Here is a 72,089-nt window from a genome sequence, read left to right on the forward strand (position 1 = left end):
CACACAGGGTAAAAAGGCAGTTTACAGTCTGGATGATCAACAAGGGAACAAACTTTATACATTAAAGTCTCTGTTGACCTTTCCCTCTCTGGGCGTCTTCATGCCTGACCCATAGTTTACATGTTCAACCAAAGCAGATGTTTACAGCTGATCACAGCTGCAGGTCTTTTCTCAGCAGCTGATCTTCATATATAGGTTTAAAAAGCTAATATTTAAAAATATTATTTATTTATTTTTAGTCAAACATCTCAACCAAATAAACTGGGAGATGATTAAAGCAGCAGAGGAACGTTTGGGCTGAAAAGAGGAAAATTAAACGACTCCTGTTGTCACAGGTTGCAGCCAGAGGGACAGATGAAGAGTTTTGAAGAAGATGATGTCGTCGGTGCACCGAATGGTTGGATTGGATTATCAGCCAGTATTAAACAGATTACCACCCTGAGAGGAAACAAAGTCTGCTGACTTCGTTTATCTTTTGGCTTTTCTTTTGTTTAACCAGCAGCTTTTCCACCTCTGACATTTCCATCAGCTCCTATTAACACCACAATAACAGTGATGTGACAGCTTAAGCCCCAAAATATTCATTTCATATTCTGGTCATTTATAGTAAGATCAGGAGAGGCTGCAGAGCCGATCCTGGTGTTCTTTCATTCTTCTGAAAGTTTGTGTGTCATTTTAAAATATGATGCTGGAAACAAACTGCAGCAGGAACTTAACCCGAAGCTTTGTCAGAGGTTTCATGCAAGTTAGGACACAAGCGTAACAATAAAACAAAATTCAATGATTTGTGAAACTCAGATTTAATTGATCATAGAAGATAGAAAATACACCAAGTGTTTAAACTGAGTGTTTAAACACTGGAACAAGTCTCTCTGTCCAAGTATTTAAGTGAGGAGCAAAAACTGCTTCATTTTCACTCACTTTACACACGTAGTGTGCGCCATCTGGTGGCCACAATGGTAAACTACACCCAATAAGAAATAAAACCAAGTACACAGATTAAAGTTCAATGTTAGCAATAAAAACTGAAGCAAATATCTGAAAATTGTTGTTTAAAATCAAGACAAAAGTATGACTGCAGTTTATCATCACATTACTGCACGTGAATGAGTTTGTTATCTTCAGTGTAAGAGCATCAGACCAACACTCAGCAACATTAGGACAGGCACAGGCAGACCTGGCAAACTGCACATAGAAACACCTGAGCCAATAAGGAGGCTTGTATCCAGGACCACTGCACCAACATGAACCTCCAAGGACATGAAGACACTGCTGTGGAGCAGGAAGCACTCAGAGGGTGTTGTGGTGTTTGTCCAGGGAGCTGAGCGCCACGTGCACGCGCATGTCTGAGTTATAATTTGCTTCTGAGGTTGTTTCACCACAGTGGCAAGTAAACATTATTCAATGATAACTGAGCAAAGTGATCGAATACACTGAATTAATAACAAACATCTGTCTGACCATCTTGTTTCATTCTTTCCTTTGGGACAGTTGCTGCTCTTTCACTTTCAATTCAGTTTTATTTACACAGCAACAAATCACAACAACAGCTGCTTACGGTGCTTTATATCGTAAGGTGGACCCTACAATAATATATACAGAGAAATGACCCCCTATGAGCAGCACTTTGGCAACAGTGGGAAGGAAAAACTCCCTTTTAACAGGAAGAAACCTCCAGCAGAACCAGGCTCAGGGAGGGGCGGGGCCATCTGCTGCGACCGGTTGGGGTGAGAGAAGGAAGACAGGATGAAGACATGCTGTGGAAGAGAGACAGAGATTAATAACAAGTATGATTCAATGCAGAGAGGTCTGTTAACACATAGTGAGTGAGAAAGGTGACTGGAAAGGAAAAACTCAATGCATCATGGGAATCCCCCGGCAGCCTACGTCTATTGCAGCATAACTAAGGGAGGATTCAGGGTCACCTGGTCCAGCCCTAACTATATGCTTTAGCAAAAAGGAAAGTTTGAAGCCTAATCTTAAAAGTAGAGATAGTGTCTGTCTCCTGAATCCAAACTGGAAGCTGGTTCCACAGAAGAGGGGCCTGAAAACTGAAGGCTCTGCCTCCCATTCTACTTTTAAATACTCTTGGAACAACAAGTAGGCCTGCAGAGCGAGAGCGAAGCGCTCTAATAGGGTGATATGGTACTACAAGGTCATTAAGATAAGATGGGGCCTGATTGTTTAAGACCTTGTATGTGAGGAGCAGGATTTTGAATTCAATTCTGGATTTAACAGGAAGCCAAAACAGGAGAAATCTGCTCTCTCTTTCTAGTCCCTGTCAGGACTCTTGCTGCAGCATTTTGGATCAGCTGAAGGCTTTTCACGGAGTTTTTAGGACATCCTGATAATAATGAATTACAGTCGTCCAGCCTGGAAGTAATAAATGCATGAACTAGTTTTTCAGCGTCACTCTGAGACAGGATATTTCTAATTTTAGAGATGTTGCACAAATGGAAGAAAGCAGTCTTACATATTTGTTTAATATGTGCGTTGAAGGACATGTCCTGGTCAAAAATGACTCCAAGGTTCCTCACAGTGTTACTGGAGGCCAAGGTAATGCCATCCAGAGTAAGAATCTGCTTAGATACCATATTTCTAAGATTTTCAGGGCCGAGTACAATAACCTCAGTTTGATCTGAATGAAGAAGCAGAAAGTTAGCAGCCATCCAGGTCTTTATGTCTTTAAGACATTCCTGCAGTTTAACTAATTGGTGTGTGTTATCTGGCTTCATGGACAGATAACATCTGTGGGATGATTATTGGTAATGTTTTTTCTAATGGTTAAAATGTTATTTGTGAAGAAGTTCATGAAGTCATTACTAGTTAATGTTAAAGGGATGGTTGGCTCAACAGAGCTCTGACGGTCAGCCTGGCCACAGTGAGAAACCTACTTTGATGCCATTTCTCTCTCTCAGTGATTCTCTGGTAAATTGTGAATTCTGCTGTTTTTCAGAGTTAAAATCTGACAGCTCACAATGCAAGAATGAACCAGCAGACGTAGTTACAGGCTGCTTATTGAAGAGAAACCTTGGTCTTATTCAGCTGTAAAATTTTCTCAGTCTCAGTTTTCTTGCAGGTTAAACATTGATCAGGTGTTCAGGTGTCTCAGTGATGTCAGCAGTGAGACTCCCGCCCACTCTGCTGAGAAGACTTTGTTACAGGTGAGTTTTCACCTTGAAGAGGTGTCGCATGAAACGTGTGGAATAACAAAAGACGACTGTTTTTAGCTAAAAGACCTGAAGAGTCAGCATGAATTCTGCTCCCAGCACAGTGATGTCACAGACACACAGCTCAGGTAAGATCTGCAGGATGACCTGATCAATAATAACAACTAGAATCAGTCCATGCACAGATTGCAGGATCTCTGCGGTTCTGTTTGTGACGTTTGATCTCAAAGACAAAAATCCAGTGAAATGATTTTTTAAATCTTATGTCAAAAAGCTCGTCTGTTTTAAATTTGTTCAGATTTTAATAAAGTAACGCTTTTAATCCAGCCGGGCAGTGCGTTGTTGTTCAAGAGCGGAGAGTCTAAAGTCCAGGGACGATGAACTTAATTGCAGCTACAATGTTAGGAGCAATAAAAAAGTCAATAATAAAAGTATAATATTTAACTGTAAGAATATTAACTGTGTAAACGTAGATCTGTGTGTATTAGTGCAGCTTCTATTCATGTTAATAACCAGGAGCCGTCAAAATAACATTTGGTTTTTAGAAAGTTTCAGACAGTCATGTCCCATCTGGTGTGTTTTTTAAGTTTGCTTTGATGGCCATCACAGTTATGGATACTTTCCTTCTTTTCATCAGTTTACAGACATCAGAGTAATGCATACGATACGTGGAATACAGCTGAGTAACAGTAATGTAATACTCACTGTGACCTGTGTGACCTCCTGTTAGTCTGTAGGAAAAAAGCAAAAAACCCAACTTGTATGAGATCGTGTGCTTATTCCATCATGAATTGATGTATTTCTCTTTTTATATTTAAGTATTTTAGATTTTATTTTTGTGACCATAACTGTTATTTTCTCATCTGCACCAACATCTGAAACTTTTGTATTAATCTTTAAAAAGGTTCATAAGTCTTAGTCTCAGATTATCTAGGAACATAAAACTGATAGCAGAGAATAATCAGAAAGGGCCCTTTTTTAAATCATTAACTCACGTTCATATTAATAAAGCCAACCTTTGACCTGCAGTTAGATATAAAGTAAATGTGATGTGTATCATGTCCTGTGAGTCGATGAGTAACAGCATGCAAAAAGAAGAAAATGATAACGTTTGAAACAAGTGAACATTGACCACAGAGTAGATAACATCCACTGTGTACAGATAAACACAGACTTCTTGTTACCTTGTTTAATTTGAACAGAGGCAAACTCATCAAGTAAAGCCTCTAAGCTTGGTGGGAGCAAATATTAGAGTAACCTGACCTCTCAGAGTTCTCGTATATGCAAATCTGGAGGTTTATTTATGACCTCAGCAGTGATGGTCAGGGGTACTCGACATTGCTGTTGGATGTGCATGCAGATGCAGTTAAGCATGTATTTTATGACACAGCGACCAGGTGTTTTATCAGGACAGGTGAACACAAATGTCTGAGACACGACAGTGAGCCTCCCCGAGATGTCATCCAATATGCGTCCAGAGATCTTATTCTGAGTATTCACGGCAGCCGTAGCCTCTCCAAGATCTTATCCGTGCTGACTCAATGAGCCCATTTTGAGAAACTCACGCCTCTCCCATCGTTCCAATCCCAGCGGGCAGCCTTGTGAGGGTTTGAACAGCCGGTTCCGCTTTCTTAAATCTCCGATAAGTCAGGGCCAAGCCAGCTCCGATCAGCCAGAACCCTGTTCCCATGGTTATGAATAGGTAGATATCTTCAGCACTCAGGCTCACCCGAGCCCAGACTTCTTGTTGAGAAAGGGGTGTCGATTGCATTTAGGGACCAGTCGATCCAATCCTATTTCACTGCAGGGCAACCTGCATGTGGCGAATAAAGCCTTGATTGATTGATTGATTGACTGTACACACTGCACAACAAATAAGAGATCGGAAGCTTAGTGTCAAAGGGGCCCAATATGTGACTGTGGAGACAGCAGAGCAATTTCCACAAACTTTATTTACAAGTTTAAGCAAAGGAATAAACTTGGTGAGGGATTCAGGGCTTGATGTTTGAACACGACTCATAGTGTGGAGATCTAAAGCTGTAACTGTGGACAGAGGAGTGGGTGATTATTGTGGGTATGAAACTTCTCCAGGCTTGAATGAATTTGAAAGAGGAATATGACTCATGTTGCAGGCAGAGTTGGTGACACTTTGAGGAGCAGCTGAAGGTCTGGGTGAGCTGAAGAGAGTGATGCTGGGCTGACCCGAGTTAAAAGAGATCCAGTGCAAAGCGGTGGCAAGAGGGCAGCCAGGTGCCATACTGAAATCCTTCCCAGGAGTCAGAGCGTGAAACAGGTGGTGTGATCAGAGAGCTGTAGCACAAGAAAAGCAAGGTGGGTACATAGACTAGAAGTAATACACACAAACATCCTGAGACTCAGACTGAAAACCCCACAAAGGAGGGGGGATGGGGTTGGTAAGTCTGTAATATTAGATTAGGTTTCTTTGTAACTAATGATAGCAACATGGCCAAATGAAACTGAGAATAACCCACTAAGTAAATGCTGAAATAAGGGTGGATGATCTTCACTAGACACTCAAACGGAAAAGTTTTGGATTTCAGTTTGAACCCCACCAACTTTATTCTTGACTCAAATAAGGAGAGTTCATTTGGAAGAACTGAATATGATTCATTAAGAGTACTTTCATTCACCTTAAAGTGAACAACAGTCTGAAAGGGACTTTCTGCCATGTTTTACAGGCAGTCGTGCTTCTGAAGACTAGTTTTTGTTCGCTTTGTTGTGAATATTTACATAAAACCATCCAAGTGTCTGTATCCAACACCGTCTGTGCAAAACTCCTTTGATGTCAGAGGTTCAAACATGAAAAACATTTTCTCTGTCATTGTTGTTTTTTCTTTTTAACTCCACAGTGAGTTCTGCAGCTGAATGACAGCATGGCAGCAGCATCTGGTGAGTCTTACTTTGTCACACTTACATGCAGTAACTGTGAGTTACCTCCCTCTACAAGCACTTTCTGACAATAATTTAATTGTTTCTTGGTTTCTCCTGTTTGGAGAAATGTGAAAAAAATGAAGAAAAAGTGATTATTAGAGGATAAACGATGTGACTACAGGTGAATATTTTACAGCAGGTCTCATCTGAGTGTCTTTGCTGAACCAGGCTGCTGTGTTGCATGCAACATACTTTAACAATGTGTTTAACCAATAACATTTGACAGAATGTATTTTCTGAAAATTAACAGTCATGTTTAATAATCTTTCCCAGAACTAATGTGATCTGTTCATACAGCTGTTGACATTAAAAGTGCTTTGTTCCATCTGATGTAGTCATTGCAGGATAACACGTCTCAGTGCACAATGCATGTTTTTCTTTATCTTTGCAGGACCACAAGACACTTTTCCCAGACGTCGCAGGAAGAGCTTTGATTTTGTGCCCCCCCACAGTGAGTTTTTAAAGAAAAGATGTTTAATGCAAACTTTAACTGGGCAATTTAAGGTGGAAGACATTAGACAGGAGCAGGTGAAGACAAAATATAGCAGGAAGTGTGAAGCCTGTTTGGAATAATGAAAACCTCTTAGTGCACGGATTCTGCTTTCTCTCTTTACATTTAAAGCTAATATAATGTATAGAAAAGTGAAGAAAACTATTTTATGTAAACTTTTGGGGTCATATCTGGGAGAGGTTACAGCAAATGTCTCCTTAACTTCATGTTAACAGATCAAACATTCAGGATACCAGTGTTCATGTAGCTCTATGCCACAGACATGAAGTTGGTGCAATTTATTGAAATTTATTGAAACCACCTGCACTCATGTATATATCATGTATATATCTATCTACTTAGCACTTTTAATTCTTACTCTTATTTTTATTTTCATGTCTATTTAAACGTAATTTATAACAGTATGTTTGCACTGAAGCACCGCAGCAATTTCCTAATGTTGTAAACCTGCTCAACATTTGGCAATAAAACCCTTTCTGATTCTGATTCTGATGCATTCTGTGACAATGGTGATCAAAAGAGATTATAGAAATAAAATTGTGCCAAACAAGAAAAAAAAATTGGTCTTCAGATTCTGTGGATGTAAAACTGAGCTTTTAACAGAGGTTAATTTTATTTTTCAGCTCTCAAACTTTATGTAGTATTCTCACATGTGAATATATATCTATGGCTCAGTAATGATCCATAAATACTAGAAAAAATAACACATATTTAAACAAACTGACAATTTTTGCGCATTTTTCAATAATTACAACTCAGTGGTTACAAATGGAAAATCATTAAAATTAGATTAATTAAAACCTATGATATAGTGCTGTTTCTGCTTGTATTAACTTTGAAAGATTCTTTGTTCAGTGTTTGTGTTTGCTGTCGTTTCAGTGTCTGAGCTCAGAGCTGTCCTGCTGGGGAACAGCTGGTCTGAGAGGAGCTCAGTGGGAAACTTTATACTGAGAGAGAACAAGTTCAACCCTGAGGAAGAACTGGACCGATGTGTGAGAGTCAGTGGACACATTCAAGGGAAAGAAATAGTTCTCATCAACACTCCAGATCTGCTTCATCCAAACATCTCAGTGGAGAAATTAAAGGAACATGTGAACAACTGCGTGAGGCTCTCTGATCCTGGACCTCATGTGTTCCTGCTGGTTCTACAGCCTGAAGACTTCAAAGAGCATCAAAAAACGAGACTCTGCAGAGTCCTGAACTTCTTCAGTGATCATTCCTTTGATCATTCACTGGTTCTGATATCACCACCCAGAGAGAGGCGTCTGGGTTTATGGCATAGTGTCATGTATCATACACCTATACAGGAAATGATCAGACGATGTAAAAACAAGTCACTGCAGCTTGAAAACCTCAACATTCGGGAGTTACTAGAAAACATGGAACGCATTGTAGAAATGAACAATGGAACACATGTGACCTGTCAGCACACCAGCACTGAACAAAGAAAAGAAGCTCCTGTTACTCTGAATGATCCTCAGCCTGTTGGTAAGTAAAAAACCCCAAACTCTATCTGTAGATATTTTAACATAAAGACACTTTCTAAAGTGCTCAGAAGGAACGATCCACCAAAAACATGAAGCAGCATTTACTGAAGATGGAAAAAGTGAAGAAAGACCAAAAGGCTTTTAGGATCAGTCAGACTGTCTGAGAGTAATTTCCTGTTTGTATCTTTGCTCCTTTACAGGACGTAGACTCTGCATGTTGCTGTTTGGAGTGAACTCAGCAAAGAAGACAGCACTCTGTAACTTTATTGTGAAGAAAAATTATGATTTTTCAGGATTTTCTCCAGACAGACAAGTTTTCCATGGAGAGTGGAGAGGAAAACCTTTAACAGTAGTGAAAACTCCCGACTTCTTAAGTCCATCTCTGAAAGCAGCGAGAGAAGAGATGAAGAGCTGTGTGAGTCTCTGTCCTCCTGGACCAAACGTTCTGCTGCTGATGGTGAAACCTTCTGATTTCACTATGCAGAGCAGAAAAACTCTCAGTTTGACCCTGAGTGTGTTTAATGGAGATGCCTTTAAACACTCAATGGTCATCATCACAGATGAGGAGGAGATGCGGTTTTCTGTTAATTTTCTCCTTAGAGATTGTGAAGGTAGACACTACAACATGTTTGAAAATGATCATCGACAGTTAATGGAGAAGATTGAGAACATCGTGCATGAGAACAAAGGAAAATTCCTCACAGTCACCGAAGAGACCATCAGACCAAAGTCTGAAGACATCAAACCACCTGAAGGGATCAGAAGAATAGAATCTGAACTCATCAAACCATCTTTAAACCTGGTTCTGTGTGGGAGGAGAGGAGCAGGGAAGACGTCAGCAGCCAAGGCCATTTTAGGTCAGACTGAGCTTCATTCAGCCTCCAACTCATCAGAGTGTGTTAAACATCAGGGAGAGGTGTGTGGACGTTGGGTTTCCCTGGTGGAGCTGCCTGCCTTGTATGGAAAACCTCAGGAGGCAGTGATGGAGGAATCACTCAGGTGTATCTCCCTCTGTGATCCTGAGGGTGTCCATGCCTTCATCCTGGTCCTACCTGTGGCTCCCCTCACTGATGAAGACAAGGGAGAGTTAGAGACCATCCAGAACACATTCAGCTCTCGAGTCAATGACTTCACCATGATTCTGTTCACTGTGGACTCAGATCCTACAGATCCAGCTGTTTTAAACTTTGTAAGACAAGACAAGGACATTCAGAAGCTCTGTCAGACTCATAGAGAACAATTAGTTGTTCTCAACATCGAAGAAAAGCGAATGATTGCAAAGCTTCTGCATGAAGTGGATAAGATGAAAGCTAAAGGATCCAAGTGCTTCACAAAAGAAATGTTCACCAAAGCTCAAATGGAGAAGGTAACAAGACTTAAAGCTGAACTTCAGGAAGTTAAACGCAGCAGTGTGGCTTCATCTGATGATGCACATCAAAGTGAACAGTCCATCAGGATGGTGCTGCTTGGAAAAACTGGCAGTGGGAAAAGTGCAACTGCAAACACCATTTTGGGCAAAAAGGTGTTTTTATCTAAAGTCAGTCAGATTTCTGTGACCAGAGAATGTCAGAAAGCAGCAGGAGAGATTGATGGATGTCCTGTTGTTGTGGTCGACACCCCCGGCTTGTTTGACACGACTCTGTCCAGTTATGAAGTTCGACAGGAGCTCCTGAACTGTATCAGCATGTTGTCTCCTGGACCTCACGTGTTCTTACTGGTGCTGCAGATCGGTCGATTTACAGAGGAGGAGAAAGAAACTGTGAAAAAGATCAAAGAGATTTTTGGAAAGAAGTCAGGAAACTTCATCATTGTTACCTTCACCAGAGGAGATGAGCTTGAAGACACATCCATTGAACGTTACATAGAAGAAGACTGTTCTGATTTTGTAAAAACTCTGATTAAAGACTGTGGAGGCAGATACCACGTCTTCAACAACAAAGATCCAAAAAACCGTAGACAAGTGACAGACCTGCTGATCAAAATTGAAGCCATGTTGAAAGACAATTATGGCGGATACTACACCACTGAGATGTTCCAAGAGGCTGAGGCAGCGATACAGAAGGAGATGGAGAGGCTGCTGAAACAGAAGGATGAAGACATGATGAGAGAGAGGGAGGAGCTTAAAAGGAAACATGAAGAAGAAATGCAAAAAGTAAAAAGACAAATGGAAGAACAGATCTCTAAATTTGAGTCTGAGAAAGAGCAGAGCTTGAAAAAACTCAAGCAGATGGAGGAACGCATGAACCAGGAGCGAGAAGAGAGAGAGAGAGAACAGAAAATCAGAGAAGATGAGGAGAGAAAGAAGAAAGAACAGGAAGAAACTCAACGACAACAATGGAAACAAAAACTGGAAACTTTGGAGAAGCAAATAGAATCTGAATCAAAAGAAGAACTCATCAGAGAGCTGGAGCAAAACAGAGAAGAAATGAGACGAGAGAGAGAGGCCTGGGAGATGGAAAGGAAAGACTGGTGGGACAATAAGTATCAAGAAAGTAAACAGAGACGAGAAGCAGAAGATAAGAAAATCAAAAAGCTGACAGAAAAATATGAAAAGGAAAAAGAAGATTATCACAGAAGAATGAAAGATGACTGTGTCAGAATAGAACAGGAGGAAAGAAAAAGAAGAGAATTAGAGAATGACAACAAGAAAAAAATTAAACAAATGAAGCAGAAATATGAAGACGAGGCCAGAAATCAAGCTGAAGAGCTCAATGACTTCAAAGAGAAATACACCAGGGACTTTGAATCTCTGATAGAGAAATATAATGAAGAGATAAGGGATCTGAAGGAAACATATAAGATGTTGATGCAAAAGCATGAGAAACACAAACATGAGTATTCTCATTTGCACAAGGTCTCCAGTGACAAAGAAGAAAGACTGAAGAAAGACTTGGAGGAAATGCAGAAAAAGCATGAAGAAGAAATTAACAAATATAAACAAAACCATAAATGCATCATAGCCTGATGACTTTAAACAGTGCAGCAGTAAAACAGACTAGAAGAACACATGAGTTTCATACCAGTGTTTGAAAGTGAACATAAAATAAAACATGGAACATCACAAAGGACCTACAGTTACAGTGATAGAGAGAGCACCACTTTTGTTTGTTTGTTTTTTCAATTAACAAAGCAGCAAAATGCAAAATTGCTGCTGAAATCTGTCATTTTTAATTTTTAGACTCTGGAAAGGCAGCAGTGTCAGCAAGACACCAACATTAGTGTTTATTATTAGAGCCATATTTTTACACTGAGTGTTTTTACTATTGTGCCCAGCAGGTGGTGCTCTCATAAAAGGACATTAATCTTCTCCGTTTGAAAGTAAAAGTAATTCAAAGTAATTCACCAAATTATTGTCTGTTAATGATTTCCACTGCAAACCTGGAAATACTGAACAGTCTACAGATGATGTATTTGAAATATTAAGTGTATGATTTGTATTATATGAGCCACAAACATTTTATGGCAGGATTAAAAACATAATAATAATTTCTGATCTGTTCTTTGCAAGTCGTATTCATTTAAATAGGAAGAAAAATAGTTGTGAAAAATTTACTTTGTAAACAATAAGATAACATACATTTAGATATAAAATTGGTAAATATCAAAATACATGCACATAATAATTATGGATATTGAGGGTTTAAAAAACTTATATGATGTTACTACATTATTTTCTAATGTGTCTTTGTAAGCATTTATTTGAGCACTGTGTTTATATAAAGTTTGATACAATTATTTAAGGGGTAGGAAATGTTTTATTGACTTTTATTGACTTATGAACAGTTTTACTCTGATTTTATTGGTGGATACTATACACGTGCAGTGCCATAGTTCCCATATGGAAATTCAGAGTGAATATAAAAAAGTTGCTGGTCATTATGTAAGAATGTTTTATAAAAATAAAATGTCCTTCTATTAATGTATCATGTGTGATTACTGGAAAGTTGGGAACATATATGGATATATGGCAGACTTTCTTTATAAATAACCTAAAAGGGCTAAAATGTTGTTCTTCAGTTTTGTTGGATCAGGTTACAGAAGCATAGAGCTGCCACCCAAGCAAAAGAAAAATAGAGGTATATCACATTATAACATGAAAACTTGTTCTAACAATATATTTTTCACGTTTGAACAACATAAAAATTATATTGTTAAAATGTGATAATCACATTGTTTGAACAATAAAGTTTTTTACGTTATAGCATATCTTTTATTGTTAAAACACAATATATTTGTTTGCCTTAAAACATAGTGAAGTGGATGACAGTGCAGATCAGAGTGCGAGAAAATGGCTGGTTTATCTGAATTCATTAAGTTCTATTTTGTGCTTGGACTGAGGCATGGGGAGATCTTGCTGTTATTGACCAGCTTGGACAGTACTGTGATAAGCATGCGGACACGTAGAAGAAACCTAAAACGCATGGGACTGTACAGGAGAAAGAGTCCGATCCGACTGAGGTGGCAGGATTTCTTATTGATCAACTGGAGGGACATGGAAGGGTCCATGGATATAAACTACACCACCTGAACTGCATTCAGGCAGGTTATGTTGTCACGCAGAGTACTGTGAGACATTTACCGAAATATCTTGATATGGGGTTGAGAGAAAGACAGACAGAGAGAGGATAAAAAGTTGGCTTTAACAGCCATCATGCTTGTAAACCAGGCTTATTATCATTGTGTTCAGAATAGGAAAAAAAAATCATATTTCATTGGCCAGAAACATAAAATCAGGCTGACTTAAACAATTCACGTTAAATAATTAATAATTTTCCCCAATATTATGCATCTACCACTGTTATTCTTGTTGTTGGGTATTTTTGATAAACTCTATTGTTCTGACTGATACGGTGCTCTTGGGTCACATGTTGAGCCAAAAGAAATGTGTTTTTGTGCTGATATAAGATAAATATTAAATATTTAACAGGAAGAGCTGCAGCAAGTTGCACATCTGTGGAACACCCACATAATATGAGGAAGCAGAAATGCAGTTGCTCCATGTTAGGGGTGGTTTTGTTGATCCATTTTCCGATTAAAATCAATTCATTAAAGTCCTGAATTGATTTTTAAATATAAATCTATTTTGCCCAGAATCTCAGGTTGAACCTCATAAATTTCAACAACCACCAAACAGCTAAAACAGTAAATGAGAGCAGGTACACAGATTCTGCACAATGACGTAAACACAGAGCGCGCACGTGCCGACGGATCATAATGTAATGCTGGGCATACACTGTGATTTTTGAGCTGATTTTTCAGTCGTGCGACCGTTTTGGTGATCGGCCCGAGTTTCGCCTTGATCGTGCGTCATGCATCGTGTAGTATACATGGGGTAACGAGAAGTGATTAATAAAATTTATTAATAAAAAAAGATATAAGATAATTATTGTTATTTTGTTTAGGTTTTCTGTTTCAAGGTCATAACAAATTAATTTCTCAATATATGCAACCAAATCCATGTACTCCAGTGAAATATCAAAATTAAACCAGGTCCTTGTCATTTACAAGTCCCACAGCCCGTTCTCACTCCCGACACGTAAAATACTGACGATTTGTCACGTCCCTTAATTCAAATTCTTTTGTTTTCATTCTAATTCCATTGTTTGTTTTAGAATTCTGTTGCTTTCATTCAAACTCTGTTCTGTACATTCTAATTCCGTTGTTTTCATTCAAATTCCGTTGTTTTCATTCTAATTCTACTCTTTTTATTCAAATTCTATTGTTTGTTTTAGAATTCTGTTGCTTTCATTCAAAATCTGTTCTATACATTCAAATTCCGTTGTTTTCATTCTAATTCCATTGTTTGTTTTCAAATTCTGTTGTTTTCATTCTAATTCCGTTGTTTTCATTGAAATTCCTCTGTTTTCATTCAATTGATTTTGTTTTCATTATAATTCTACTCTTTTTATTCAAATTCTATTGTTTATTTTAAAATGCTGTTGCTTTCATTCAAACTTTGTTCTATACATTCTAATTCCGTTGTTTTCATTCAAATTCCATTGTTTGTTCTCAAATTCTGTTGTTTTTATTCAAATTCTATTGTTTATGTTAAAATTCTGTTGCTTTCATTCAAACTCTGTTCTGTACATTCTAATTCCGTTGTTTGTTTTAAACTTCCATTGTTTTCATTCAAATTCCGTTGTTTTCATTCTAATTCTACTCTTTTTATTCAAATTCTATTGTTTGTTTTAGAATTCTGTTGCTTTCATTCAAAATCTGTTCTATACATTCAAATTCCGTTGTTTTCATTCTAATTCCATTGTTTGTTTTCAAATTCTGTTGTTTTCATTCTAATTCCATTGTTTGTTTTCAAATTCTGTTGTTTTCATTTTAATTCCGTTGTTTTCATTCAAATTCCGTTGTTTTCATTCAAATTCTGTTCTTTTCATTCTAATTCCGTTGTTTTCATTGAAATTCCGTTGTTTTCGTTCAAATTCTGTTGTTTTCATTCTAATTCTACTCTTTTTATTCAAATTCTATTGTTTGTTTTAGAATTCTGTTGCTTTCATTCAAAATCTGTTCTATACATTCAAATTCCGTTGTTTTCATTGAAATTCCTCTGTTTTCATTCAATTGATTTTGTTTTCATTATAATTCTACTCTTTTTATTCAAATTCTATTGTTTATGTTAAAATTCTGTTGCTTTCATTCAAACTCTGTTCTGTACATTCTAATTCCGTTGTTTTCATTCTAATTCTGTTGTTTGTTTTAAACTTCCATTGTTTTCATTCAAATTCTGTTCTTGTCACGGTCCTGGGTCTCCTGACCCAGCGTTTTAGTTCTTTGTGATTTTTGTATTATTGTACTTGGTGTGAGTTATTCTATGGTTTCTAGTTTCGATCCCTTGCCCTTCATGTTTCTCTATGTCCCCTCTGTTCTGTGTAAATCTGTGTCTGCATGTTTGGGTTCCCCTCTGTGTCTCTCGGTTCTTAGAGTCCTCTACCTTATGGTTTATGTCTCTGTGTTTCTTAGTTGCTGTCTCCACGGTGTCAAGTTCGCGTCTCTGTGTGATCCTTCCTGTTTTACTTTGAAGGTCCGTGTCTTATGTGAATGTGTCCTGCTTTGCTTGTCTCGTCAGTTCTAATTTCCCCCAGCTGTGCTCTCCTTCTGTGTCTCATTCTCCTCGTTACTTCCCAGTGTATTTAGTCCCTGTGTTTCTCTGAGTCAGTGTTGCGTTGTACCCTCAACAAGCTGTGTGTGTTTTGCCTCCGTGTGACCAGTGAGTTTGTTTCCAGCTCTAGTTTCAGTTCAGTATTTCTGCTTCAGTGTTTTAGTCCACCAGCGTTTTTGTTTGTCTTTTGGTGAGTTTAGTTAGTAAGAGGTTTTACAGCAATAAAGCTGCACTTTAAGTTGAACTTCTGCGTCTGAGTCCTGCATTTTGGATCCACCACTCCTGCTTGCCCACCTGCCACACAGCCAACCATGACAGATCTGTTCATTCTAATTCCGTTCTTTTCATTCAAATTCTGTTCTTTTCATTCAAATTCCATTGTTTTGATTCAAATTCTGTTCTGTACATTCAAATTCTGTTGTTTTCATTTTAATTCCGTTGTTTTCATTCAAAGTCCGTTGTTTTTGATCAAATTCTGTTCTTTTAACCCTTGTGCTCCCCTTCGGGGCAGCCCCAGACCCCGGGGGTCCCAAAGTACCCCACCCTCAGTAGAGACAGGTGAATGAAAATGAAAAAAACAGAACGATCATTTGGGGTCGAAGAGTGTCCCAGAGCGATTCTAATGGGTTCGTCAGGGGATCGGGAAAGAAAACGTAGCACTTGGGGGCCACGCACAGAAGCTGCTGCGGCAGCGTGGGGGTCATTGATACCCCAGTACATGAAAATGAAGCATAATAATAATAATAATAATAAGACGAAGAAGAAGAAGAAGAAAAATACAACACACAGACGCTTCTGAGTTTTATTTTATTTTATTTGAAATTACACTCACGATACAACTGAGGCAATCTGGAAGGCCATACCATTTAGGGACATGCGCAATAGGGGGGTGCGTATTGTATTTTTGATTACAATATCAACAAACTGTCCGTGTTTCAGGGGCTCGGTGCTGTACGGCGCCTCTGGTGGCTGTGAATACATGATCAGGAGACGTTGAATGGAAGGAATGAAAAGCGGCGTGAGGAGTCTTTTCCTGATGCTGTAATAATGTTCAGCGTAAAAGTCATCCTCCAAGTGTCACAGCGGGATGGAACGGACACACGCGCAGGCTCTGAGTTGGGAAACACAAGAATCTTTATTACAGCACACCAGGCGATCTATTTACAGAGGTGAGGGGAGAAGCCGGGCTCCGGGGGTCCACATACAAAGGGAAAAGACACTGAAAGTCCACACGCACTCCGTCCACTCCTCATGCTCTTCTCCACACTCCACAGAAAACACGATGACGTACTCCACTCCTCGCACACTCAATCACTCAGGAAACACAGGGGTTGGTCCAGGGAATGCGGGTCGGCAACGGTCCAGCGACGAGAAACACAGAGCTGCCGTCTTATAAAGGAGCTGGAACACTTTTGTAACGAGCCACAGGTGCGTGATGGCGACCAGGTGCGTGGACCAAGGGCAGAAGTCCACAGGTGAGCTCCGCCCTGGCAGAGGGAGGAGGGAAAGAGAGGAAGGGAGAGAGCAGGAACAAAATGAAAAACATATGTAGCCATACTGAGCCGACCGGGTAGGCACAGGAACCCTGACACCAAGACTCGCAGACACTCGTGTTGTCTCTGGCTGGGGTGATTGGTCTTGCACCCGTTGCATGCTTCGGTGCGGTACTCGTTGATCACTAGGTCGAGTAGGTGATACACCTACGCAGTTTTCACGGTATCGACGAGTAAAGAAGACGCCCAACCGTCAAGCTCGGCGTCTTGCCGCTCGCCCGCCTCTGTCACACTCCGCGTCGGACAGTCTCTCTCCCTCTTCCGAGAACGAACGAGACAATCGCCTTCTATTGAAAATACTAGAAAGGGGGGCTTATTTTTTTTGTTTTATAGCGATTTCATAGAACAGCTACAGCGTAGGCAAACATTCAGTGAGTGAGTAAGTAAGTAAGTAAGTACATAGACTGCATTAGAACTAGAAATCCTAGAAAACAAGTGAAATGAAACTCAGCCTTCATAGTGTAACAAGGAGAAACGGGGTGGGTTTAGCTAAGCGAACATTGCCAGTGTACAATTTAACTGAGAATATCCAAGGGCTCCACCGAGCCCCGTGAGAACATAAGATGTAAAGTATGCTCCTGTGCCAAATAATCCCAAGACAGGGAGGCCGAAGAATTTACACCGCTCCCTCAATTCGATCCTCTCCTCTTCTTCCCGTTTTCTTTGTTCTTCCTCCTTTCTCCTCTTCAGCCTTTCTCATTCGAGTTTCTTCTGGGCCGCCTTATACATCTCGTTGGTGTAGTGGTTTCCTCCACTGAAATCCACCATTTCATCTATTTCATCCAGAAGACAGCCCCGGAGTGTCGATCACAGCGATATTTCTTCCGTCTTCACCCTCTGCCTCGTTTCTGAGACAGCCGTCGGTGACAGACTCGGGCGAAACGTCTTCTTTGAAAGCATTCGCATCCCCCAGGATGGTGTTTCCAGATGCACTCTTTCCCGATCCTGTTTTACTGACCAGAAGGAGTCTCAGTTCTTCACGGGTCACAAAGCCTGCGGGGTTGGGGAAATGATGGTAACATTTGAATCATTCTAGAAATGAAAAGCCAAACAACAACAATGCTGTTTCTTTAGAGAGTCTCAGCTTACAAGTGTGTTTATTTCATATTTTCAGTTGTTTCCCTCCACGGCTAAATAAATCGGCTTCAGTAATGCACTGATATACAAGCATGGATATAAGGGGCTTCTTTCAAAGAAACAACTCTGGTAGTATTTTATATATTATGCTTTGTATGTTGTTCAGTATATTTCTATGCAAAACAAGAGGAACTTCAATACACAGCAGTATATTCACAGTTTAAACCAGATATTTACACTTTATGGAAAACACAAGAACATTTTTACTGTACAACATCAATTTAGAGTAAACTTGTTTTGTTTTGGATAAATAAATATTGAAATATCTTTTGAATTAGTTAAATGTCAGAATAAAGAGAGACAGAGCTTCTATTTTTTATCACTTTCATCAAATTTAGGAGTACATGTACACTAAGTTTACTGTTAATTAATAAGAAACTCCAGACGATTCCATTCTGAGCTGAAGAAGCTTCTGATAGGTTAGTAGAGTCCATGTGAGTAAACTGGTGGCACAGCTGTGGATGCATATAAGGCAAAACACAGAGGCTGTTTCTGTGACATGGGAAAAATCAAGAGATGTCAACCAAAACACCAGGAAAAGAATCGTGGAGCTCCATAAGTGTGGCTCAGTTTGAATACAATTTGGTGCCATTTGCAATTAAGAAATACAGATAGTTTCTCTCTTTACTCTTAAATTTAACAAATATGTTTTTTATATTTATCAACCTAAAAAAATTTTTAGTCTGATTTGATGCTACAATTAAAAAAGTGTTTGTGTTTTTATCTGAAGAGTGTGTAAATATCTGGTTTCCACTGTATATTTGATGATTGTCAGCACAAAGAGGGAGAGAGAGGAACAGAGAGGGAGAGGAGAATGAGGACAGAACAGAGATGAACAAGAGCAGGTGAGACACACATGTTAGTCAAATGGTTGTTTGCCAAAAGTATCACTGTATCATAGGTCCTCATGTATCTCGTACCTATGGCGAATTGGTCCTGGGTGGGGGACCAGACAAAGACCAATTCAGAAGACCCTTACGAGAGTATCACCGAAGGAACAGTTTACACTGCCCGGAACAAAGCCCGGGGAGGGTGTCCAAGGGTGGCCGGGGCTTAGTCCATGGGGCCCGCCTGGGCATAGCCCGAGAAGGGGACATGGGCCCATCCGCCATAGTGGTCGAGGGCATTGTGTGCTGGGCGGCGGCCAGGAGCGGTGGCCCTGGTGGACTGATCCCCGCTACCAAGACTGGCAACTGGGACATGGAATGTCACCTCTCTGGTGTGGAAGGAGCCTAAGTTAGTGCGTGAGGTTGAGAGGTACCAGCTAGATATAGTCGGCGTCAACTCAACGCATGGCTTGGGCTCTGGAACCAGTCTCCTGGTGAGGAGCTGGACTCTGTCTCAGTCTGGAGTTGCCCATGGTGAGAGGCAGGGGGCTAAGGTGGGTATCCAGTATCCCCTTGGCTTGCTGCCGGCACGTTGGGGTTTTTCCCGGTGAATGAAAGGGTTTGTTTCTTGCGCCTTCATGTCGGGGAACGGGTCCTGACTGTAGTCTGAGCTTGAGCTGCCACCAAGGGAGCCACCAAGCTGAAGGAGGCCTATCGGGCTCGGTTCGTTTGTGGGACTTTGGGGACAGCTGATAGTTACCAAGAAGCCAAACGGAACATGGCTCTGGCAGCGGCTGAAGCAAAAACTTGGGTGCGGAACACTGGACCAGCTCTTTATCCTCTCAAGGATACTTGAGGGTGCGTGTGAGTTTGCCAAACCAGTCTACATGTGTTTTGTGGACTTGGAGAAGTCCGGGAGTATGGGGTGTCTGGGCCATTGCTACGGGCCTTTCAATCCTTACACAAACATTGCAAGAGCTTGGTACACATAGCCGGCCATAAGATGGACTCGTTTCCGGTGGGTGATGGACTCCACCAGGGCTTCCCTTTGTCACAGATTCTGTTCATAATTTTTAAGGATAGAATTTCTAGGCGTAGCCACGTGGCTGAAGGCTTTCACTTGGGTGGTCTCAGAATCTCATCTCTGCTTTTCGTGAATGATGTAGTTCGGGTGATGGCCTTTGGAACGGTTCGCAGCCAAATGTGAAGCGGTGGGGATGGGAATCAGCACCTCCAAGTCTTAGACATAGTCCTTAGCCGGAAGAAGGTGGAGTGCCCATGCTGGGTCAGGTACGAGTTCCTGCCTACAGGGAAGAAGTGGAAAAACTTTCAACATGGTGCAGCCAAAAACAATCTGGTCCTCAACACCACAAAAACCAAAGAAATTTCAGCCCATACAAATTAATGGGGACTGTGTGGAGAGGGTCTCTGACTTCAAGCTCCTGGGCCTGCACCTGGGTGACGACCTATCCTGGAAAATAAACACTACAGCTATGATCAAGAAGGCACAGCAGTAACTCAACTTCCTGAGAGTCCTGAAGAACAACACGTTAGCCAAAGAGCTGTTAGTGTCATTCTACGGGTGCTCCACTGAAAGTACCTTGACATACTGTATCCCAGTGTGGTCTGCCAGCAGGAAAAAACATCACTCCAGAGGGTCATCAACAAAGTCCAGAGGATCTACAAATGGCATAAAGAACGATTAGATCTCTTCATAGTGACATTTTACCTACCAGCTCTTCTAATCTTGCATATGAGACATAATTTCACGATTCACAAACCAGAATGGAGACAGCTCTCAAAGCCTTTTTCTACTACTACTTGAATCTGTAACTAGTAGTAGATTCTGCTCAGGCTGTCAGGACATTCATGTTCAGACATGAAGAGATTCTGGATAAAGCAGAAGTTTCCCAGAGGACTATAATCTCCAGTCATGCTGCTGTTCATTGTGAAATCATAGCCTGAGGTCTGGGCCGTACTAAAGAAACAAACGCAGACAACATGAACCTGTCTCTCAAAAATGTGATCCATCCATCAGTTTTAATGACAGACGTTTTTTCAGTTACCTTGACAGAAACTTCGAATAACGAACAGAAACTACGAGGTTAACAAAGCACTGATTGTTTACAGCTCTTTCACTATCAAAGAGGAAAGAGCTGTAGCTTTCTGACAAACACTTTACTAAGACTCATACAATGGCTTGCAAAAGTATTTGGCCCCCCCTGAACTTTTCCACATTTTGTCACATTACAGCCACAAACATAAATCAATTTTATTGGAATTCCACGTGAAAGACCAACACAAAGTGGAAAACACATCGGGGATGCAGAGTTCAAGGACAGAAGAGAAGAAAGAAGGAGACGGTGAGACAGCGGAGGCTTGAAGCGAGGAGGAGGTATAAACCGTGTCTGCCGTCTATCGTAATGGGAAATGTGCGATCGTTGGCAAATAAAATCGACGAGCTCTCAGCACTGGTACGGAGTCAGAGGGAGTACCGAGAGTGTAGCCTGATGTGTTTCACTGAATCATGGCTGCACCAGGACATTCCCGACGAGAATGCTTCCGTGGAAGGCTTCCACACAGTTCGAGCGGACAGGGACAGCATCGCTAGCGGTAAGCGTAAAGGAGGTGGGCTTGCTGTTTTAGTTACAACCGGTGGTGTAACCCTGCCAACATAACAATAAAAGAAAGGATTTCTTGCCCGGACACTGAACTGTGTGCTGTTGGACTCAGGCCGTATTATTTACCCAGGGAATTCTCTCACGTCATCTTGGTGGCTGTTTATGTTCCTCCCTCTGCTAACCCCACAGCTGCACGTGACACTATCCACTCTGCCATAGCTCGGCTACAGACTCAGCACCCGAGTGCCTTTATTGTGATCTCGGGTGACTTCAACCACGTATCACTGGACAATACACCAACATTCAAACAATATGTGGACTGTCCCACCAGGGGAGAAAAAATTCTAGACCTACTGTATGCTAACGTCAAGGATGCATACAGCTCCTCCTCCCTCCCCCCACTTGGTAGGTCAGATCATAACCTGATTCACCTCACCCCCCACTATGTGCCAATTGTGAGGAGGGAACCTGTGACCACGAGGAGCGTTCGGAGGTGGTCAGAGGAGGCAATAGCGGAACTACAGGGCTGTTTCGAGGTGACCGACTGGGAAACACTCTGTGAGCCTCACGCCGAGGACATCAATGGGCTTACTGAGTGTATCACAGGCTACATAACTTTCTGCACCGACTGGTGGAGTGGAAACTCCAGCAGAACAGCATGAGAGAGGTGTGGAGGGGCATGAAGACCATCGAATCTGTTTTTCAATAGATTCGACACCACAGTGTCTGCTCCCACCCCCACAACCTCACCTGTAGTCAGCCTGGAATCCAGAGCCACACCACTGTGCCAGCCTCTCTCTTCACATGGCGCTGTTGCCTCCTGTGAGATTCCTGACACCCCTCCCCCACCCATCACCTTCACTCATTACCAGGCTGAGATGCAAATGAGGAGACTTCACTCAGGCAAGTCTGCTGGACCAGACGGAGTGAGTCCCCTCGTCCTCAAGACCTGTGCCCCCCAGCTGTGTGGAGTCTTTCATGAAGTGTTTATGCTGAGTCTGAGTCTGCAGATGGTCCCAGTGATGTGGAAGACATCATGCCTCGTCCCTGTACCAAAGACGCCACGTCCCAGTGGCCCCCAGGATTACAGGCCCGTGGCACTGACCTCCCACATCATGAAGACCCTGGAAAGGCTCATCCTGGACCAGCTGCGACCCATAGTAAGACCACATCTGGATCAGCCTTATCAGCCTCATCTCGGAACTGAGGACGCCATCATCTACCTGCTCAATCGTGTCTACACCCATCTGGACCAGCCGGCGAGCACTGTGAGGGTCATGTTTTTTGACTTTTCTAGTGCTTTCAACACCATCAGGCCGACCCTCCTGGGTGATAAGTTAGCAGCGATGCAGGTGGATGCTTCTCTGGTGTCCTGGATTGTTGATTACCTGACAGGAAGACCACAATATGTACGTCTCCCACAGTGTGTGTCTGACAAGGTGATCAGCAACACAGGGGCACCACAGGGGACTGTCCTCTCCCCCTTCCTCTTCACCCTCTACACCACAGACTTCAGCCACTGCACAGAGACCTGCCATCTTCAGAATTTTTCTGATAACTCTGCGGTGGTTGGATGCATCAGCAGGGATGATGAGACAGAGTACCGGGCTGTGGTCGACTCCTTTGTCACGTGGTGTGAGCAGAATCATCTGCAGCTCAACGTGGCAAAGACCAAGGAACTGATCGTGGACTTCAGGAAGACCAGGAAACACTTGACCCCTGTTTCAATCCAGGGGGTCAGTGTTGACATTGTGGAGGACTATAAATACCTTGGAGTACACATTGACAATAAACTGGACTGGGCTACAAACACCACAGCACTTTACAGGAAGGGCCAGAGTCGTCTCTATTTTTTGAGGCGACTGAGGTCCTTCAACATCTGCCAGAAAATGCTGAGGATTTTCTATGAGTCTGTTGTGGCCAGTGTGATCCTCTATGCTGTTGCATGCTGGGGGAGCAGGCTGAGGGTCGCAGATGCCAACAGACTCGATAAACTGATCCGTAAGGCCAGCAATGTTGTGGGGATGGAGCTGGACTCCCTCAAGGTGGTGTCGGAGAGGCGGATGCTGTCCAAGATAAAGACAATGTTGGATAACACCTCCCACCCACTCCATGACATGTTGGTCAGTCACAGGAGCACGTTCAGTGAGAGACTGAGATTACCCATGATGCACCACTGAACGACACAGGAAATCTTTCCTGCCTGTGGCCATCTCCCTGTACAACGCATCCACTTAACACACTGGTTACTGCTACTGTCATCCAGGGAAGGACGGATGTTGTTTTACTTTGCTGTGTTTTAATGTGAAGTGTGCTTATTTATTTTTTATATTGCATGTTTTGGTTATATCTTGTGGAGTGTTTTATTTATCCTGCATGTTTTGGTTGCATCTGTCAATTTGTCCTGGAGAGACTCCGCCCTTTTCCCGTTTTTTACTAATTCGACACACCTGAGAGAAAAGCGAGTGGTAATTTACAGAGAGTGCTCAGTGACACATGGGACTGGTGGAGCTTGGCGTTCGAGAGGAGGAGGATACAGCGCCAGCAACCAGGGACGCGGAGCGAGCGGTCCGACTGCTGCAGCAACAGGAGGCCAGATTACGCGTCTGCAGGGAATTAGAGGCAGCGAGGCGGGCCGGTTCCGATTGGCGGTTACAAAGAAGCGGCGGGCAGAGTTAAGAGCTCTGCCCACCCGGGGTAAGTCTTTTGACTTGTCCCCTTTTAATGAATGAAAGCTGCCTAAAAGAGTAGTGACTGCCGCTGCCTCCCTTTCTTTAGCGCACCGGGGCGCAGAACGCGCAGAGGAAGGCGAGGACGCCGCCGGGTTTCCCTTCTGCACCGCTTCACTGGATTTTTAATTCTTCATGACTTTTATACTGTGGCGGACGCCACTGGACTTTTAATGTTGTGTTTTATTGATTTTTACTGTGTTGTCCCCTGGCCAGGGTTGTTTTAATTCATTTTACATTTTTAACTATTTAAATATAATAAATTATATTTTAATTATACAGTTTTTAATTCGTGTGCTTTCCCTTGGCGGCTCCACTGCTCTGTCCGTTTGGAGGAAGGTTTCCCTCCTTTAAAAAACACTGTGGAAATAAAATCACCTTCGCTCCGGTTACACTTACACACTTGCTTTACTTCTCTCTGGGATAACTTCCTCGGAGATGAAATGCTGGTGACGCTACAAATACACACAGCCGCTCTATCACGTGATGCATACTGCTGCGACGTGCTACGGTTATGAGCCAAGTTACTTTTTGATATTTAATGGATCGGATTACATTTTTTATTTCTCGCCAATATCCGATCCAGTAATTTGGGTCAGTATCGGACCGATACTGATACGTAATATCAGATCGGTCCATCTCTAATTTCTATGAAACAAAACTAGAAGGTGCACTAGAAGTGTCTGTGGCGAAGCCGTGGGGCTGTTGTGGATTGAATGGAGAACCCGACACTGGAAATATGTCAGTGTAGGAACTCCCGAGGAGAGGGGGGGCCAGAGGTAAGTGTTTAGTCACTGAAAAGTGGGAAGAACAGGTGTTAGACGCAGGGCATGACAAGCTGGTCCAAAAACACTCGCAGTGGCAGTAAACAGTCTTACTCATGCGCAGGCGGAGGGAAAGCTTAGTGGGGAGGTGGTCCGGGTGAGGGGAGATGATTGTCCTGAGCGCTGGGCAGGGAGGCAGGCAGGCATGGAGAAACTGAACAGACCAGCGCTGAAATCCTAACAGGTGACGGCAGCGACTTGACAATGTCTGGAGGTCCTCTGAGAGTGGAGAAAACACATGAAACTACTATGAACTGACAAAACTGTGGAAGCCCTGACTGACAAAGGTTTGCAGACGATCTGGTGAGGTGTGAGTCTAAGCGCTGGTCTTAAGAAGCTGGCAATTCCAATTACGCTCAGGTGCAGCCTGTCAGCATGATGTGGCGGCTCCGCCCAGGGGTGGAAATGCCGGCCCTGTGGGAAGGCCCAGCACTCACCCGGACCATGACACATATAAAAAGAAAATAGTAATGGACCTAAAACTGAACCCTGTGGGCCCCACAGGTCAGGGCAGCAATGTCAGAGGTGAACCTGTCAGTCCTAACAGAAAAGGTCCTGTCTGATAAATAGAAAGAAAGTCTAGGGCAGAGCCAGATATACCAGCCAGAACCTTGAGCCTGTTAAGTAGGATTTTGTGGTCGATGGTGTCAAAGGCTGCACTAAGATCAAGTAAAATGATCACAGAATAATTCCCTGCATCAGATGCCATTAATAGCTCATTAGCGACTTTTAAGAGAGCGGTCTCTGTAGAGTGCTGCTTTTGAAAGCCAGACTGAAAAGCGAACGCTCTACCATTTGAGCTAATTTCCCATTGGCGGTTGAGTATTGCAGCTTCATCGTGTCATACGGAGCTTCAGCTCAGGTGGATCTAATGACAACGCCTCCCTTTCAATGTTTTCTGGGCATGTCAACTACAACAAGACCATTTGGTGCAATCGTAACTCACACGAGGGTAAGAGGGGAGACAATCACTTTCAAACATTGATGAGGTTTGAAGCCAGCATGAACCTGATAGAACCTGAAGGGTAGTGAGCGAAGAAGTGCAAACACCAGGCCTCGAGGGCCAGTGTCCTGCAGGTTTTAGATCACCCTGGGTCAACACACCTGAATCAAATGATTAGTTCATTACCAGGCCTCTGGAGAACTTCAAGAATTGTTGAGGAGGTACTTTAGCCATTTGAATCCCCTATGATGGATCAAGAATAGATCTGACGCCTGCAGGGTCCTGCAGGTTTTAGTGAGAGGAAAAGCTCTCACACAACAAACAAGAAAAAATATATGAGAAAGTTTCACAAGGAAAACCATTTACAAGGAGATACTAATTTGATTTCTGTCAACATGATCTGGAAATGTATGCTTAGATGTAAAGTCGCAAAAATGTTTATACTGCTCATTTCATTGAAATTTTTGCTGACATTATTTTTTTGCTACTATAAATATAAATCCAGCAGCTTCATATTTATGTCCTCTCTCACAGTCAATACATTAAAGTGTGCACACATGTGATCACGTGTTCTTTATAACTATTAAAATTTAAGGACACCGTTTTCTTTCAGTCTGTTAAAAACAAGTATAATAAGAAAATATATTTTAAAAGAATAAGAAATGTTAACCTTCAGATTCTTTTATTTTTATTTGCCTGTCCTGTTTGGATGAAACAATAAAAATTATTGTCTGAAACCCAAGAAAATGCCCAACAGATTTATCCAAAAGTTGATTCTGCTCATCTGGACGTAGCGTTTTGTGGGAGAAACGTTTCATCACTCATCCAGGTGACTTCTTCAGTCTCAGCTGACTGCAGGTTTCCCCAATCTTATAAACAGGACATTTGCATAATGACTGAAACCAGCCCACTGAAGGAACAATGGGCTGGGAGGTCAGTTCATTAACCATAATTATGCAAATTTTCGTGACCGTCGACCAACAACCACTGACCAAAACCCACTGATCAATGGCCATGAGTCCCATTCATAGAGAGTTGGGGAACACCTGCAAACAGCATTGAATCTTACAATGCTGATACAATGGTCACAACAAAAGTTTATTTTTCTTTCTTTATCCAATGTTCATAAGAAGAAAATAATGATTTAAACTAAGTAAATATAAAATACCTCAAGAATAATGAATTACAAACTATTTACATGAACTTTAAAAAATGTAAATAAAGTGTGTAGCAGCATCAGCATCAGAGTGAATGGAAAAAGTTTCTTGGTCATTATGTAATCAGAATGTTTGTAAAAATAAAATGTCCTCCTATTAATGCATTGTGTGTGGTCTGATTACTGGAAAGTCGGGAACATATATGGATATGTGGCACACTTTCTTTATAAATAGACTAAAAGGGCTAAAATGTTGTTCTTCAGTTTTGTTGGATCAAGTTACGGAAGTATAGAGCTGCCACCCAAGCAAAAGAAAAATAGAGGTATATCACATTATACCATGAAGACTTTATTGTTCTAACAATATACTTTTCATGTTTGTACATTATAATGGCAGTGGATGCTTGTAAGCAGGAATGCCAACAGAGGAAATTATACCTGTGATGAAACAGTTTTCAGCTTGTGTTGCCTTATAGTGTCAGAGAACTTCTGACTTCCACTAAGCACATCAGATGAATCCATTGAACTGTATCTCTTCCTGAGAGCCTACATACTGAAGGACTTATAAACCTAAAAAACATTGGGCTTTGGGAATTTTTTACTTGGGTACATTATTTTATAAATAACAATAAACAATAGAAAAGACAATTATTATTATTTTGTTTTGTTTTAAATGAATGTCTAAATATATGTAACCAAATCTATGTTCTCCAGTGAAGAATCAAAATTAAACCAGGTCCTTGCCATGTCCCACAGCCCCACCTGGGACTACTCTTCCTGTGATGCTACTTTTTCATTCTAAGTGGAGATTTTTAGTTGCAATGACACTACTACAATCCCGTTTTTGAAAACAACACATGCTATTTGTATCCTTTATTTTTAAACAAATAAGGGATCAGTTATGAGTTTTATAATGAAATTGAACCCATTCTGGTTGATTTTGGGATGTCACCTTTTCAATGATATCTTTTTACTACAAATAGCTTTATAAAAGTAGTATTGCTGTACTTTAAAAAACCCCAACAACTTTAATTTAAATTTTCATTGCGACAAGAATATAACAAAAACAACAAAAAGAAACAAAAAAACCCAACAAAAACAAAAGAGGAACAAATTGGGGCACTGTTCCAGGCATCATACAAGATATATTAGCTGAATTAAGTCACAGAATCTTCAAGCCTTTGCTTGTATTTATGCCATTTAGTCCAACGTTGTAGAAAAAGGTGACCTTTTAATCGTAGGAAGAAAGTCCACTCGGACAGGATCCTTCTTAAGCCTTCTTAAGCTTCTTAAGCTGCCTTTATGACAGCTGGGATAGGCTCCAGCACTGCCCGCGACCCTGAAAAGGATAAGCGGAAGTGAATGGATATAGTGTGTTGTTGCCATTTTGTTTTTGTGGCCCTTCGTAGAGTTTAGACATGGCTTTAGTGGGCAGACATTTGTAGGCATTTGTAAAAACTTTGACAAGATCAATTACTGGGGAGGAGGCACCCTTTATTTCTAAATTGCAAAAATGACGTACCTGCAGATATCTGAACAGGTCCGCATTTTCCTGATTAAATTCTGTTTTCAATTTTTTAAAATGATTTAAAAGTGCCCCCTTCCACAAACAGACACAGGTTGGATTGGAAAAGGTTTAACTGCTCTGAGTATGTTGGATCTAACCTTCCAGGTGGGAACAAAATTTTAATATTGCTCCCCAGATTGTATTTGTTAACAACTTCATGCCAAATTAAGAGTGTTTTCCACAATATGGTTATTTAAGTTGCCTCTCCTTGATTTTTCTACCAATCATGTTTGGGGAGGAGACTTGCCCATGCTCAACTCAATTTGTTTCCATTGAGCCTCCACTGCCGGGGAACACCAACAAACAATATTTCTCAGATGTGCTGCCAAGTAATATTCCTTTAAGTTAGGGAGGGCCAGTCCGCCATGTTCTTTATCGATTTGAAGGGTTTATAATTTTATCCTTGGTCTAACTCCTGCCCATATAAAGCGTGATATTAACTTGTCCCAAGCATTGAATTGGAAATCTGGGATTTTAATGGGTAGAGCCATAAAAAGATATGAAAATCTGGGCAACAGATTTATCTTCACAATCTGTATTCTTGTACTAAAGTCCAGAGTTAGTGAAGACCAGCGAGTTATGTGCTCCTGAATTGAGTTCGATTATCAAAGTTCAAAGTGAACAGACTATTAAAATCCTGTGAAATGTAAAGTCCAAGATACTTAATCTTGTTTGCATCCCATTTTAGCTTATAATTTTGTTTTATTGAATTGCATGAAGAGTAGTTAATTGTCAGGACTTGTGTTTTAGTTATATTTAAATTATAACCAGACAGGGCCCCAAACTCTTTCAGAGTTGACATGAGCTCAGGGAGTAACATATCAGGATTCTGGAGGTATGTAATGATATCGTCAGCAAAAAGAGTAACTACCTCTGGGTTCTGTCTTATTGCCTGGGCTAAAGGCTCTATAAACAAAGCGAAGAGCTGAGCCCGCAGCCTTGCCGGGTGCCTCTATTCAATTAAAAACTAGAGGAAAGATGTCCATCGATCTTTAACCTGGCCACTGGATTACTGTATAATAATTGTATACATTTAATTAACTTATTGTTGAATCCTATACGCTCTAGTACCTTATAAAGAAAGGGCCAGCTGACCCAGTCAAAGGCTTTTTCTGTGTCTAGGCTTATTAATGCCATACTCAGTTTGTGATTCTTTGCTTCTTCTATAATATGAAGCGTTCTTCTAATACTGTCATGTGTTTGGTGGCCTTTTATGAAGCTTGTCTGATCTTAATGTATTAAATCCAGCAAATGGACTTCTAGTCTTTTAGAGATTCTTAAGGTACATAATTTATAGTCTACATTCAAAATAGAAATGGGGCGGTAAGATTCATAGTAATTTTACCCTCTTTAGGTAGATCAGATATTACCGCCTCGCGCCAGGATGGAAGTACTCTAATTTTGTTGGCCAAGCTTTAATCTTTACCGTTTTGTTATAGTTTGATTTCTAAGTTTTTCCGTTCTTTTTCGAGATCATAATTTTTGTCTCTTACAACTTGTTGTATCCAGGGAGAAATTCAGAATAGTATTCCAGTCTTCACCAAAGATTAAAATACATTCGCTCGCTATAATTAAAGCATCAAAAAATGACTTAAAGAATTTTCTATCCCATTCTGGAGGAAGATACACATTAGCAAGTGTGATCACAAAAAAAACAAAACATTTGTAAAACATGTTTGGAATCATGTATGATTTTCATTCCACTTCTCACCTGTGCACCACTTTGTGTTGGTCTTTCACGTCAATAACATTGATTCATGTTTGTGGCTGTAATGTGACAAAATGTGGGAAAGTTCAAGGGTGCCCAATACCAGTCTTCAGTCTGGGTCTGTTCCCTCTGACTTTAAACATGCCGTGGTTGAACCAATCCTTAAAAAACAGAATCTGGGCCCAACAGTTCTATCAAACTACCGTCCAATCTCTAAATTGTTCTTTTTGTCAAAGGTTCTGTAGAAAATTGTCCTTTTGCAGCTCTAAACCTTTTTAGATCAACATGACATTGGTGAACTATTGCAGTCCGGTTTTAAATGCACCACAGCACTGAAACCACTCTTTTAAAAGTTTTTAATGACCTTTTAACTTTTACAGACTATAGATTTATAGATTCTGCTATTTTAATATTATTAGACCTCAGTGCTGCTTTTGACATGGTAGATCACAGGATTCTTATCTCTCGACTGGAACAATGTGCTGAAATTAAAGGGCTTGCTTTGGAATGATTTAAATCCTACTTATCTAATCGTACTTTCTCTGTTAGATTCAGAGACACATTGTCTCCAAGGACCACGCTTTTTTGCCAAGGGCCAAGGGCCAAGGGCCAAGTCTCTACCCTTGGCCCAGTCCTCTTTTGAATTTACACGCTCCCGTTGGGATCACTTGTTTTAAAAAAAGGTAATTTGTTTCATTGCTATGCAGATGATTCTCATATTCCACTGAAATGGAAATCGGTGAATCCTGGGAAGGGACTGTTTGATTGTCTAGAAGATGTCAAGGCATGGAGGGCTCTAAATGAACAGAAAACTGAGGTCATTGTCTTGGGTCCTTCTGACTGTTATGACCTTGACACCTTAGGATACTATAAAAAACTGTTTGCAAGAAATTTAGGGTCAATGTAGATTTCAATGTACATTTAGTCAATGTATTCAAAACCAGCTTCTTTCATATTTGCATAATTGCAAAGGTTAAGCCCTTTCTGTTTCAGCAATCCATGCCTTCATCTCATCTACTGTAATAGTCTCTACTCCGGTATTACCTCTTCATCAAATGGCCAACTGTAGCTAGTCCAAAACGCTGCAGCACGACTCCTAACTGGCACACGCAATCAGATCATTATTCTCCTATACTTGCATCACTACACTGGCTGCCAGTCAGCTTTCAAATTGACTTTAAGATCTTAAGACTTGTTTCTAAGACGTTGCATGGACTAGCCCCTACGTATCTTGCTAATCTCCTAACCTGGTATTCTCCCCTTGTGAAGATCCTTGAGGTCTGCAGACCAAATGCTTTTGGTTGTCCCTAGGTCCAGACTGAAACACAGAGGAGACCAGGCATTTGCTGTGACTGCCCCCAAACTGTGGAATACACTGCCTTTGCATATTAGGTCCTCCCCAACACTGGATACTTTTTAAATCAGTCTAAAGACCCATTTTTATTCTCTGGCTTTTGATTCATCATGACTTTGTTACCATTATTCTTTTAATGATTTTATTCTCTCCTAAAATACTTTTATGTCTTCTGCTTTGTCTATTTTATTTTACAGAACTTTCTTCAACACTTGTTGTCTTTAAAAAGTGCTATATAAATAAATCTGAACTTGAACTTATCTGAGGTTGGTAAAACTGTCTTTGTTTGGAAAATCATAGAAGAAACTGGCTGCATTCATAGATGAGTGATTCTCAGAATTGGAAATCAGTGTTTGATACAGTGATCAGAGGAACACTGTGAGCCTTACCTTGAAAGATAACAGTCCACAGGAAACTCAACATGTTACCAAAATACTGGCTTAGTGTTTTGTTTTGTTTTTTTCCAAAGATGTTAAAATAGCCGACACAACAAGATTTGTTTCATTACTCCATCAAAAGCAGAGGGCCCGGTGGCACCAGTGTCCGGCAGCCTCGCCTCTGTCAGTGCGCCTCAGGGTGGCTGTGGCTACAATGTAGCTGCCATCACCAGTGTGTGAATGTGTGTGTGACTGAATGTAGTGTAAAGTGCTTTGGGGTCCTTAGGGACTAAGTAAAGCGCTATACAAATATACCACATAGAGGCGGGACCTCACAGCAGCAGCATTTTACAAGATATGATGCATTTTCATCTTTTATGTTTACAAATGTCAAGAAGTCAGAAGCAAAGTGAGAACACATCATAGCACATGTTTAAACAAGGAAGGTTAATTCATTGAAATTATTATTATGGATGTAACAATATTTCTACCACAAAAAACCTGTTCAAAGCACCACAATGGCAGCGTGATATCACACAGAGCTGTCAGATGATGTTAAATAAACTGAGCTCTGTAGAGTGGGCAATAATAACAAACCAGTTTATTTAAATTGTAGATTCAAGCTGCTCTTCATATTTTTGGCCACCAGATGTCCCCAAAGAGGACTGTGTTGAAAAGCTTGGAGTAATGAAGCCTTTTTTTGATGCGTTAATGCTTCAGAAAGCTTCATGTGGCCATCACTACAGACCAGGTTTGTGTCATGGCCTCTCAGTCCTCTCTGTGCTGTTCTGCTGCTTTTCTCCATCTCCTCAAGTTACTTTTATTGTCATTTCAACCATGTACAGTGGTACAGTGCAGAGTCAAATCAGACAGCGTTCCTCTACTGCTAGATATGATATGACTCGCAGATCAGGCATTTATATCCGTCCAGACACTTGCAGGGTCTTTGACAGCTTTGCCCAATTGGAGACATGGCATGCCTAAACGAATAAGGAGGGTGCGCTGGGAATGCCTGATCTGCGAGTTCTTCAACTCCCACCTCAGGCAGAGCTCCAGCAGCATTCGCGGTGGTAACCCTGAACCAGATGGTAGACACTGGAGGTAAAGGGAAGAATCAGGCACAAGGAGTCCTATCAAGCTTAGTTAGCCTGTGGGATTTCAGAGGCAGTAGATATGTACTGACAGGCCATGTGGAACGCAGCTTTTACAGTGGGTGAAGCAAAAACCTGGGTGTGGGAGGAATTCGAAGAGGCCATGGAAAAAGACTTTTGGACTGCCTCGAAGGGTTCTGGCAAACCATCAGGGAACTCGAGAGGGGAAAGCAGTGATATATCTGCACTGTGTATAGTGTGAGTGGAGCGCTGATCATTTGAACTGAGGATATTGCATGCTGGTGGAAGGAGTATTTCGAGGACTTCCTTAATCCCAGTGACATGTCTTTTGTAGAGGAAGCAGAGTCTGAAGATGAGGGGAAAGACTTGCCCATCACTGGGGGTGAGGGCACTGAGGAAGTTAAACAAGTCCTTGGTGGCAGACTTCTCCAACACATCCACTCTAATGCTGCTATTGATCATCTACACCCACGGTGTGGGACGGAGAGATTTCGCAGGTCTTTCCTCCCCACTGCTGTCAGACTCCACAACAAAGACTCTAACTGATCAAACACACACATCCACACATGTGCAATAACACTAAGTGCAATATTCCTTTCTGGCATCGTTGTATTTTTACTCAGTTGTATACAGAATTTGTATTCTATTTTTATCCTATTGTATATTTTATTCTATTTTATTCTACTGTATATAGTATTTTATTTTATTCTATTCTGTACAGTTGCATACTGTAGTTATGTTTCTGTTTCAATCTTTCCTATGTATACACCATGTATATTAGTTCACTCACACACATGTATACATATATATTGGTTTTTATTTATTTCCCCCCCTCATTGTATATTGTTTTCCCTTCTTTACTTTTGCACCTTGTGGCCCAGCTACCCACTTTCACTTTGCAAGAAACTGCACAATGACAATAAAACTCTCTAAGCATTTTAACAATGACATTTGAAAGGTACAGTTTGAAACTGCAGTGCAAACAAATAAAGAAAAAGAGAAGGAATTGTGTCTTTATTTATTCATGCCTCCAGCTTTATTAGAAAGTAAAAAAGTAGCAAGTATATCAAGCACACAGTCATAATGTGAAATGGAACAAATAAGAATGTAAAGAATGTCTTTTTCAAAAAAACTGTCCACAAGCCTCATTTTCAGTTGGTTGTATAAGATGTGTTGAATCTGTTTGACAGTCTGAATATCTCACTTTTTTATTTTCAATTTCAATTATATTAAATTAAATTTTATTCAAACATCACCAAATCACAGCAACAGTCACCTCAAGGTGCTTTATATTGTAAAGTAGACCCTACAATAAAACAGTAGGATATAATACAATAATATTTTACGTTCATTGGTTTTGTATATACATAAAAAATGCTTCTCCCTGGTTTTACTGCAACAACCAGGAACACTTATGTTTGGGAATTCTTTAATTTATTTGAAAAAATTATTATTAGAAATAACCCTGTTTCTGTACAGTTTGTATGGTGAAAGAGGGTAAAATGCCAAACTGTGTTTCCAATTGTGTATGCAGCAGACTAGCCAAGTGCAGAATCTATAAAAAAAAGTGCCGCAAGCTAGCAGAAACTAAGCTATCATAAAATTTAAAAGGAGCAATGAAATTATAAACCGGATAACGGTCTACAGCAGGGGTGTCGAACTCCAAGCCTCGAGGGCTGGTGTCCCGCAGGTCTTAAATCTCACCCTGGGTCAACACACCTGAATCAAATGATGAGTTCATTACCAGTACCTTTCATAAGAACTTCAAAACATGTTGAGGAGGTAATTAAGGCATTTAAATCAGCTGTGATGGATCAAGGACACATCTAAAACCTGCAGGACAGCGGCCCTCGAGGCCTGGAGTTTGACACCTGTGAAATCAAATCATGCTGGTGGTTTCACACATTTAGAATAACTTCATCGTGGTTTTGATCCAGTACAGCTGTCCCTCTGAGACAAACGAGTAGACTCCAGGTTTTTTAATGACACCACAATCCTCTCCAAAAGAAGTGACTCCAACCAGCGCTCCATCGCACAACAGCGGCCCTCCTGAATCCCCCTGCAGCAAGAACAAACACATGACAGTGTTTCAGGTGTTGAGCTGAATGAACATTTACCTCAAACAAGGAAAAATACATGTATTCTTCATACGTACCTGACAGGTATCAGCGACGTTTGTACCATCTGAACCAGCACATATCATGTCATCAGTGATAACAGGGTCGTGGTCGTAATAATCACGAGAGTTGCACGTCTGCCTGTCGACCACAGTCACATTGACAGACATGAGGACGTCTGATGGTTGTTTTGTTTCAGTTACTCCCCATCCGGCCACCAGACACGTGCTGCCAGCTGCCGGGTCTCTCACAGTGTTGCCAACCTTGAGCCACTGCACTGCCCTGGTTTTCCTCACCGGTTCTTTAAGCTGAAAAAAAGTTAAAAAGAATCTCAGATATTGGTGATGAATCTCTCTACATTAACTACATTAAATAAACAGATATTTGCTAAAGAGTTGTAGCACCACTCATTTATTTCTAATATTTTGCTTGGAAAATATGAAGTATGTGCAGTGCTGAGTTGAAACATGTCTATAAAGACATGGAAATACATTTTATATTTTAAAAAATGAAACTAAGTTTTAGTTAAGTGAGCAAAACCTGAGTTGGCTGTAGGAGGTACAGCAGGTTATCTACTAATCGGATGGTTTGGTGTGTGATCCCTGGTCTCTCCAGTCTGCATGTCAGAAATCCTTTGGCAAGATACTGAACCCCACGATGTGCTCTGATGCTACGTTAGAGTGTGAGTGTGTGTCAATGTTAGATAGAAAGCACTTAAGCACAGAAAGATGTGTTCGGGTGAATAAGCCATGTTGTGTAACGCTCTGAGTGCTCAGGTAGAGTAGAAAGGTGCTAAATAAGAAGCAGTGCATTTACATCGTTTGTATCGGTTGTGGGCAAAAGACCTGCAACTGACAAATAAAGGCTATCTCATCATCTCATCATCATCATCAGACCCTGATATATCACCTTACCTTCAGCAACATGAGGTCATTGTCGTGCTTTGCACAACAGTAGTCAGGATGAGGAAAACTTTTCTCGACGACTCGGAGTTGCTTGGAATGTTCGTTTTTCGTTCTGGAGTGGGCTCCCAGCATCACCCAGTAACTCCTGCAAAAGAAAAAACACAATCTGGTGATGAAGGTTTACATATTTAAAAGGTTAACAGGTCAGCGGCTTCTAAAACAGTCATCATAGTTCTTTATTATTGTGTATTACTACATATGGCTGGGTTATAGCTGTTACTGAGCTTTGGGTGAATCTGCGTTATTTTTTCTTCCAGCTGAATGAAGAAATTTAAATGTACATAAAATGTTTTAGATGAAGAAATGTATCAAATGTTTGATGTGTATGTAGCTGTGGCTTCTGTGTTATTTTAAGTGAGTGCAACACTTCTTTCCCCCGCAACAAACATGGAAGGAAAAAAAATGAAGATGAACTTTTGCGAGACCTCCTTTGTGGCCCATCCTATCCCAGAATTCATAGCGCAGCCCAGCCAATTCCAGTTTCCAACAATGGTGGCAGCTGCTTAGTTTTAATATTATTCTTTCTGGGTCACAAAATAAAATTTTAAGATATCAGGCAAAAATGTAGCTGTGTAAACTTCAAATATCTGATTGGTTTATCAAGACATCACATATTTGTAAAAAGTGCTCCGATGTTTTCGTAGTCGTCTGTTACCCACCCGCTGCGCTCGATAGCTGACTGGGAGGTCGAGGCCACAAGAGACGGCGAGAATACCGCACTCCCGGCACACTGTGCCTCGACCTCCCTGTCAGCTTCCTTCTGGCGGCCTCCGAAAGATGTGGCCTAAGATTTTGAGAGATCCCGAGATCTCACAAAAGTAACTCAGGATCTCGCAAAATTTTATTTTCATTTATTTTCCTCCCATGTCCCTCACAGGGCTCCGTACTTTCCTTGTTATTCCATCACAAATAACATTTTCTAGAACACCTCTGTAAAACAAATAAATCTATGAACAAGAATTCAACTTTAAATATTCTTTATATTCATTCTCTCCATTAAAATTTATGAGCTTTGCATGCATAATTATAGCAGTGTGTATTATTTTGACTGTGGAAGAGAAGCAGCTGAGCTTCTCTCCAATGACTGGATGAATGACCATTTCTCTAAAGAAGAGGCCAGTCATGGCTTACAGAAAGCACATTCCTGCTGCTCTGGCCCTGATCTCATTCTTTCAGTAACTACCCAGAGCTCGTGACCACAGGTGAGGGCAGTGACCTCTGGGTAGTTACTGAAGGAATAATAGTCATTGAAAATAAATACTGCATTATTTTTAAAATAAGGTCTCAGATTCTTACCCAGTGCAGTGAGCAGCTGTCAGGACCCACTGTGGATGGATTAATGTCCCTCCACACCAAGAATTAGTCACACTTCTCACATAAGCCATGTAAGGCAGTGAGTGTGGCTCGACTTCTTTCCCATTAATAATCTCAGAACCACGACCTGAAACAGAAACAAAATATCAGGACACATAAATCAGCAGATGAGTGAAATGGACTGGTTCTTATATAGCGCTTTTCTACTCTGTCTGATCACTCAAAGCACTTCATACAACTAATTCATTCACTTAAGTATCTAACATTGATACTACGGAGAGCAACATGGGGTTAGAATCTTGCTCAAAGCTATTTGGCATGCAGACTGGGATCGAACCGCCAACCTTCAGTAACTGACCTGCTCTGCCACCTGAGCTATAGCCACATTGAAGATATCAGCAGTGTGACGTTGCATTATGCTCGTTTACATGAAGATTAAAAATGTCAATAAGTAAATTAAATTACAGTGGAAATTACAGAGCACCCAGAGAGCTGCCCAGCCAGGCAAGATAAACTTTACTTGTCAGGATGAGACTTCTACCCCGTCTCTGTCAGTCCCTGCATCCCTAAATGTCTCCAGTTGTCCGGAGTTCTCTCTGTCTGTCTCCTTGGTGCATTTAAACCCCTGTTCCTCCCTGTCCTTGTCCTCGTCGTCTGTTGTCTTCGTCTCCGTTATCAGTCATCATAATTTTACCCTCTCTGTGCAAGTCTGCAAATTTCTTTATTAAATCATAAGATTCTTAAATCCATCAAGTCTCTCTGTGCCTGGGTCCTCGTCACAAAACATGACATCACTGCTTTGTGCATTTTAACACAATTTAATCCCACATTTGTGAAAGAAAAGAAAAACACGTTTTTAAAGTCTGTAACAAAACCATCAAATCTGATCAAGGTTATTTAAATGGATTGGAATAGAAAAAATACATATCCTAACCTTAATTACTGCGGGAGAATAATGAATGATGCTCATAGTGAGTAAAAAGTAAACTGAGTGCATTTTTTGGACAGAGATTCATTGTTAATGTATATGTATAATATAATACAGATACATAAAAAAATACACTCCAATAACAGAAGAGTCCTTGAAATGTACAAAATCTATCTATACTTTTGGTGTTAAAATATTACATCTCAACCACGTACTGTATGGTTTTTATATTTTTATTGTGTCACACAAACAGCAAATATTGTCCAAAAGTAGTAAGTAAAAACTGAGTGGAAAACATCACTCACCTGGCTGGATGATGAAGAGGAGCACACATGAGATGAGAAGACTGAAATTCTTCAGGCAGGACATTTCTTCTTCTTCCCTCTCTTTGATCAGACGCTGAATGCACTGAAACTCACTGTGATGCTCAGCTTTATATGTTCAGCTCATAGGATGTGGTCTGACCGTGGAAACGAATGAGTCAGCAAAACAAACACATAAACTCAAACCTTCAAATCGATGGTCAGGAGTATCAGTAATATCTACACTCCCCCCTCACAACATATGCGTTTAATTTGTGAAATATACTTGGATACTTATAACTATAACTTATTTATTCAAATTGCAGGAATGTCTTAAAGACATAAAGACTTGGATGGCCACTAATGTCACGGTGAGTAGGATGAGCCGTGTGGAGAAAAATGAAGGAGGATCCAAATGCAGGCACGCGTGGAGGAGGTTTATTGTAAATATAAAACATAAGTAGAAAACAGCAAATAGAACTAAAGCTAAACTATACTGGGAACAACTAAACATGAACACGAACAAGGGTGAGCAGAGGCACATGAAGGTTGAGAGCAGGGACACACACACACACACACACACACACACACACACACACACACACACACACACACACACACACACACACACACACACACACACACACACACACACACACACACAGTTGATTTACGGGAGACTAACAAATGGACCAGCAACTAGAACCTGAGGAGACACGACTTAAATACACACAGGAGAACACGAGGAAATTGAACACAGCTGGAAGTGATTGATGAGACGAGACAAGAGAGGCAAAACTGAATACACTCACATGAGACACGGACCTACACAATAAAACAGGAAACAAACAACTACACAAAGACGCAGACCAGACACAGAGACACAAAACCTAAGAACTAATCCCTTAACACAAATAAACAAAAACATAGAATTCTAATAAAAAATCAACAAAGCACAAGAGTTAGAATATAACCCAAAATACAAAATGAAACCAAAACATGAGAACTCAAAATACTGGGTCAAAATGACCCAGAACCATGACAACTAATTTTCTGCTTCAGCTAATCCAAAATGCTGCAGCAAGAGTCCTGACAGGGACTAGAAAGAGAGAGCAGATTTCTCCTGTTTTGGCTTCCTGTTAAATCCAGAATTCAAAATCCTGCTCCTCACATACAAGGTCTTAAATAATCAGGCCCCATCTTATCTTAATGACCTTGTAGTACCATATCACCCTATTAGAGCACTTCGCTCTCGCTCTGCAGGCCTACTTGTTGTTCCTAGAGTATTTAAAAGTAGAATGGGAGGCAGAGCCTTCAGTTTTCAGGCCCCTCTTCAGCCTGAAACTTTCCTTTTTGCTAAAGCATATAGTTAGGGCTGGACCAGGTGACCCTGAATCCTCCCTTAGTTATGCTGCAATAGACGTAGGCTGCCGGGGGGATTCCCATGATGCACTGAGTTTTTCCTTTCCAGTCACCTTTCTCACTCACTATGTATTAACAGACCTCTCTGCATTGAATCATATCTGTTATTAACCTCTGTCTCTCTTCCACAGCATGTCTTTATCCTGTCTTCCTTCTCTCACCCCAACCGGTCGCAGCAGATGGCCGCCCCTCCCTGAGCCTGGTTCTGCTGGAGGTTTCTTCCTGTTAAAAGGGAGTTTTTCCTTCCCACTGGGTCGGAAGAATAGACAGGAGGACAGTGGGAATTGCGAACCTGGGCATCTGATCGCTGTTTGTCCCGCACTTTGGAGGAAGCAGCAGCGCAAAGGATCTGAAAGTCCAGCAGGCGTAGGTCTTATTAAGGTTATGTCTCCACCTGAAATGCTTCTCACTTGTGATCTAAATGCTGGAATAGAGTCTTAAAGTTTTAAACCGTTCATCACCAAAGTATATATTGGATTGTGTGGGTCCCCTGCCGAAGACTAAATCCGGACACCAATACATACTTATAGTGATGTGTTCAGCAACAAGATTTCTGGAAGCAATTCCATTACGTATACTGAAAGCTAAAATGGTGAAAAAGGCACTAATCAAGTTTTTCACTACCTTCGGGCTCCCAAAGATTATTCAAACAGACCAAGGAACCAATTTTACTTCAAAGGTGTTTGTACAGGTTGTTGATGAGTTGCAGATAAAACATGTAAAATCCAGTCCATACTACCCGGAGAGTCAGGGTGCCTTGGCAAGATTTGATCAAACCTTTAAAACTATGCTGCACAAGAGAGTCGGGTGTTGGTTTGCCATTATTACTGTTTGCCATCAAGGAGGCCACTCAGGAATCCTTGGGGTCCAGCACCACGGATCTGGTGTTTGGACATGTGGTCTGTAGTCCCCTCTGGCTTCTGAAGGAGAATTGGTTGTCAGAGACTTCTGAAAGTCAACATAATGTCCTTGATTATGTTAGCAGACTCTGGGAAATGCTCCACCTTGCATGTCAGTTAGCTCGGGAAAACCTGACGCATGCAAAGAGTACCTCACCTTGTAATGAACAACATGTTGATGTCGTAACAAGACATGGAGCCAGTGCCAAGACAGATGCAACTGTTGTTGTGATTTGGCGCTATATAATACAATTGAACTGAAATCAATTTTAATTAAACATACTGCTCAAAAAAACTGTAAGTAAAAGTTTGAAGAGTCTGACATTCTGATACCTGATGGCTCCTAAGACCGTCAGTTACTCACCACCAAACTGGTCATGCAAAATCATTTTACAGGCAACGTTCTTCACGGCTTTTTCAGATCCTTTCACTTTTGTCACATGTGCTCAGGGTAAACCTGCTCTCATCTGTGAAAAACACGACGCAGTACTAAACGGCCTGTATTTGTACAGCGCTTTACTAGTCCCTAAGGACCCCAAAGGGCTTTACACGTTCAGTCATTCACACACATGATGGCAGCTACATTGTAGCCACAGCCACCCTGGGGCGCACTGACAGAGGCGAGGCTGCCGGACACTGGCGCCACCGGGCCCTCTGACCACCACCAGTAGGCAACGGGTGAAGTGTCTTGCCCAAGGACACAACGTGAAACCTTCCGATTACAAGACGAACTCCCAACTCTTGAGCCACGATTGCGGTGGACCTGCTATTTCTGATATTATATGTTTATGTTTCCACAGGACCCAGCAGTAAGGACAGAGCCCACTAGAGGATGCCGGGGCCTTAGGCCACCCTCATCAAGTCTTTTACTGAACATTTGGTCAAAGACACTCACATCAGTGTCTTGCTGGAGGTCATTTGGTAGCTCGGGCAGTGCTCAGCCTGTTCCTCATGGCAGAAAAGAGCAGATACTGGTCCTGCTGAATGTTTAAAGACCTTCTACAACCCTGTCTAGCTCTTCTAAAATAACTACCTGGACTACCTGTGCAACCTCTGTAGAGTCAAGGTATGGCCTCATGCTACCAGTAGTGACACAGATCTACCAAATTCCAAAACAAGTTTTTAATTATCGAGCAGTATGTTAGTGAGTGCTGAAATATTTGAGCCTGTATGCTGTAAAACCATGCCACGCTAGAAAATGAACAGTTCAAAGAAGTCATTAAAATAGTTACATTTCTCAGGCAGAACATTTCTTCTTATCTGTCTTTTACCAGGCGCTAAAAGCTCTGAAACTCAGTGTGATGTAAAGATTTATATCATGAGCACAAAGGATGTGGTCTAAATATGAATTAGTAAAAAAGAGACAACTGGGCTGATGCATGCTGATATTATTTAAGCTTGAGGTCAAATTTATCATAAATAATAACCATTTTATTTAGATGCTAGAGGCTCTTTATATGGTGCAGCACACTTTATCACAGCGTGTAGATGTGTAAGTGCGTCACTGAAACTCTCAGTTTTACTTATGAGGCTTTCTTAAAGCTGTGTTGTAATTCAGAAAACACAGAAAAAAGCTGGAAAAACATTGTGTTTTTTTGTCATCTTTAACTTCCACAAACAGTTTCAATTTCTTAATATTCACTGAGAATAGTTGCAGACACAGCAGTTTCATCAAAGATGTTTTTTATACTCAAAAGAAAGTCTTTTAGGTCTGTCCATGATGCTGAGATTGTCATAGTCCGGACTCTGTGTTTATTGTTACGATTCGGTGTTGTCAGTGTTTTGTTTTAGGCGTGACTGTAATGTGTTTCCTGCTTTACTTTGAAAGTCTGTCTTATCTCAGTGTTTTCAGTTTACGCTTTCTTGTCTCGTCAGTTCTGATTTGCCCCAGCTGTGTTTCCCTCCTGTTGTCCATTCCCTGATTGCTCCCTCTATGTATTTAAACCCTGTGTTTCAGTGTGTCATGGTCGCGATCTCCCCCGTTGTAAATAGTTTGGTGTTTTGTTATAAATAAATAGTCTGTTGTAAATACTTTCGTTATGGGATATTTTTGTTTTGGGATTTTGGTGGAGAGCCTTCGTGGTTTTACTTTCTTTATCTTTATTTTTCTACGTTGCACCCCGGTTGCCTAGGCCGGGGTGTAACATATGGGGGCTCGTCCGGGATTGCCTTCGCTGGGGGGTCCGGGGACCGCCCCAGCCTTTGTCGTCTGCTGGAGGGTCCGTGGGACCGCTCCAGCCTTCATTCGCCTTCGCTGGAGGGTCCGTGGGACCACTCCAGCCTTCATCCGCCTTCGCTGGAGGGTCCGAGGGACCGCTCCAGCCTTCGTCGTCTGCTGGAGGGTCAGTGGGACCGCTCCAGCCTTCATCAGTTTCATCTGCCTTCGCTTTAGCCGTCCGTCTCCGCTGGAGGGTCCGAGGGACCGCTCCAGCCTTCGTCGTCTGCTGGAGGGTCAGTGGGACCGCTCCAGCCTTCATCAGCCTTCGTCCGTCTTCGCTGGAGGGTCCGTTGGAGGGACCGCTTCGGCCTTCGTCCGCCTTCGCTGGAGGATCCGAGGGACCGCTCCAGCCTTCTGCAGCTGGTGGGCTGCGTGTCCGTGTGTGCAGCTGGTGGGCTGCGTGTCCGTGTGTGCAGCTGGTGGGCTGCGTGTCCGTGTGTGCTGCTGGTGGGCTGCGTGTCCGTGTGTGCAGCTGGCGGGCTGCGTGTCCATGTGTGCAGCTGGTGAGCTGCTCATCCGCCTTCGCTGGAGCGTCCAAGTGACCGCTCCAGCCTTCATCCGCTTCTGCTGGAGGGTCCGAGGGACCGCTCCAGCCTTCGTCGTCTGCTGGAGGGTCAGTGGGACCGCTCCAGCCTTCATCAGCTTCGTCTGCCTTCGCTGAGGGGAGGGTCCGTGGGACCGCCCCAGCCTTTGTCGTCGCTGGAGGGTCCGTGGGACCGCTCCAGCCTTCATCCGCCTTCACTGGAGGGTCCGTGGGACTGCTCCAGCCTTCGTCGTCTGCTGGAGGGTCAGTGGGACCGCTCCAGCCTTCATCGGCTTCATCTGTCTGGATCAAACTTTTCACTTGGTGTTAAATGTTTGATTTTTGGGTGGGGGGAACTGTTACGATTCGGTGTTGTCAGTGTTTTGTTTTAGGCGTGACTGTAATGTGTTTCCTGCTTTACTTTGAAAGTCTGTCTTATCTCAGTGTTTTCAGTTTACGCTTTCTTGTCTCGTCAGTTCTGATTTGCCCCAGCTGTGTTTCCCTCCTGTTGTCCATTCCCTGATTGCTCCCTCTATGTATTTAAACCCTGTGTTTCAGTGTGTCATGGTCGCGATCTCCCCCGTTGTAAATAGTTTGGTGTTTTGTTATAAATAAATAGTCTGTTGTAAATACTTTCGTTATGGGATATTTTTGTTTTGGGATTTTGGTGGAGAGCCTTCGTGGTTTTACTTTCTTTATCTTTATTTTTCTACGTTGCACCCCGGTTGCCTAGGCCGGGGTGTAACATTATGTTTGAGGTTTATTAATATTCTGTGGTTTTGTTCATTTTGGCTTATTTGTGATTATTCTCAGTGTTTAGTGTTTTCCATGCCTCCCTTGTTTTTTGTCTAGTGTTTTTGGTTCTATGGTAATGTTTTCTGGTTCACCTCCTCCCAGTCTCATCTAATTAGCATCAGCTGTGTCTTCCCCCTGTGTGCCATTTCCTTGTTTCCTTGTGTGTATATTAGCGTGTGTTTGCCTCTGTTCTTCGTCGGAGCTTCTGTGTCTCACCTGTATTTCTTCCGTGTGTCAGTCCTGTTGGTCTTCCTCTGTGTTTTCTCAGCCTCAGTCTCCTCGTGTTTCAGGTTTGATTTTCTGTTTGTAGTTTTCCCAGTTTGGTCCACGCCATTCTAGCTTCTGTTTTGTACTTCACCTATAAAACTCACTCCCTGCATCGTCTGCGTGTGGGTCCACACTCTTCATCTCCACATGGTTTCCCTCGCAAACTGTCACAGTACGCTCCGACCATACTATGGACCCAGTGGACTCCGTGTGATATCAGCAGCCCGCAGTTTCCTCAAGGAGAGGGTGAGGCAGGAGGCTAGGCGTGCCCAGGAGCACGAGTCCTTTGACGGGTCTCGTTTGGCTCTAGGGTGTCCCACAGCTTCCAAACTGAGATGGCTACGACCGGTCCGCCAGTGATCCGAGGGGACGCACCTGTTCCCGTTTTCGCTGGAGGCTCAGGTCACTGATTAGCTCAGCCACCTGTTCAACCACCACCTTCATGGCATTAACGTGTGGCACAGAAACTGCACTGTGGCAGAGAGGAAAGCTCTACAGAGGGTGGTTGTCAGGTTTATATTATTGGATTGTCATTTATGCTTAGAAATATCTACTCATATATGCTTAGAGTTGTATAATCAAATTCACGTTGGTAGAGGGTTGATCCTTAATAGTCTGCAAAGACTCTGTTCTGGCATTCACACTCACATCCTGGGGTCACGAGAAGAGGTCGTACCTTCTCTTATTGTTTTATGGTAGGATAAACGTATCTATGTCTGTTTTAGTCTAAGTGCCTTTTGTTTAGATGAACTGCTGGACTTGCAGACCAGCAGGTTTAGGGAAGTCATTTATGGGTTCACACATTAACTGAATTGTCTTGAACGTTCCAGCGAATAGGTTTGTAGCATAAACCTATCAGTGGTGAAGGCTGCACAGAGAGTCCAGCGAAGGACCAGCCAACAGCTTGACAGAGGCTCCAAGGATTTCATCCCAATGCCTAATGGCAGTCAGGATACCGTTGCCTGTAAAGTTCTGTGTGTCGCTCCATGGATGCTTCTCCAGACCATCACTGACTCACCACCAGACCAGAATGATGTTACAGGCAGCATAACGTTCTCCGTGGCTTTTCCAGACCCTCTCATCTGTCACATGTGGTCTGGGCAAACCTGCTCTCATCTCTGAAAAACACAGGGCTGACAATGGCAGGTCCTCTATCAGTGGTGGACCTGGTCGCAGGCAGGAAGCACAAGGCCTACCAGGGGATGTTGGCCACTCAGTCTAATGTCATAAATCCTTTTTCTGAACATTTTGTAAGAAACATTGACACCAGTTGCCTGTTGAAGGTGATTTTGTTTCTGGCAGAGCTCAGCCTGTTCCTCCTTGCGCAAAGCAGTAGATACTGGTGGTATTGAACTGTTAAGAACCACCTACAGCCCTGTTCAGCTCTCGCTGAGTAACTGACTGTCCCCCATGACTCCTCCACGCTCTTGAGACTTGAGGAGCTGGGCTACCTGTGCAACCTCTGTAGGGTTCAGGTACGGCGTAATGCTAACAGTAATGATACTGATCCCAGTCAAATGCAAAACCAGTGAAGAAAAAAACCCTGTCTGAAAAAACTAAGAGGGAAAAAATTTCAGTCGCCTCCACCTGTAAAACCATTCCTGTTTTTGAGGCTGTCTCATTGTTTCCCCTTTAGAGCACCAGCTGTTAATTTGATTAACACCATAACAATTGAAACTAATAAACAATCCCCTCTGCTTCTTAACTGAACAGAGCACATTCCCAGAAATGTAATTCTGTTGATGTTATACTCTCATTAAAGGTGTTCTTTTAATTTTCTGAGCAGCATATTAGTGCGAGTGCATGTATATATTTGAGCCTGTCTCTATGCTTTTTACTTCGTGTGAGTTATAAAAGTTAAGAATAAAGTTGTGCACTTGTAGTCATTATACAGTAGATGTATGTATGCTGTAAAATCATGCACACTGGAAAACAAACCGTTCAAGGAAGTCATTAAAATACTTTATTTCTCAGGCAGAACATTTCTTATCATCTGGCTTTCATCAGTTGTTAAAAGCACTGAAACCCAGTGTGGTGTAAAGATTTTCATCATGAGCTCAAAGGATGTGGTCTAACTGTGAAACAGGGACAACATCAGCATGTATCAATCCACTTGTCTATCTTACTAAGTCAAATTTATCATTAATAATAACCATTTTAGACTCTTGATATGATAGAGCACACTTTATCACAGGCTGTAGACGAGTAAGTATGTCACTGAAATTATCAGTTATATTTATAAGGGTTTCTTAAAGCTGTGTTGTAATTCAGACAAAACACAAAACAGCTTGAAAAAACTATTTGTGGTAAATGATGAAAAAAACCTTAATATTTACTGAGAATAGTTGTAGACACAGCAGTTTCATCAAAGGCTAAAACATGATAGTGTAGACATTATTTAACAGTAGAGAGGTTTTTCATTAGTAGTCACTAGCTCACTAGACGACTTTAAGATGAATGCTAAGTATCATATGTGTGTCATTTCTGTCAAAGCGCTGAATTATTTATGTTGCAACAATAATCACTGATGGTTAAAAGAACACTTTCCCAGTTTGCTAATGTATGAATAACACGTGCTTTTGAATCATTCTTATATATTTTCCAGTTCTTACAGTGAACTGTGTGGTTAAAGGAACATAGTGCCTACAAAATACAGCACAGAGCATCACCGATTGTCACAGTATGAAAAGTTCAGTGTGTGTGTGGAAGCAGACATACATGGGTATGCTTGAAAAACAGAGATTTTCCATTTTCGTTTTTTTTTTTTTTTTTTAAATCCCGTCCACACGTGGAGTTTTGAAAAATATCTCTTTCCACATGTAAACGCCCAAAATGCAGTCAAACTGACACGGTTTTGTAAATGAACTCAGGCGCAGACCAGGAGACTTTTGCAAAGACTGATAGTGTGTTTATTTACAGTGGTTTCACCGGGGGAAGGGTCCGGGGCTCCAGGGTAGCTTTGAAACATGGCTTTCTTTTTGCCAACAGTAGGGTGATTTTTATTACAGGTGTCAAACGATGTGGACAAGCTTTACTCATGTGGCCTCTCTGTAAGCAACCAAAGCATAAACCTTTACTCTTAAGGAATGTCACCTTTTCTTTGTTGGCTTTTAGTTTGAATGAGTCACATATGTCCAAAAAATGATTTTGGTTACAAAACAAGCACCGAGTTTGATCTAAGCCTTTATCTTCATGACTTATTTGAATATGTTCCAGTTTGTGTTTGTCATTGTTCTGTTCTGAAACTACAGCAACAGAAGTAGCAAAGCTACTGCTTTTAGTTTTAAACGGTGTCTTTGATGGTTTTGAAGCCATCTTTTCTTTTGTGTTGTGACTCTCTCCAAAAACAGGATCTAATGCAGCTCCTGTTTGCTTTTCAAGAAATTCAAGAAGATCTTTAAATCTTGTTGTTGCATCTTCAAAAAATAAAAATACAATAACTGAGACTTACAATGAAGTATCGTTGCAACTGGTTTACTGAACCTTCTTTTCAGTGCATATACAGAACAGGAGTATCCATTTTCTACTGCCTCCTACAGGACACACTCTTCTTCCACATCCTTACACATTAATGTAACACAGAACCAATACTGTCTCTCCTGGCATTACCATTGTAACAACACACTCATTCTGTTTCTTTCAGATGAATAACAGGAACTTAGGATGTAGGTATCTATGAATAATAACTATTATGCATACTCATATATTTATATAACCTACTAATTTCTTGCGATACCACACTTGCTCTGCGATTGCACTTTTCTGTTATATCAACAACTAGTATTTGCCGAAGTCTAAAAGGCAACTTAGAAAGAATGTATAAGCTCGTAATGCTGAAGCATCATCAGACTTTAAAAGTGACCAGTTAAGAGCCTTGTCTATAAATGCAGACGTTATCTTTGGAAAATTTGCATTTTTGCATCTGCCATAACCAACTTAGTTCTTAGAGCCAATGCTTCTTTTCTTGCTTTTAATTGAGCTTCTTCCAGTTCAAGCGCATGTTTTTCTTGCAGTGCGTCCACCTTCAGAACCAGGAAGCTGTAACACTGTTTTTGCAAATAAAACTTGAATCTATCCACTTTACAATCAGACTTAGCAATGACAACGGACAAACATCTGCACTCCAGATATCAGATGTCAAGCTAAACATGGGAATGCTTTCCAAATATTCAGAGATGAACTTACACACCTGCTTGTACTTTTCTGGGATAGCTTCCTCTGAGATGAAATGCCGGGTTGCCAGCAGATAGAGAGGCTCCAAATGCTCAATTAAGCATCAAAAACAGAAATGTAAAAGTTTCAGTTTGAAGCAAGTCCACACTGCTGACATCACTGCTGACACATCTCACACATGATAACCACTCTATCACGTGACGCATACTGCTCTGACGTACTAAGGTCATGACCTGGGTTATACCATGCTTTATCTTATCAGTTGTTCAGTGCACTGAAACTGAATGGTGTTAGGATGCCTGGGTCGTTGACCCAGGGTTTTTGAGTTTATTATTATTTATAATTTCTAGTCTTTGGTTTCTTTGTTAGAGTTCTGTCTTTTGCTTTATGTCTCTGTGTTAGCCTTAGTTGCTGTCTCCCCTGTCGGCTATATCCCCGTGTCCAGTCAGTGTCTGTGTCTGCCCTGGTCCCACGTCTCTGTTCCCTCTGTAGTGCCTGCATGTGAGTCTGTGTTTTGTGTTTCCTGTTTTACTTTGAAGGTCTCTGTCTTATCTCAGTGTGTTCAGGTTACGCTTCCTTGTCTCGTCAGTTCTGATTTGTCCCAGCTGTGTTTCCCTCCTGTTACCCATTCCCTGATTGCTCCCTCTGTGTATTTAAGCCCTGTGTTTCTCTGTGTCTGTGTTGCGATCTACTGTTTACCTAGCTGTGTGTTCTGTCAGTCCGCCGGTGTAAGTTTATTTTGATTTTTTCCAGTTATGTTATATTTGAGTTTAACATTAAAGCTGTTTTGAGTTCACATCTGTCTCTGGAGTCTGCATCTTGGGTCCTATTCCTGTCTGCACACAGCCGCTCATAACAAATGGGGTGCACAGCTTTTATGTTGAGCTCAAAGGATGTGTTCTAACTGTGAGTCATCAAAAGGGAAACAGGAAATGATGCAAGCTGTTGGTGTTTCATTACATGTGGTCATATTTATCATAAATAATAATGATTTTGTTTATTTGTGTTATGTAAGTTTTTTTACATGATGCAATACAAATTGTGACTGTTTGCAGATATGCAATATTGGATTGATAAGATTATGTCGGGATCATCAGTTTAAGCAGCTGCATTACACAAGCAGCACTGAGTGCAGGTCCACACTGTCAGGATTGAGTTTCTACAGGTTATAATCCTAAAAAAGTTAAACACTGTGTGTGGAGGTAAATGATGAGAAAATACACAATGTTGCACAATGTTTACTGAGATACTGAAATCACAGTGCTGTGGATGTCCTGACACAGCATAGATGGAAACAATACCCAGTGTGTGCTCTCACTGAAAGAAGAGTGAAAATGCCATTTGTCTTTTACAGGGGCGAGTCTAGGGTCAAAGTTTTAAGGGGGCTCAGCCCACAAACATAGTATCTTGTGTGCAGTACCTTTCAATTGATTTTGATAAACACATTAAATCTTTTTCATCTTTGCAAACCTAAATTAAACTGGGTACTGTCGGGTCGCAAATTTAAAGGCCTTGCAGATCATCTTCTGTTTGGAAAGAGGTTGATTCAGACTTTTGGATTCCAGTTAGAGTCAAAACATAAAAATCACAGGAGAAGCGTTCGATGCTAGCTGTTAAAAACATAAAGATGTCAAAACTCCACTGGGGTGTTGACTGTAAGCACATGCAGGTCAAAGACCAACATAAACAGAGGGAGACAGAGAAAGCTGGTGTGGGACGTCTGACTCTTCTCTTAGAGGCGTCCGTAACCCCTCCTGCTCCTTTTAGGTAACTTTCAATGTGTCGTTGTACTTGTTTAATTCCAATAATTTACTTTATGTATTTCCCCCAATTGTGTCTGAATCTTTATCTCAAAAAAATTGAGATAATGTGTTTATTAACGTGATGCTTTAATGAATACATCAATTTACAGAGTTTTGCTCCCTTACGATATTCAGCGCCAGCCTCCCATTGCTTTCTTGTTTTAAAGAAGAAACAATAAACAATATTACTTTATGACTTTGAAAGAAATTTTACTGACACACACACAAGCTATAAATTTTACCAATTGGAGGCAAGGAGGTTAGGGTTAAATGTCATAGTAAAAACCCCATAATAAGACAGAGTACACATCAGAATGTTACCTAAAGCAGTTGAGTTGAATGCTCTTTTGTAGAGTTTAACAATAAGTAAAGTAAGGAAACTTTTATTTGTATAGCACCTTTCAAGACAAAAATCACAATGTGCTTCACAGAAAAGCTAAAACACAAAAACAGAAATCAACCAAAAGCAAGTTTAAAAAGATGAGTTTTTATCTTTTTAAAAAAAATGAAATCACTGAGTCTTCAGGCTCAAAGGAAGGGAGTTCCAGAGTCTGGGGGCCACAGTTACAAATGCTCTTTTGTTTTCAGCCTCGTATGTTGGACAACCAGCAAGCCCTGATCACATGACCTCAGTGACCTGCTGGGGATGTACTGATGTAAAAGATCTCTGATATAGGTTGGTGCTTGTCCATGCAGAGCCCTGAATGTCGAAGTCAAAATAATTCACAATGAATAATGTTTATTATTGGAGGATCTCGGTTTAAAAATATGAAGCTCCTTGAGTCGACTGTTGTTGTGGTATATACAATATAATGATATATAATATACAATATATATATTATTTTCCAACAATGCAAAACAAAATTTAAGTAACTATATCTGCATTTAAACACAGGTAATTTATTGACAGGTGTATTTATTGTTTCCTTTGGTTGTCTCTGCCTTATATTTTATATATTTTCTCTCTTATCTTTGGAGGGAGGAGACTCAATGAAAGTAATAAGATAAAGTATTCTGCATCGATGGTCTTTCGTACTTTGTGTCAACTTTACTTAAAAGTAGAACTAGTAATAAGTCTACTAAAAATGTTGTTGTTTGGGGTTTTCAAAGAAAGCGTGCTCAAAAATGTATCTTTGTCAACACATGCACAAGCAGTTCTCATTTTTGAGTCTGTGTGGCCGACGTCCGGAATAATCTTACGTTGTTGTCTTACTTTTATGAGTTTTGTGTGTACAAAAAACAAAACAACAATAAGAAAAACTGTTTTCCTTTGATTTATTGCATCAGTGACAAAAAAGCAAGAGCAAAAAAAGAGAAAAGAGAAAGTAATTTTCCAGTTTTCCTGTTTTCAGTTTTATATACTGAAATGCAAAAAAAAAAAAAAAAAAAAAAATGGTTAGGGGTCCAGTTAATGTTTGTGCCACGTTGTACCTGCTTTAAGTTCCATCAATGGCAGTAATGGACTAACCAACAGAGGGCTGCTATCATACTCTATATGTGCAGAGTGTGTAATAATTATAGCAAGCAAGCAGAAGCTAAAAATATAATGGAATATAAAAGAAACAATGAAATGATAAAATGGATAATGGTCTGCAAGGTTGTCGAACTCCAGGCCTCGAGGGCCGGTGTCCTGCAGGTTTTACAGTTTTTTCTGAATGCTTAAACCCTAACTGTGATTCCTGTAGCACAATCTCTAAAACTATTCAGACTTATAGCAAAACCACTCACTGAGTTTGCAAAACTAAAAGCACAAAAACTGCTTTGCACTCAGTTTGCAATTTCGTAACACACACTTTGCAAAACTGTAGGCACAATTCACTGCACAACACTCAATTACCAAATTTCCAACACACTCCTAGCAAAAGTATACACATGTATGGCTATCATTAACTCTAATTTGCCAACTGTCTGGCACACTTTCACATGTGAAAACTTTTTTAGATAATTAGTTCACTTTGCAATCAGCCTAAGCACTATAATACAGGTAAGCTGTGTGTGCGGAGTACAATGGAGGGAGCAGAAAGAGTGAGAAGTAGAGGAGGCCGAGGAAGAGGACGTGGAGGTGAAGAAGTAGGATGAAGAGGACGACAAGGACAAGGAGGAGCAAGAGGAGGACGAGGAGGGGGGAGAGGAAGGGTAGGAAGAGTAAGAAATAGAATTGCTGATGACATCAGAGCTACAATAGTGGACCATGTAATCAACCGTGGAATGACCCTGAGGGAAGCTGGCCAACGGGTCCAGCCTAACTCGAGCCGCTACACTGTAGCAAGCACCATAAGGACATTTTGAAATGAGAATCGGTTAGTACAGTCACTTCGCACAAAGATTTGTAGCACTGCCATATGCCAATGAGAAACACACCAATACCATTGATGTAAAAATACTGAAGTTGTTACTTTACAGAATTGCTAGATGACCAGATGCTGGGGCAGAGGAAGCATGTTCACTGCAGACCAAGTAACCCATATAGTCATTATGGCGATTGCAAATAATCCTATACTTGGAAATAAACACTTGTGTTTGTTTTGATGTGTTTGAATAAACACCAGTACTTGAAGTTTGGATCCCTCTATGCTTATGGATCTATGACAGAAGTATGAGCTCAAACTGACATAGCCTACCTTGTGCACAGAGAAAGCAAACGCCAGATGTGTTTTGTATTCATACCATCAGTGTGCAGTTGGCGCATTGTGTGCTTAGTAGATGATGGCTTGTGTGCACTGTTTGATACGGAAACACCATTTTTACGAAGGTGTGGAGAGTTAATCTAGCTGTGTTTGCTTTTGCAAGAGAACTACAATGTTTTGATGATTGGGTGACAGGTTTTCTTATTTGTGTGAAGAGTTTTGCAAAATTAGCCAATAGTTACAAAAAAAGGGCTTAAGCAATCAGACAAAACTGTAAATCTCACCCTGGGTCAACACACCTGTTTCAGATGATTAGTTCATTAGAGGCCTCTGGAGAGCTTCAAGACATGTTGAGGAGGTCATTTAGCCATTTAAATCAGCTGTGATGGATCAAGGACACATCTAAACCTGCAGGAAAATTGAAGAATATTAATGTTCAGAATTAATACATTTCAAAAAATTTCACATTTATGCAATCAGATATTTTATATAATTATTAGTTTTGTTCCAATAGTAAATCAGTTGGAGAACTGTAAACTCTTGATGGTGTTTTCTGTGTCTTAAGCTGTTTGGATGCACATCAATGCTTTGATTTAAGATCTTGAAGAATTTGTACTTATTTTGTTCTTTATAGCCGGGCGAAGATGCTATACCTGGAGAGGCAGCCTCTCTCCTCCCCAGTGCTGCTTTTTGATGGAACAACCAGCATTGTTGCTGTGGGAAACATACCAGTGACCACTCTCCCCTTCGAGGATTTCTGGGAAGGAATGTTGGTGTTGGTGGTTTATTACTACACTTAACATGCCCAAAAAGTGTTGCAGCGGTCCTCTGTCTTACAAACTGAGCTAATCACTGATGATCGAGATGCCGCTTGTCAGAGTTCTACCCCTGACACTGCTGGATAAACAGAAACTCACTCAGGAACGAGGTCGCACAGAGCTCAAGTTTTCACTCGCGAGAGGGAAGCAGTTGTCTCCAACCCACAGGTTGTTTTTATTGGTTACACACATGAATATTCATGAAGCTTGTTGCTGTATTACCTATGAGAAATTAGGTTACAAAGTGTGATTGTGCTGTGCAAGCATGGTTATACAATGTCTGTGGTCATATGATTTGACTGCAGCTCTCCCAGGATGTTTTCGGTATCTCATCCCAGCCAGGTGGCTTCCTTCATTGAGTAGAATCTGTTCTTCTCAAGGCTGCTTGTTCCCCTAATGAAGGTCGTGCACGTACTCATACGCGTGGGTTACATAGAGAGCAAACAGAAGCATTCTAGCTTTTTAAATGGCGACCTACAACACATACATTAAGCCTAACACCACTAGTGCACATAAGAAAGCAATAGCTGAGTTATTTTTGCAGTTCGTTTAGTTTTGTAGCGCGTTTGCTAGGAAAATTAGAAAATAAAGTTACACAATGTCCTGAGAAAGTGCTTCACTTATAATTCCTCACAAAGTTTTTTTTTTTTCTTAATAACGCGTTACGTGAGGCATGTAAAGGGTTAAGTCACTTTTTTGTATTATGCCATTACGTACAACACTGTGTGACTGTCACATAAGTTTAAGCACAAAAACTTTTTGCTTTCTTTCTTTCTTTCTTTCTTTCTTTCTTTCTTTCTTTCTTTCTTTCTTTCTTTCTTTCTTTCTTTCTTTCTTTCTTTGTATGTGTCATAACACCTTCAAAGAGGATCAGCTTTGCTCTCTAAGAAACAGCTTTCCTTTGTGAATGTCATGAATGTGAATTACAAAAATATTTTGTGTTGTATCATTTTTTTGGGCTATGATCACGTTCTCGTCTCATTAAAGTGCAAACCTGTCTACGTGTTCTCTAGTTCCTTAAAAACACAAAAATTATATGAGGAAATTTCACAAGGAAAAACATTTACAGTTTTTTTTTTACAGCAGCTAGGACACATTTCTCAATACTTAGGTCACTTTTGCAAAACTCTTCACACAATCCTCCTAACTGACCTTCAGCTTGGCAAAGCAGTTCATTTCACATTCAAAATGCACTACAACTACCAAAACACTTCATTCAGGTCTCAAATAAACTCATTCTTCCAGAACACTAGCAAAGGTTGACAGCCGACAAACACACTTTGTCACCCACAAAACAATGACCTAAAAAACACTAACAACATGTAGCATTACACAGTGTTTTCTTGTGTAAAACAAGGACACATCTCTGTTTATAATTTCAATATATGTTACTGGAATGAATCAGACATCATGCAGAATTCGTTAATATTTGTTTATGTATTTTTATTTTTTTGCACTAAGTAATCCCAAAATACAAGAATTTGTATACACACCATCCACTGATACACATACAATAGTAATGCTAATCTACTCGGTCTTCTCCATTTGGCCACAGGTTCTCATCCACATCACATCTTATGTCTCTAGGGCAATACACCTGGGAAAGAGTCTTCTGGCATGCCTGATCCATCCCTGGCAATCTTCTGCTGACATCTCCAGGCATCCAGCATTCATTGCATCCAGGAGGGACATTTGATCATGTGGATGATGGTCGTAAACCTTCCACCGCCATGAGGAAAAGAATTCCTCTATGGGGTTGAGGAATGGAGAGTAAGGTGGGAGGAAAAGAGACTCCATTCTGGGATGGGCTGCAAACCACTCGGTGACTGCACGGGAGTGATGAAATGCCACATTGTCCCATACAGTTCTAAATGTTGGCTGATTCCTTCTCTCTGCATCCCTTTCCTCACCTAGCACAACCCTTCCATAGAGATCATGCAGGAACGCAAGGAGCCGTTCAGTGTTGTATGGCCCAATCAGTGGTCTGTGTAGCAGCAGTCCATCAGTGGATATTGCTGCGCACATTGTGATGTTGGCTTTCACTGTGGCTCTCTTCCCAATCACATTCCTCCCTCGTCGCCGTGCTTTGGCCAAGTTGAAACCTGCCTCATCCACCAAGATGAAAATGTGGTGTTTTGCCTGCCTTCAATCTCCATGACTCTCTAACATAAATCCACAGGGCAACATGAGCTGTTACAGTAGTAAATTTGTAAAAGTTGTCTTTGTGTGTGTTTGGTTTTGTTCAAAAACAGATCTGTATTTTATTCTGATCTTACCTGGACATACTGGTTCCTGAGTTGCTTGACATGTTCAGAGTTCCTCTCAAAAGGCACAGTGTACAACTGTTTCATCCTGACCTGATGTTTTTCAGGGCTCTAGATTTTGTTGTTATGCTTACACTGTGAATGTTTGTGAAAGTAACGTTGTCTGCCAAGACTCTGTGTCTAATTTCAGTGAGTTTTATCCCATGTTTCTGATGACCATATCAACAATGGCAGTTTCCTGCACATCAGTGAACATCCGTCCTCTCCCTCCTGTGTGAGGTAACCGTTGAGTCCTAAGCAGAAATGCAACAACAATTACACAAAAGCTTATTTACTTCTGAAATGTGCAAATGCCCCTGCAGAATACAAGTTACCTGTTAGTTTGCCAGAAAACTCTAACAATAGATGCCACTGTAGAGCGTTGCAGATTTGGCTGCACTCTCTGACCAGCCTCTCTCATTGAGTGACCATGATTTACTACATGATCAGTTACAGTAGCTCTGATCTCATCTGAGACTACAGCTCTTGATCTTCCTCTTCTTCCACCACACATACGTATTCCTCGCCCCCTCCCAGCCACTCTTCTTCCTCTTTCAGCCACTTCTCCATTTCTGGCTGGGTCCATGTTTACATCACAAAACAAACCTATTCAGCAGTTGTCTCCTGTTGTAATGAAATTGAAGGAGTAACACCTGTGCAGATGTTCCTCTACAATGAGAATCAGCTGTGGCTGGTTAAACTGCATTTTTAGATTTACAGTTTTTCTCAGTCGCTTTGGTGCGTTTCTCAGATCAGAATTGAAATTCTCATAACTATTAGTTCAACCTCCACAACACTCAGTCATTTGTGCACATCATAGTAGCAATTTCTCCTCTCTCTGAACAAACTGCAAATGATTTTGGACATGAATCAGTTGCTTCCATACATTTCCCTGCTGCTTTCTGACATTTCCATTTGCTTATGTCATGTCAGTCAAAAGTAATCATACCTATGGATGCTGAATAGTCGTTCCCAATAAAACTAATAGTCATACATCCATTGCTTGAGTCATCACACACAAAATTGTTGAACTAGTTATCACATGCCAAATATTGGCCATCTGTCAAGCAAATCCTATACCTTTCTGTATCATTGTTCCTGGAAATGTCTCCGAAATTGAACAATTGATCTCAGGTGAATTACAGCTGTCACTCATGAGGAGGCGTGAAAAATGGGTTATTGGAACAAGAAGCCGTAAGTGTACAAAGGAAATAAAATAGGAGATTTTTGGAATTATACTATACATTTAATCCCAGTGAGAGGGGCTATGGCTAGACTAACATCGAAACTACTAGTAGCTCCCTATGAAATAGAGGAACTGAAAAAGAAAGGAAGGAAAACAAGGAAACAAGAACAGTTTGCTGGTATTTGTGGGGTGTATGCTAATATTTATTTTTACTAGTGCTGTCAGCATTAATCTCGTTAAAATGACATTAACTGACGTTAATGCGGCAAATCTCCATTAGCAAGTTAATGTGGATCGCCCTGTGCGAGGGCTGCACAGCGTTAATGCGTTAGCTCCATGCAGCGCCTCGCACGGCACGATGCCTGTTAACTCGCTGACGGCGTTAACAGGCCCGCGTCAATGCGGTCAAGTCATGCGGTTAAATCATTTTAACGAGATTACCGCTGACAGCGCTAATTTTTACTACTTATATTTATTTGTCAATTCAATTCAGTTTTATTTATATAGCGACAAATCACAACAACAGTCACCTCAAGGCGCTTTGTATTGTACAGTAAATTTATTTACTGTACAATATCCACCACTGTGTGAATGTGAGAGTGAATGAATAGTGGCATTGTAAAGCGCTTTGGGTGCCTTGAAAAGCGCTATATAAATGCAATCCATCATTATCATTATTATTTATTTACTCCCTCCATCACATAGCAACAAAAAAAATCATTGTTTTTGATAAAATTGACCACAACAGTATCAACATGCACGAGTCCACATTCACATCTATTTTTGATGACTCGTGGGCAGGATACATCATTTAGGCTCAACCAGTGTTTGGCAAGTTACTTTGATAAAGGAACTAGTTATAGTTACTAGTTACTACTTCAAAAAATTAACCGAGTTACAATATTATAAAAGTAACTAATTACTAGGAAAGATAACTAATGCAGTACTTCAAAAAAATGCTTGACCTTCTGGGGTCCTGGGTATAATTGGCCGTTTTTGACTACTTTTGATTTTATTTATCGTGCCTTGTTCGGTACACACTCCAAACACACTAAACATCACAAATCTCTCACATCTCAAAACTTGCTCTCTCTCACTGCCGTCACTCCCAAAACGTTCCCCTCTTCCTAAACAACCAAATGCCATGTTGCCATTTTTTGATTGATCTTTCCACCAATAGGAAAGCGATGTTTTTTCTTTTCCTTTCTTTGTTGGTTGCATGCAGAGAGTGCTTGCCAGCGCTGTCCTTAGAAAACGATGTTTGTACCATTTGTAACCCTAATATAGTTTAAAGTCCATACTTTTAACACAAAAATAGAGACACAGCATCTTGTTTCTATGTCATCTTAAGTTGATAATGTGATTGGTTTACCATGACTACTTTATTCTCCCTCAGCCAATGAGCAGCACTCATGTGATTGCCCTGCACTGCATTTTTCTTTTTATTAATGGTAACAGCATTGCAATGATAGAAATAGTAATTAGTTACTGAAAAAAGTAATGGAGTTAGTGACTCTATTACTTTTACAGTTTTTCTCAGTCGCTTTGGTGCATTTCTCACAACAGAATTAAACATTGCACAACAGTTAGTTCAACCACCACAACATGTAGTCGTTTTGGCACAACCCTGTGGCGGTTTCACGTTCACTGCGTCCAAAGGCAAATGCCTTTGGACATGAAGCAGTTGAGTGAGTACAAATATCTAAAGAATGGTCACGTTTGACTTCCTATTCATCACTATCTCCTTTCTTTTATCATGAATGTCACAATTATTCATACTTGTACCGGCTGAATAGTCATTGTCCTCACAACTAATAGTCTTCATTTCATTGCTTGTGTCAGTGCACTCAAAATTGTTGAACATCTTGTCAAACACTTTGTACACCCATTTTGAAAACCCTATTTTTAAGGAGTTTCCATGAAACCCCTGCACACGTTTGTATATCTTGACGAAGCGGGATTCAATCTTGCAAAAGGCGTGAACGAAATCACATTGGAGAAATAGCCACCATTGATGTCCCAGGCCAACGAGGAGGAAATATTTCAATGTGTGCAGCAATCTCAGAAAATGGCGTTCACACCCATATTCCTCGTATTGGTGCATACAATACACAACACCGGTTGGCTTTTCTGGACGCTCTTTATAGGGACCTAATCCCACAAAATGAAAGGGATGATCCTGGTGACAATTGGACAATGTATGTAGTGGTTTGGGATAATGTTAGCTTCCATCACTCTGCTGTAGTCGGGCAGTGGTTTGCAGCACACGACAGGATACTTATGGAGTTTCTTCCTCCTTACACTCCATTCCTAAATCCAATTGAGGAGTTTTTCTCTTTCTGGAGGTGGAAGGTATATGACAGGCATCCACATACCCAAATGACCCTGCTAGCAGCTATGGATGCAGCTTGTGATGACATCACAGCAGAGTCCTGCAGAGAGTGGAGTTGACACTCCAGAAGATACTTTCCCCGATGCATCGATAGAGCTGACATTCGCTGTGATGTTGATGCAAATATGTGGGCAGACAGACGGGAGCGTCTAGATATCAATGATTGATATGCAGCAGTGTCTGTTTTTCAGTTTTGTTTTTTTGTTTCATAACCACTGGAGTGAGGTTTACTGTCTAAGTGAGTTTATGTTTGCTGTAAAATGTTTGATTTACTGTATTTCCCCAGTTTGCACAATGCTGTGAACAGTTTCAATTAAATATTATCAAGAGTGCATATGGAGTGTCTTGATTTTCCTTTACAATTTATGGTTTTCAACATGCCATGCATGCTGTCCAGACTTGACATGTCATTGGGAAGCACCTACAAAGAAATCCGTCACAATGAGAACATGTTCAAACCATTTGATTTTGTGACCAAAGGTGCTGGTGTAATGACTTGTAATTGTGACAGCCCTGACACTTTGATTGATATAAGTACTTGCTTTTGATGAATGTATTATCTGTTTTGCTCAAGGGATTTGTTGTTGATGCATTGACAACTTATTTTGGACACCTGACTTTTCTTTTTGATGGAGTGACTCACTTTTGCAAGTTATCCACCATGTTTTGCAGTTTGCACTAATTGTTTTGAGAAGTGCCTTAGTAGTGGTGGAGAGTTCAATTCTGTTGTGAGAAATGCACCAAAGCGACTGAGAAAAACTGTAACTCTGTTATTCCCATCGCTGCGATCAACACAAAAAGGCTTTGTGCCATATTGGGTTTCATTGCATTCAACACCTGATAAAACAGAGATACGAGAAACTGTTGTGCTTGAGACATCTGAATATCTTCATCTCATGTGTGGTGAAGCAGTGCAGTAAACAAGCTGCTAATCAAAAGGTAATATGCTACCACCTGCATGCCATACAAACACACATACAGACATCTAAAACAGATGTAATAAGAACAGGAAATGCCAAACAGAAATAAATATCAATAAATAGACATGTTACCAAAATCAGATGCAACCGCACTATTGCAAGTGAGAATTATACTGGATTTTGGAAGTGTTAGGAGCTGAGAGTATCATGTTCGTTTAAACAATACAGGAGATGCATGGATCTGGCTTTTATGCATAGTAAACACTGAAGTTCATATCACTGCAGAGGGTACATAAAGCTGGATGCACATAGATCCCAGACCTGACAAAGTACCCAGTCTACATGTGTTTTAACCTTGTATTCTTTGCAAAGGCCAGGAGGTGATGACATCTTTGAAGCAGTTCTGAACTAAACAAGCCTCTTGGATGAGAGGTGAAAAAAGCCTTAAAGAAAGTCATCTTTTTTTCAAGCTCTTAAGACTGTCATGACCTGGGTGACTGAGAAGCTGCACAGACTTTGGAGTCAGAGTTGAACAGCCTGCAAATTGTAGAAATCTTAATTTCTGTTTTTCTAGCTAACTTAGATTAACTCTAAGAAGATGAGTGCTCCTGTTTGCTGCAGATTATGAAGGAACCCGTGAAGGTAAAACAACAAAGTGAGATTATCCAGCCTGTCAGCCAAACAGATTCACTACTTGGTGTATTTTAAATGTAAACTCAAAGTTAAGCTTGAACATATTTGTTGACATGGATAAATTCTTCCACATGCTTCCTTGTTTGTTTATGTCTAAATTTGAGTGTTTGTGCTTGGAAACATCAAAACAATACATTTTTACGTATATTCTGTGCTTTTCAATAAAGCGAGACACAGAAGTAAAAAAACGAATACTTTCTTTGTTTGTATGAGAACTCTTTCAAAATGCTGCTGTCATGACCAATTTAGCCACATGAGGCTGAAGTAAGGACTACTGCTCTAATGACTCGTAACAACCCAACAAATTGATCCAGTTTCCAAGAACTGGTCCATAAATTGTTTATTTGCATGTTTAATAATCCATCAATGCTGCAGTCAACCCGAGCAAAAGGAAGCTACTCCAAGGTGCTCTGAACTTAGCAAGATGACTGACAGCGGTCAACAAGAAACACCCTCCCCTTACTCACCCAGTCTCCCTGCTGACACACCAGCGACCGAGTGAACACATGTCCTGCTCGTTCAACACTTTCCACATGACAACCATAAATCCAGGAATAGACACGCAACAACACACACCACACAGTGTATATGGTTGCTACAGCAGCTACAAGGTCTTTCTGTGGCATCAAAAATTAATATGTCACTGCCTTTATTTTACATTTTAAGTTCAGTGAAACAATAATTTGTTCATTTGTTTTCTTCTAAACATATTTATGAAAAGGTTTCCTGCAAAAGACAACTACATGTAACTGACATGTAGTTTTATACTCCACCATTAGGTGGCAGTCTCTGCTATATTTTGGGGGGCACTGTGTAAGTTCCACCAAATTCACAGCAATACTGGTAACAATGATAATTAATGATAACAATAATTATATAAAAACATCTACCTAAGGAGCTAAACTGGCATTCAAGCAGTGGAATAAATGAACACACACATTATTATGACTAACACAAGACTCGAGTGCTGCGCTCTGTGCAGGACAGGTATTTTCTTCTTCCTCGGTCCTTTAATGAAAGGATTAGTTTGATCATAGCATACACGTGTTTCTGTTTGTTCCCAAACTCTCTCAGATGATTGGTTCAGTCTTGATTAAGTACCAAGAATCATAAGATATATGAGATGATTGACTGAAGTATTTACTTCAAATAAAAAGTACTCTTTCTTTTCTGAGTAATGATATTTATAAACTGTGTGATCGCGGCAACACACACAGAGACAACTGTTGATCGAGTGCTGATATTGTTTCAAAGCCTGTGGTCAAATTATCATAAATACTATAGAGGACACTGGGTGCAGACGTGTATATGACTGATACTTTCAGCCAATTTAACAAAAAGAAAGAAATGAATCAGGATTTGTGGAAGTAATCAATGACAAAAGACAGAGTTGATGGAGGTGAATGTGTGAAGATCATGTCACTGAATCCTAAGGAGGAGGAGATCCTCAACATGTGAAGCTGTCAGTTGTGTATTTCTCAGGTTCCTTTGTTTCTCATGAGTGAATATTCTCTGTGTTCATTTCTTCTGAAGAAAAGTTTTGTACAAGAAAATCTACAGCTGATCAAAAGAGTTGAAAAAAGCAGTAAAAATGTTTCTTAGGCCTCAAACTAGACTGTAACTGTAAACTCATTATATTAACGATGCTACTTTGAAAGGTACAGTTTGAAACTGCAGTACAATCAAAGAAAAAGACAGCAAATGTGTATTTTTATTCATGCCTCCAGCTTTATTAGAAAGTAGAAAAAGCAGAAAGTAGAAAAAGATGTTTGTTTTTTTGGTTTTCAAGTAACAGTAATGCAAAATGAAGAAAACAAGTTTTTTTTGTCTTTTTCAACAAACCTGTCCACAAGCCTCATCTTCAGTTTCAGTTGGTTGTATATGAGCTGCTGAATCTGTCTGTTTGACAGTCTGAATAATCTCTGTTTCATATTACAATCGTGGGTTTTGTGTGCACATAAAAATTGCTTCTCCCTGGTTTTACTGCAGCCGCACTCATCTGCACCAACCAGGAGCACTCATGTCTGGGAGTTCTTTGAATTATTTGGAAAAATGATGATTAAATACAACCATGTTTCTGTCTGGTTTGTGTGGTGAAAGATGGTAAAATTTCAAACAGTGTTTCCAATTTTGTTCACAGTAGGACTAAAATGTGGTTCATGCAGTGGACTAACCAAGTGCAGAATCTATTTAAAAAAAAGTATAGCAAGCTGGCAGAAACTAAATTATCATAAACTATAAGAGGAACAATGAAATGGATAAAGGTCTACAGAGACAACACTGACAGATGTAACATCAAATCATGCTGTGGTTTCACACATTTAGAATAACTTCATCGTGGTTTTGATCCAGTACAGCTGTCTCCCTGAGATAAACGAGTAGACTCCAGGTTTTTTAATGACACCACAATCCTCTCCAAAAGAAGTGACTCCAACCAGCGCTCCATCGCACAACAGCGGCCCTCCTGAATCCCCCTGCAGCAAGAACAAACACATGACAGTGTTTCAGGTGTTGAGCTGAATGAACATTTACCTCAAACAAGGAAAAATACATGTATTCTTCATACGTACCTGACAGGTATCAGCGACGTTTGTACCATCTGAACCAGCACATATCATGTGTTTGGTGATCTCAGGTCTGTGGTTGTAATAATCACGAGAGTTGCACTTCTGCCTGCCGACCACAGTCACATTGACAGACTTGAGGACGTCTGATGGTCGTTTTGTTTCGGTTCGTCCCCATCCAGCCACCAGACACGTGCTGCCAGCTGCCGGGTCTCTCACAGTGTTGCCAAACTCGAGCCACTTCACTGCCCTGGTTTCCAACACCGGTTTGTTAAGCTGATAAAAAAAAATTTAGTCTTGAATCACCACTCATTTATTTATAATACTTTGCTTTGAAAATATAAAATATGTGCAGTGATGTGTTGAAACGTGTCTATACACACATTGAAATATATTTTATAATTTAAAGAATGAAACTAAGTTTTAGTTAAGTAAGCAAAACCTGAGTTGGCTGTAGGAGGTACAGCAGGTTATCTACTAATCGGATGGTTTGGTGTTTGATCCCTGGTCTCTCCAGTCTGCATGTCAAGATACTGAACCCCACGATGCTCTCTGATGCTACGTTAGAGTGTGAGTGTGTCAGTGTTAGAAAGCACTTAAGCACAGAAAACAAGTGTAACCATGTTGTGTAACACTCTGAGAGCTCAGGTAGAGTAGAAAGGTGCTAAATAAGAAGCAGTGCATTTACATCATTTGTATCAGACCCTGATATATCACCTTACCTTCAGCAACATGAGGTCATTGTCGTGCTTTGCACAACAGTAGTCAGGATGAGGAAAACTTTTCTCGACGACTCGGAGTTGCTTGGAATGTTCGTTTTTCGTTCTGGAGTGGGCTCCCAGCATCACCCAGTAACTCCTGCAAAAGAAAAAACACAATCTGGTGATGAAGGTTTACATATTTAAAAGGTTAACAGGTCAGCGGCTTCTAAAACAGTCATCATAGTTCCTTATTATTGTGTATTACTACATATGGCTGGGTTATAGCTGTTACTGAGCTTTGGGTGAATCTGCGTTATTTTTTCTTTTTAAGCTGAATGAAGAAATTTAAATTTACAGAAAGCACATTTCTGCTGCTCTGGCCCTGATCTCATTCTTTCAGTAACTACCCAGAGCTCGTGACCACAGGTGAGGGCAGTGACCTCTGGGTAGTTACTGAAGGAATAATAGTCTGTTGAAAATAAATACTGCATTATTTTTAAAATTGAGGAAAATAGGACCTCAGATTCTTACCCAGTGCAGTGAGCAGCTGTCAGCACCCACTGTGGATGGATTAATGTCCCTCCACACCAAGAATTAGTCACACTTCTCACATAAGCCATGAAAGGCAGTGAGTGTAGCCTGACTTCTTTCCCATTAATAATCTCAGACCCACGACCTGAAACAGAAACAAAATATCAGGACACATGAATGAAGAAAAGATGAGTGAAACAAACACACTGCACCAACTGCTCTGCAACACTGAAGGAGATCAGCAGTGTGACTTTGCATTATGCTCGTTTACATGAAGATTAAAATTACCAATAGGTAAATAAATTACAGTAGAAAACATCACTCACCTGGCTGGATGATGAAGAGGAGCACACATGAGATGAGAAGACTGAAATTCTTCAGGCAGGACATTTCTTCTTCTTCCCTCTCTTTGATCAGACGCTGAATGCACTGAAACTCACTGTGATGCTCAGCTTTATATGTTCAGCTCAAAGGATGTGGTCTGACCGTGGAAACGAATGAGTCAGCAAAACAACACTCACTCAAACCTTCAAATCTATGGTCAGGAGTATCAGTAATATCTACACCCCCAACTCCCCCAACTCCACCCCCTTTCAGAACAACCATATGTATTTAATTTGTGAAATATACTGGGGTATTTATAACTGGCACTATTTGCGTCTATTAGAGCCTTTTTTATATATATATATATATTACTGTTATTAAAATATATTTTTTATATATTACAAAGTTGCATTCTGTAACTTTGTAATATCTTGTATTATTTAGTAAACTTCAGGAATGTCTTAATTCAGATCAAACTGAGGTTATTGTATTCGGCCCTGAAAATCTTAGAAATATGGTATCTAAGCAGATTCTTACTCTGGATGGCATTACCTTGGCCTCCAGTAACACTGTGAGGAACCTTGGAGTCATTTTTGACCAGGACATGTCCTTCAATGCACATATTAAACAAATATGTAAGACTGCTTTCTTCCATTTGTGCAACATCTCTAAAGTTAATAATGGATTGCATTTATATAGCGCTTTTCAATACCACTATTCATCTACTCTCGCATTCATACACTGGTGGAGGCAGCTACAGTTGTAGCCACAGCTGCCCTGGGGCAGACTGACAGAGGCTAGGCTGCCATACTGCACCATCGGCCCCTCTGGCCAACACCAGTAGGCGGTAGGTGAAGTGTCTTGCCCAAGGACACAACGACCGAGACTGTCCGAGCCGGGGCTTGAACCGGCAACCTTCCGATTACAAGACGAACACCAAACTCTTGAGTCACGATCGCCCCGTTAGAAATATCCTGTCTAGGGATGGGTATCGTTTAGGTTTTATCCGATACCGGTGCCAAACCGGTACTTTTGAAACTGTGCCGGTGCTCAAACCGGTGCTTAAAGAATGGAGAACACAAAATTGGTCCAAAAACTTCTCATGTTCAGCTGTTTTTTTGTAAAAAGATAACAATGTTAGCCTTTTCTGCAGCTATGGGGCATATATGGTATCACTCTTGGCTGGAAGCAGTGCTTAAACAATGGAAAAAACACAAACTTTGTCCAAAAACCTCTCATGTTTAACTGTTTTCCACTTTTTCTTTGGTCATTTTAGCCTTTTTGGCCAGGGTGAAGGGAGTATCTGCCATCAAACAAGAAGACAGCCGCATGTAGCTATGATGATGTTTGCTAGTTTACCTTACATGCATTAATGTAATAACGTGGTTAGCCTACTCAACGTAAATTACACACAAACAACATTAAGCTCCTCACGCAGAGAAGAACGGCTGCTGCTGCATCATCATCCTCATCATTTCTGCTACACTGGCAGGGCTAGGGGCCAGGACTCTCCTCTTCTGGTTCTTGGGGGATGTTGCTAACTCCGGGTCCGATAACAGGCACCACACCCGCAGTAGATGTGCTCGGTGTGAGGTCTCGCAGCAAGCTGTCAAATACGGCGCATTTCTCGGCTTTAAAAAAAACGCTATGCGTCGCCGGGTGTTTCATCGGATTTGAGGTGTTACTTCCTATGACAGTATCACAGTATCAGCTTAAAGCACTTGTTGCTGCTGAGTTTGCATCTTTTGCTGTGAAGTACAGCCAGACTTTTGACCGCTTCGCTTTGGGCATTTTTAATCTGTAGCTCTGCTCTAAAAGAACGTACGTACCTGGACCCGCCTACTATCCTCGGAAACGTAAAATGATTGGCTAGAATCTAAAGTGTATCACAGCTCAGGAAAAAAAAGCAACAAAAAAAGCACCGAAATGTGCGCTGCTTTTCGGTCTGGTTACTACCGTGCCATCATGGCACCGGATACCAGTACCCATCCCTAATCCTGTCTCAGAGTGACGCTGAAAAACTACTTCATGCATTTATTACTTCCAGGCTGGACGGCTGTAATTCCTTATTATCAGGAAGTCCTAAAAACTCCCTGAAAAGCCTTCAGTTAATCCAAAATGCTGCAGCAAGAGTCGTGACAGGGACTAGAAAGAGAGCAGATTTGGATTCAGGAGACAGACACCTGTCCGTGAATTGCTACCTTATCGTGGTGGAGAGGTTTGTGTGTCCCAGGGATCCCAGGGGCTATGTTGTCTGGGGGCTTTTGCCCCCTGGTAGGGTCTCCCATGGCAAATTGGTGAGGGACCAGACAAAGAGCGATTCAGAAGACTCTTATGAAGAGAACATCAAGGGAACAGTTTACCCTGCCCGGGATAGGGTTACCAGGGCCCCGCCCTGGAGCCAGGCCCGGGGAGGGTGCCCGAGGGCGAGTGTCTGGTCGGGTGGCGGCCAGGAGTGGAGGCCCTGGCGGACTGATCCCCGGCTGCCAAGACTGGCAATAGGGACATGGAATGTCACCTCTCTGGTGGAGAAGGAGCCTGAGTTAGTGCGTGAGGTTGAGAGGTACCGGCTAGATATAGTCGGGCTCACCTCTACGCATGACTTGGGCTCTGGAACCAGTCTCCTGGAGAGGGGCTGGACTCTGTCTCAGTCTGGAGTTGCCCCTGGACAACTGCTGAATAAGTGAAAACCTGTAGTGATCCCGTACGTGTCAGTATTGGGACAGTTAAGAAGCATTTTTAAATGTTTATTTATAAGATTTTAAGTTCAAAATTACATAAAATCACACCAGACAAAGGACACAAAATTCAATGAAAATAACATTGAAGCACAGAAAAAAGAAAAAACCTGAACAGGAAAACAGGACAAGAAAAGAAAAAATACACCGGTTAGCCAGTCCAAATCAAAAGTTCCAGAGAAATGCCAGTGTTCAAAGAAGATGATCTTTTATTTGAGCTTATCCAGGGCAACAGAGAGTTCACCAAGTCCAGAAGATGTGGAGAACAAGTCCAAGAAAGAATCAGGGTCCGACAGAAGTGCAGCTTCACACATAGCTTCACACAATTGCCCGGTGGGCCGCTGGTGATTTTTTGTTTTTATGGGCCGATGGATTTTTTTTTTTTTTTTTTTTAGGAAGGGTATATATAATGAAAGGTGTTGGATTGGCCAATTGGTCATGATCGACTCTGGGCTGGACCAATTACAGCCGAGGAGGCCGGATGTACCCTCCCCCTTGTTTAGCAATCACGTGATTTTCGCGCATTGCATGCCGGGAACTCGTGGCAAAACAATCCAAGTACCGCATCAAATGCAAGCATTTGCAGTACCGCAAAACGTTCATTCTCCGGTTCCAATACCTTCTTGTTTTTTCTTTGCCGCACAAAAAAGGAATGTACAAAACAAAAGGAGAACAATGCCGGTCCGTACAAAGACAGACTCGACGAAAAGACAAAGAAAAGATACGAGGAAAAAATCAAAGGAGTGAAAGGGTCAGACCCTTACGAGCACACAGAGGGACAAAAGACGTTAGCGTGCTGCCCAACTTTCACCACGCTCATATTTATAATCATACGGTTCTTGGAGTGAGTGCATACACTCATGAAGTTTAGTAACTTCAGGTCACTGCAACAAGCCCAGGTACAGTTTACCGACGGATGGGTGCAGGACCTTGAAATGCACCGTGTAGAACGAAAGACCATCATACGAACAAAGGAACAGAGGTTTCTTTTTATCGCTGTGTGACTGAGTTCAATTGAAAGCCTGCGTGCGCTAGTACCTCTTGCCACAAGTTCCCAGAATCCTTTGCGGTTTTACCCCTGAATGACGTCACATTTTCAATCTTTATCCTGGTGGGCCGGTCTCTAGTCAAAATGCCCGGGCCGATTTTTTGTCCCAGTCCAGCCTTGGCTTTACATAAACACAAAGTGCAGTCAAATGGGTCAGTTTATGTTGAATCCCCATTGTTTGTGTCTGTGGAGGTTCTCAGGTCATCGTAGTCTAAGGAGATTGGAAAGAAAAGCATCTGGACTTGTTTAAGTTGCTTGAAGATGTTTGACCTCTCATCTGAGAAGCTTCTTTAGTTCCGAATCCCCATTAATATAATTGAGAAAGGCCCCAGATTTTGGCAAACCTAAAGTGAGTGTAAGCCAGACGATAACGAACCTCTTCAATATACAAACATGCAATAATCTCACATAACCAAACACTAAACAAAGGAGGTGAAACATTTTTTCTAAACAGTGTCGCTGTGGCTTTTAAAGCCCAAAACATGCTGTGGCAAAAACTGGTCCACCCCAAGGATCGGGTCCCCCGACACAAAGAGAGTAACATAGTGTACGCTGTGAAATACTAGGAGGATTGCCAGGGTTCATACATCGGGGAGACCACACACCCTCTGGCAAAGAGGATGGCACAACACAGCAGAGCTACCTCGTCAGGCCAGGACTCAATCAATCATTCAATCAATCAATGATGAGGATGTTCACATCCAGGACAGGGAGGAGCACGGAGTCAAGGAGGCCATTTATGTGAACAGGGAAAGACCATCTCTGAATGGAGGAGGGGGCCTAAGGGTCCATCTGTCAGCATCGTACAATGCTGTGATTGCAGCCATTCCCCAACTCTCTGTACTGTGTTGGAATTTCTTCCATTATTTATTGGTCACATTGTTTTATTGTATAAGGCGTAATTATTGAGTGAGCACAGTCAGTTCCTCATATGTGGAAAATAAATAAATGAAAACCTACTTATATAATCTGGGCTTTTTTGTCTTTTGTTTGCATATTTGTTATTATTATTATTTGCTTTATGTATTTTTAAAAAAATATTTTTAATGTATTTTTGAAATGTTTTCAATTTGGTAAAGTCACATAACTTGCTCATGTTTAGTTGACATTGATCAGCTCTTTTTATTAAACTGTGTTGCTCCACACATGTCAGGGAGCTGGGTCTGAGGGACCCAGGGCTCAGGAATAGTTTCTGGACTTGTGTATTTTTGGTGCTGCTGTCCCTCGGTGCATATGTGTGTTTGAGCACCAGTTTACAGGCATCTTCAGGGGGCAGTGTGCAAGGAGTATCATGGAAGCGGAGACATGGAGCACGAGCACTGGGAAGAAGACACGGAACGGCAATCGGGGTGCAGGGGGATTCTTTGTTGTGCAATTATTTACGACTGTGGTGGGGCGTGGTCTGCGGTGCTGTGCATGTAGGGCGAGTTAACACACGGGGACTCAGGGGTTGGTGTGTGTTGTGGTGAGAAGTGCTCAATAAAATGGCTCAAAACTATGATCCTTGGACCCGTCGTGCCTTAATTCCACCACAACGACACTGTAAACAAACACACTGTCTGCTTCCAAGAGTCCAGCATTTGGGTCCTCTGTCCCCACAACCCCACGGTCTGCCAGCGCAGACTGTGACAACACATGAGATAAAAATACTTTTCTCAGCAGAACATTTCTTCTTATCTCTCTTTTATCAGATTCTTAAAAGCACCGAGCATTTTCTGTTGAGCTCACAGGATGTGATCCAACGATGAGTCAGCAAAAATAGAGACGTGAACTGATGGCTGATTTTGTTTTAGCACCTGTGGTTTATGTGCAGCTCACAGTGCCGCTGGGTGTTGTTTGACACTTTTGGCAACACATCATAGAGCCTTGGTCACCAACAGGCGGGCTGCAGTTCAGATCTGAACTCAGATGTTTGATGTTTCTAATTTATTCTCACCACCTTCATTGTGAAAATTAATAATAATTATTGCTAAACTGTACTTTCTTTATTTGACATTTGCAGACACTGATACCACTGTTAGGCTACTTCAATATAAAGCTTGTATTGAATTATAATGTATGTGGAACTTTATGATCTTCTGAAACCTAACCGGCATTTGTGTGTGGAAGCAAAGAAAGACTTTCATTGCACAGAGAAATGCTTTTTCTTCTTGTACATATGACATGAAACACTTTGAATCTTGAATCTTTGTTTAAGGATATTCTCTCTAACTGGACCTCTTTACATTTGAATTGATTATCCTTATCATTGAGTCCATTGACTTCAGCTGAAATAAAGTTGCCAGGCCCACATCTGTGGGTCCTGCTGCCCACAAAGTGTCAGGAAGAGTCGCAAGTGCGGCCACTGCATCAGCATGGTCTGTTCTTTCTCTTCCGGCAG

At 41.2% G+C, this 72,089-nt stretch overlaps 3 protein-coding genes across 3 annotated transcripts; 1 reads left to right on the plus strand and 2 right to left on the minus strand.

Annotated features, from left to right (window-relative positions):
• The first annotated feature begins 5,646 nt into the window (after window positions 1-5,646).
• Window positions 5,647-12,115, plus strand: LOC146658094 (uncharacterized). The gene is made up of 4 exons (XM_085426521.1): window positions 5,647-6,080; window positions 6,514-6,573; window positions 7,513-8,121; window positions 8,321-12,115. The coding sequence occupies exons 1-4, from the start codon at window positions 6,065-6,067 to the stop codon at window positions 11,083-11,085; spliced, it is 3,450 nt and encodes a 1,149-aa protein (XP_085282647.1). The 5' UTR covers window positions 5,647-6,064; the 3' UTR covers window positions 11,086-12,115.
• A 22,930-nt stretch (window positions 12,116-35,045) lies between these two features.
• On the minus strand, window positions 35,046-38,832 carry LOC146658095 (granzyme K-like). Its single transcript, XM_085426799.1, has 5 exons — window positions 38,769-38,832; window positions 37,518-37,662; window positions 36,171-36,306; window positions 35,295-35,564; window positions 35,046-35,198 (listed from the first exon to the last, which is right to left on the minus strand). Exons 1-5 carry the CDS (start codon window positions 38,830-38,832, stop codon window positions 35,046-35,048), a joined length of 768 nt encoding a protein of 255 aa, XP_085282925.1.
• A 25,292-nt stretch (window positions 38,833-64,124) lies between these two features.
• Window positions 64,125-65,989, minus strand: LOC146658096 (granzyme K-like). Its single transcript, XM_085426554.1, has 5 exons — window positions 65,926-65,989; window positions 65,600-65,744; window positions 65,090-65,225; window positions 64,374-64,643; window positions 64,125-64,277 (listed from the first exon to the last, which is right to left on the minus strand). Exons 1-5 carry the CDS (start codon window positions 65,987-65,989, stop codon window positions 64,125-64,127), a joined length of 768 nt encoding a protein of 255 aa, XP_085282680.1.
• Between the last annotated feature and the right edge of the window lie 6,100 nt (window positions 65,990-72,089).

The sequence above is a fragment of the Rhamphochromis longiceps genome, linkage group LG12, assembly GCF_057381845.1.
Source record: "Rhamphochromis longiceps isolate RC_006_pf linkage group LG12, R_longiceps_female_GT1.1, whole genome shotgun sequence".
NCBI lineage: Eukaryota > Metazoa > Chordata > Actinopteri > Cichliformes > Cichlidae > Rhamphochromis > Rhamphochromis longiceps.

What these genes read in the sequence shown, in the direction of transcription:
- LOC146658095 (XM_085426799.1), bottom strand. Translation starts at nt 38,832, where the DNA reads ATGTCCTGCCTGAAGAATTTCAGTCTTCTCATCTCATGTGTGCTCCTC. An exon ending in CCTCTTCATCATCCAGCCAG is followed by an intron (nt 37,663 to 38,768) that starts GTGAGTGATGTT and finishes TTTCTGTTTCAG; the next exon opens with GTCGTGGTTCTGAGATTATT. An exon ending in ACGTCGCTGATACCTGTCAG is followed by an intron (nt 35,199 to 35,294) that starts GTACGTATGAAG and finishes TTCTTGCTGCAG; the next exon opens with GGGGATTCAGGAGGGCCGCT.
- LOC146658096 (XM_085426554.1), bottom strand. Translation starts at nt 65,989, where the DNA reads ATGTCCTGCCTGAAGAATTTCAGTCTTCTCATCTCATGTGTGCTCCTC. An exon ending in CCTCTTCATCATCCAGCCAG is followed by an intron (nt 65,745 to 65,925) that starts GTGAGTGATGTT and finishes TTTCTGTTTCAG; the next exon opens with GTCGTGGGTCTGAGATTATT. An exon ending in ACGTCGCTGATACCTGTCAG is followed by an intron (nt 64,278 to 64,373) that starts GTACGTATGAAG and finishes TTCTTGCTGCAG; the next exon opens with GGGGATTCAGGAGGGCCGCT.
- LOC146658094 (XM_085426521.1), top strand. An exon ending in TGATTTTGTGCCCCCCCACA is followed by an intron (nt 6,574 to 7,512) that starts GTGAGTTTTTAA and finishes CTGTCGTTTCAG; the next exon opens with TGTCTGAGCTCAGAGCTGTC. An exon ending in GAATGATCCTCAGCCTGTTG is followed by an intron (nt 8,122 to 8,320) that starts GTAAGTAAAAAA and finishes GCTCCTTTACAG; the next exon opens with GACGTAGACTCTGCATGTTG.